The sequence below is a fragment of the Arachis stenosperma genome, chromosome 3 (genome assembly GCF_014773155.1).
Source record: "Arachis stenosperma cultivar V10309 chromosome 3, arast.V10309.gnm1.PFL2, whole genome shotgun sequence".
Lineage (NCBI taxonomy): Eukaryota > Viridiplantae > Streptophyta > Magnoliopsida > Fabales > Fabaceae > Arachis > Arachis stenosperma.
The window spans coordinates 105,552,803-105,624,891 of NC_080379.1; the positions used below are offsets into that span (position 1 = coordinate 105,552,803).

At 35.8% G+C, this 72,089-nt stretch overlaps 1 non-coding gene across 1 annotated transcript; it reads left to right on the plus strand.

Annotated features, from left to right (window-relative positions):
* Positions 1-47,567: 47,567 nt before the first annotated feature.
* LOC130972272 (small nucleolar RNA R71) lies at positions 47,568-47,674 on the plus strand. Its single transcript, XR_009083462.1, has one exon. It is a non-coding gene; the product is annotated as a small nucleolar RNA R71 (small nucleolar RNA).
* Positions 47,675-72,089: the final 24,415 nt, after the last annotated feature.

A 72,089-nucleotide genomic window follows, 5' to 3' on the forward strand; every position in this document is an offset into this window, starting at 1 on the left:
ATAATATATATTTAATATTATTTTTTTAAGATTCTAATATATCTTTTTTTTTAGATTTAGAACATGAATTTTTAACTTATTTTTTATGTATTATTTATTTTAATTCTAAAGTCCAATAACTTTTTTTTTTACAAAAATGTTCTTTTTAATATTTATATACTATTTTTTTATTTTGAACTTCAGCCCAATATCTGAGACTTATAAAAAAAATCTAAAACTTGTAAAAAAATAATTAACCTGATTAACAGGTTACTTTTTTAAATTCAGACCATTCAAATAAAATATAATAAATGAAGAGTTTAGATTTAACGAATTCATAAGGTGTGCAGCACTCCATACTTAACAATGAGCGTTTAAGAATGAGCCAAATTTTGTTACTTTAGTATTAATCATTATTGAAGGTAAAAAATATTTACAAATATTCTCAACATATAACTATAAATCATTTACATAACAAGTCTCTTTAACCTAATTCATCTCACGCGCCATTATCTAACCAACTTTTTAATAAATGCGCAAATATATAACTGCCTTTTTCAAAAGGATTTCATTTCCTTTTTCGAATTTCATCAACATTTTTTATCTACATTCTCTTTCATATTTGTGTTTTTTTTGTTCGTTTTCTGCATTTTTTCTCTGTTTTTTGTGATTTCTTTCGTTCTCTACATTTTTGAAATCAAGTTCTAAAATTAATTTTGAACAGTTATCTCGTTGTTAAAGATAATGAATAATTTCATATTGTCAATTGAACTAGAGCAAAGTGAATTATTGTTTTAAATCCAATCAAGTGGTTGAGGTGTGGTTTAATTTTAGTTAATGTTTTCATTAGTAGTTTATGATTCGGTAGGTGAATAATGTTGTTTTTGTTTGTGAAAATTGTTATTCATCGTTGATGGTTTGAATTGAATGTAATATAGAGTTCTGCATCAAAGAAAATATTTTTTGTGTATTTGCAACAAAATTTGGTGTAAAACTAAGACATTTATATGTATTGTTTAAGAATTTTCGGTGGATTTATACTGATAAATTCTGCATAATTCAAAACTCTTCCTCTTCCACCTCCTCATCTTCTGTTGCTTCTTCAATCTTCTTCTTTTCATCATCATCACTATCTTCTTCTTCTTTTTTATTCATCTTTCCTTTATTGTTTTTACTTTCTAGAATTTCTTCTTGTTTTACTCTTTTAACAAGAATAAAAAAAATCAAATAAAGAAAAAGAAACACATAATGCTGCAAAATTACTTGAAAGATGATGAACTTACATTAATTTAACTAAAAAAAAGAAATAAGGAAAAATAGAAAAAGAAAAAAACGTAGCATTACAGAAAATATTTTTGTATAGTTGCAGCAAATTTCGGTGTAAAACTAAGACAATGATGTGTATTGTTTAAGAACTTTCAGTGGATTTGTACTGATAAATTTTGCATAATTTAGAACTCTTCTTCATCCTCATTCTCATCTTCTGCTGCTTTTTATTCAACTTTTTCTTTTTGTTTTACTTTCTAAGAAAAAGTACATAATGTTGCAAAATCAATAGAAAGAGAAGGAGGAAAAAAGTGCAGCAACAATCACAACAATAAAAAGAACGACGAAAAGGATGAAACACGCGAAGAAGAAGGAGGAACGCGAAGAAAAATGAGGAAGAACGCAAAGAAAGAGAAGAAAGAGGAGGAGGAACGCGGGATACAAACGTTGGAGGAGGAATGGCGTAATTTCACGCGTGCGTTATGAAAATGGATTTTGTTAAATTAGGGTTAACTTGTATAAACTTGTATGATAAAAAAACTTGTATGTGTAATAGATCTGAAATATTTATAGTTGAAAATTATAGCTAATATAATCATTGTGAATGATATTTTCTATAATTGATAAAAAGTTTAAAGTAATTAAGAAAAAGTTAAATAAAATTGAATAGTTAATCTTTTTATTTAAAATCTTTTATTAATCATATAAATGTTAGGTATAAAAGTAACAAAAAAATTGAAATAAATCTAAAATCTATTATTCAATAAGTACAAAATACTTAACAAGAGGTAAATTGATAAGGATGAACTATTTTAATAAGTTTTTGTAATATTAAAACAAGACAAATGAAATAAATCAAATATGATACAATTAAATGAGATATAAAGATAAAAGGAGTTGAAATAAATCAAATATGACACAAATAGATTAAAAAGGTTATCAAACTTATGAGTTTGTGAACAATAAAAAATATTAATTTAGTTTTTAAAGCACATAGGATTTTCACTAACAAAATAATCTTCATTTAAAGAAATATTATATGATAATTACTGATAATTAGTAAAAAATTTTAATATCATAATTATCATTATAATTATTTATTTTATTCAAATGGCCAAATAGATTTATAAATGATCTTTTTGGTACTTATTTATGTGATTTAATGATTTTAAAAAAGAGCACAAATTATCAAAACGTTTTTATTTTAAAAATATTTTTACATAATTTATAACTCAATCAAAAACAAATATAAATTACGTTACAGTGGATATCCCAAACAAAATAATTGGGCATCCCAACATATAAACCACACTGTCTAACCCAAAAAAAAATAAAAATAAAAGTCATGTTACCGTGTATGTTTTAGGCTTTCAGCTAAGTCAGCTTTTTCATAAGCCATGATCATGATCACTAGCTCTAATCACTACAGAAAAAAATAGAAACACGTGTCTCTAAACAGAAATACTAAGAAGAATATCTGTACCTAGCATCTATACCGTAGTATTCCCCTTATTTATAATATAATTCTCATTTATTTACAGAAAAATTATTATTTGAAATGCTCCACAAAATTCATTCATGATAATTTCTACAACATGAACAATGATAAAAAAGTCATTATTTAATAACTGGGATTTAGTGGTTTGATGCATATCCCTACCATAAATATGTCACATAAGTTTTTGCTGTCTTTGACTTGAGTGAATTTGGTAAAGATTAATTTTGTAATATATTATGTAAATCAAATTTTGGTGTATTATCAAATTATTTGTGTTATTGAAATATTTTTTGCTACTTTTATAGGGTTACGCTATCCAGCCAAAATTAACTTTCAAGAACTTAGTGAGGAGAATAAGGAAGTTGTTAGATGCTTGTAAGGCAAAACTTTATCGCAATTATCAACCTCTATAATGGAGATGAGTGTTGATGGGAGGAAAATCAGTTGAAATTCAATAGAATATCCATCCTCGACATTTAGATGTCCTTTTTGTTGCCAACAACAGTAAACAAATTTTTTTCGATTCACATGCCGCCCATTCTTCACGTGGACACAATACGTTGAACGAAATTGGGGTGGTCATATGCTCAACTTCCTCATAAAAGGCATTAGAGAGCACACATTGAAAAAGAAATATGTTATTAATGGTTGCCTCTTTGCTCTAATAATTGTTTATTTTCACGAATTGACACACAAAAATAGGCCGGTAGATATAATTTCTGGACCACCCTGGGTCCAACATTGGACCAAGGAGTTGCTGGTTGAGAGAATAAAAACTGAGATAAATAAATAACATGGTAAATCAATAGAATTCTTTCTTTATTTTTGGTGTATTTGTTATAAATATATTGTGTAAACAACTATTTTTCTATTTTAGAGAATCATAAAAAGTGCACAACTGAGAAAACAACTAAAATAAAAAAAAAAAAAAGAAAAAGGGAAGGAAGAAAAGGAGGAAAAGAAGAAGAAGACTATTTTTTCGAAAAATAAAAATATTGCTGAATCCGAGTCTGATTCAAAAGATGACTTGGAGGAGACAACAAAAAGAAGAAAATAACCTAAAAGAATGGCAAAGAAGTAAGTATTTTTTTTCGTGTATTTTTGGTATTTTATTGTATTTATTTACCTGATGATTGTTTACTTTTTTAAGATGGAATCCAAGAAAAGAAAGCACGTTACTGAATATTCATCTTCCAAAAAAAAAGTGAATCTGATAATGCTTTTTCGTCAAAATTTTATTTATAAACAGAATTTTTTGAATGTATTGTCAGAAGTCAAGAAAGTGAAGAAATAAGAAATAAAAGATTGAAGAAAAAATTTACAAGCCTATAAAGAAGTAAGTATAATTTTTCGGTGTATTTTATCAATTTTATTGTGTTTATATGCCTCATGATTATTTGCTTTTTCAGAATGGAATCCAAAAAAAGGAAGCATGTTATTATGGATTCATCTTCCAAAAAAGAAAATAAATTTGATGTTGAGTAAGATTCAAAAATTATCATTATAATGCTATGTTTTTTATTTTCGTAAAAATTTTATTTATTAAAAGAATTTTTTGCATATATGGTCAAAAATGAAGAAAGCGAGGAAATAAGAAAACAAAGATTGAAGAAAAAAATCAAAATCCTGCAAAAAAAAGTAAATGTTGCTTTTCAGAGTATTTTGTCAATTTTATTATGTTCATTTGCCTGAGAATTATTTGCTTTTCTAGAATTAAATCCAAAAAAAGAAAATATGTTACTGAAAACTCATCCTCCCAAAAAAGAAACTAAATCACTAATGAGTAAGATTCAAAAACTATCGTTGCAATGCTATGGTTTTTTATCAAAATTTTATTTATTAACAAAATCTTTTGTATATGCTATCAGAAGTGAACAAATGCAAGAAATAAGAAAAATAAGATTGAAGAAAACAAATGATAAGCCTGCACAAAAGTATGTGATATTTTTCGGTGTATTTTCTCAATTTTATTGGGTTTTTTTTGCGTGATGACTATTTGCTTTTTCAAGATGCAAGAAAAAAAACAACTGATATTCCAGAAATTGGGCTCCACTCCACAGAAGCTCACAATGATTCTTCGCAAACGTAAGATTCAATGTCAGAAATTCTTTCTTTGCTAAAATTTTCTAAAACCTTATATAATTACTCTAGTTTTACTGAATAATGTTTATTTTGTCCTTAGAATGCCACATGTAAATTTGGAAAGTGAAAATGATGTTGTGTTTCTAACACAAACAAGCTTTTAGAGCAATGTAAATCAACCATGTGATAACATGTAATTTTGTTTCTCTTACCATTTTTTTAATTCTTATGCTACCATATTCTACTTCCAATTTCATATATTTTTTTAGGAAAAAAAAACGCTCTTTAAGATGTTATACAAGAAAAAAAAAGACAAGAAAAAAAAAGAAAAAAATGTAATTATGTAAGTTCTCATACAACAGAAGTTGTATTTTTATTGAATGCTTGAGGTGTAGTTGAAGTTGATTTCGGTGTATTTCAGATTCAAAGAACAAGAAGAATCATTGAATGAACTAACCCCTGATCAGAAAGGAATAATAGATGATAATCCTAAAAGAAAAATGATTGTTCTTCGAAAACAGACTCATTCTCAATCGGAACCATTGGCCATGTTAGTTTTCCAATTCACTTACAATGTTCTATTCATTGAGTTATTCATTTGCACCTGAATATTTACTCTATATTAAATTTTTTATTTTTGTTTTTCTTAGAGTTCCACTTTAAGTATGTGTTCCTCCTTTGGAAACACCTGCCTCAAGCCCTTCCCAAAATCAACAAACTGTTGAAAAAGTCTTTCGGAGAGGAAGATATAGAAGAAGAAACTATTATTGCATAAGTATTACTTAAATTCTTTTTCTAATATTTTCGGTGTATTTAGTTTCTCTTTCGGTGTATTACTTCTGTTTTGAGGTGCACTTGGTGTTGTTGTCTCTTTTTATTGTAACTAGGCAATAAAATATTGATTTTGTCTATTTTGAGGGACGTTGTTGATGTATTTGTTGTAACTAGTCCATAGAAATTTGTTGTAGTGCTTCTGGTGTCATTTTGTGGATGTTTTATTGAGTTACATGTCTTTTTAAATAGCGATGTATTTGGTTTGTATTTTGGTGTATTTCATATGAATTGAGGTGTACTTGATTTACTTGTATTAATTAAATTCTTTTTCTGTAATTATGCAGTCCTCCAAGACCTCAACAACCTGAATAAGAATCTCATGAATAAGTAGCTCCTACTAATGTGTAAGTTCTACTTAATAAAATTCTTGTTCAGTATTTTTTTGTCATCATGCAGTCATCCACCCTCACAAGTCGTGAATGATGGAATAATGTTGGTTGCCAATGCTGCATTAAAGAATGATTTTTCTGCACCATCATTTAGCTTTGGCTTTTCTCAATCAAGTGAGGAAGCTACACTTACTCAAGAGGGTGAACCACCAACTGACAAGAGAAAATCTCAAGATAGCTCAATATTGATGGAAGAGTTAGAAGAGTTAGTTAAGGTCATGAATATTGGAGTTGCAGCAGCATTAAATTATGTTAAGCAAAAGAGTCCCTCACCAGAAAAGGTGCAGCCTATACTGAGCTTCCTTGATAAGTTCAAAGCTCCTGTGAGGCAAAAGAAAATAACAGACGGTCTTAAGGAGAAATGCTTTTACCGGGTCACAAATATCAGTACCAGTGATGATGGATGCTCTAATATGTGGGAAAAGATTTTTAAGCTAAAGCATGAATCTCACCTGGAAATAACCAGAATGCACTTTGATTCTTTAAAAGTCAAACCAGATATAAAAAATCTGGTAATATTTGATAACATTAATGATTTTTTTATGAGTTATGTCATATATGTATTAAGTTTGGGTTTTTTGTTTTTATAGGTTGTCTCGATAATGTATCAAATTTTGAACAACAAAAAATTGAAAGATTTGAAAAACTCATATACTCTCCTAATATTGTGGTAAGCTATAGTACATTAAAATTTTGGTGTATTTTTAAAATATATTATTTGTTGTAACCACAGTTCTGAAAACCAGACTGGCTGGTTCAACTGGTCCAACTAAAAACCGGTGATGAAAATGGTCCGGTCATATGAGTAAAATCGCTAATTAGAGAGAACCGCCCAAAAACTCGGCCAGTTAGACCGGACCGAAAATCGGGAGGTTCTTTTTAAACGATGTCATTTTGCATATTTTAAAAAAAAAAAACCAATGCATGAGTTACGCCCCCTTCCCCCAACCCCTCATCCTTCGTGCGTTTGTCACTCTCACTCAGCATTAGCAAAGAACCCTCCTTCTTCAAAGTTCAAAAAGACAAAAACCCAAAACCAAATCCCTAGCTTCTTCAATGGTTCCACCCATCCGTGGTTGTCGGCGCCTCTGCAACTTCCCTCTTTGCCAAGGTTCTGAGACCAAATCCTCTGTTCTTGCTCTACTCGGCGTCCATACTCCTGTGGCTTTTCTGTTCGAGCTGCTCACCGTCGTCTCACTGTTGTCTTGCCGTAGGATGTCTCGTCATCGTCCTGCTCTCCGTTGAGCTCCACCGCTGTCGAAGGTTAGTGACAGTGCTTACAGGATTTTTCCTTTTATGCTCTTTTTTTATTATAGGGATTTTGTGTTGTTGAAATTATTGATGAAAATGACTTTATTATGATTTTTTATTTTTGATTCCTGATTTCAATATCATTGTTGATAAAAAATGGCTTTGTTATGATTTCTGATCTCTGATTTCAATATCATTGTTGAAATTATTGATGAAAATGGCTTTGTTATGTTGCTGCTGTTTCTAAATTCTGATTCTCCAAATGCATGCCGTTTATATCCCTTTCTTTTGTTAAAAGCCCCCTTGAAGTTCATTGTTTTATAGAATTAGGGTTTTTGAAGTTTCTAATTTGGATAATTTTCTTTTGGATCATTAGGAAATTGAGGAGCTTAAAGGTGTTCTGGAAAAGAAAATCTTGAAGATCAAGGTACAATCTCCCTTTTAAGTATTTCACGAGAGAAAGCTTGGTGTTCAGAAAAGATATTTTTAGATTTCTTGCTTTAGTGGTACTTATATTTAATACTAAGAAGAGAAGACCCGATTACTGCAGTTTGACTTGAGAAATAGTTAATAGTTATTTAGACTACCAGTCACCAGTGATAAAGGAGCAACATCTATTGGAATTAGTTATTTTGCACACGTGCAGTTCACATATTAGTATTCTTTTTTGTATTAAAACTATTGATATAATTACATTGACTTTCATATCATTAAAATTTATGTTATCTATCTACTCTGAAATAACAATATATGCCAAAATAGGGCATACTTTCTGGTGCCAGTGAACATTACCAGGCAAGGATGGTACTATGATAATCTTTTCATCTTTTAGGATGGGTTTTCTAACTTAGCAATTGTATTGTCCGTTGACTTTAATTTGAACATGCTGCTACTATTTATAGTAATGCTGTTTGATACCCTATGATGCTTTCATCTTAACCCACAAATGCTCATGAACTAACCTATATATTTCTTGTGTGGATTGTTTTCTGAATTATTTTCTGGGGGTTAATTCCTTTTATGAGTATCTACTTAAAGCTCATATCCTTTTTAGGAAGGAGGACTTTTTGGAAAATTTTTCATTATACTTATGTTGCTGTGCAAAATTATTTCAGACATGGTCCTTAAGTTGTTTAGTTAGGACATGATAATTGATCATTATTTTTTTTTGAGTGATTAATTGTACTGACAATCTTTAAGATTTAAGACTATGTCGATTATTAATTTAGAAGATAATATTTTATGTAGTGTTTTAAATTTGAAAGATATTTTAAGATTTATATTAGACTATAATTTTATTTTAGGATGTTTATTTATAATTTTTTTATTATTTTATTTTAAAATGGTTTTTTCAATTGAACTACGGTTGGACCAGTTAGACCAATGAGCCAGTGACTAGAGTGGTTTGATGACTGGTCTGGTTCTCAGAACCTTGGTTGTAACTGTTTCTTTCGGTGTATTATACAAATTTTGCAGAATGTCGTATTATCGAGTCATGAGGGCAAGTTCATTCATAAAAAATGAACAAGCCCGTCCAGATTAAAGACTATCAAGACTACATCCCATTTTTAGACAAGAAAAAGCTTGCATTCCATCCATTTGTAAACTTTCATTTATAAAGCTTAAATAATTATTACATTAGGTGCTAATTAAAACAAAAAAATTGTTTTTTCTGGCCAAACTTCAGATATTTGCCCCATTTTTCTATGTGCGGCATTGGTGCATATGGATGGCGGATGTTGAAAAGAAGAAATTTCATGTCCTTGACCCATTAAACAAAAAATCTCTTTCAAAAGACAGAATAGAAATTAATAAATTTGTTGTAAGTTGTTTATTTGATACAAATTTCTGTTTTCTCTATAAATTCTATTGTTTCTGTCTGTTTGAAATACGGTGCATTGGTAATTCTTTAAAAAAGAAGAATAAATTCTATAATACACCGAATTACTTCCCGAATACACTAAAATCTATTCAAATAAACACTGAATTCTGTAAGTTGAAATTATTCATTTCGGTGTAATTTGGTGTTAAATATAAAGTTTCTTATACTTGGCTTGTTTTGATTTTTGGGGTTTCATAATTTCACAAATGAGGGTATTTGCCGGAAGAAAATCTTTGATAGACAAGGATGAGGGTGTCGAAGCACCATACGTCAACATCAGTGGGTAGTGAACACAGTATCAAATGTTTCTATTTAATAATTTTACTGTATTTTTTGTTATTGTCCTATTTAATGCATTATTTTATTTTTATTTTTAGATGAGATTATGCAATATATGTGATGAAATGGCTGGAGATAATTGATCCAAAAAGGATCAAAAAGAAAAAATATTAATAGAAGAATTGGAAACAGGTAACTATCTTTAAAAATAGAAAACTCTCTATTATAAATTAACAGAGTTTAATAAAAAATATTTCTTTAAATTGTAAGAACAAGTTTATCATTTTAGAGTCGAATATGTTTCACTCATTCTATTTGACGAAATGAATCAACTCAAAAATAAAGTCATTCAAGAATCTGAAGCCATCAAACTATCCAAGTCATCTGCTGCATTATTAAGTCTTTACTGTACATTGAAATCATGAGATATTGATAGTACATAGTTTGAATATTGTCTATACTGATTGTATACTAAATTGTTTGTGCAATGTATAGTTGAAACAAACACGTACTTTGTATCTTTGTAAATATTCAATTCAAGTTTTTCATAAATTTTCTTTACAAAATTAAACTTCTATGAACCTATCTGTATTGTATTAAAATGTTGTTAATCTGAATGAATCCAAGCTAAAAAAATGTAGAAAAATAAGAATAAATTCTATATTACACGAAATTACTTTTCGAATACACTAAAAACTATTCAAATAATCACCGAATTCTGTACGTTGAATTTCTACACTACTTAAATATTAAATTGTCTATGCACTGTATATTTAAAACAAATAAATTTCATCAAATAATTGAAGAAACTAATTTTAAAATAAAACAAGAAAATATAAATACTAAACCTCATTTTCATAAAAAAAGAATATTATGTAGATTACACCGAAATTATGTCAAATAAAAACGAAATGGATTCATAAACTCACCAAAAATCTATCTTATTCTCTTGAATATCTTAATTGATAATTCATAATATGTCCATGATAATGGCTGGAATTTGACTGCACCACTGAACCATCGTAAAAATGGTTCAACTACAAAAAGTAAATCATATATTAGCAAAACTATTAACATGTGTAACACCCCGTTACCCTAAGCCTTACCTCTAGCCGTAAAGCAAAGGATAACAAAGTATCACGACAGTTCTAAGGCTCATACAGTAATAAATATAGAAAGAAATAGTAATACTATAAGCCCGATGAAGGAATAAAAGCTCAAAATCTCATAAGACGGATTTACAAAACGCGAAGCGTTCACACACGACAACTAAAACGTAAAGGCACGAGGTACAACATAAGACTTAATATAATAATAGTCAAGATAGATATATATAATTATGATAAACAAAAGAACTCTAGTCATAGCTTGCGGAGTTTAGACCTAACTAGTTACATACAGAAAATACAGAATTTCTGAGTTAGAATAGTTTATACAACTTATCTCTCAAAGTAAGCCTCTAAAGCAACAGAGTTTGATAACAAAAGTGAGAGAACAACAACATAATAACCAAAACACAAAGGCAACAAAAGATCCTCTGCTCTGTCACCATTCGCAAACTCATCAAGGTGGGTTACGACCTGCATCTGAAAAACAACAACAGCATATGATATGAGAACCGAGAGTTAAGACTCAAAATGGTCCTTGAAGTTACACTCAAGCCTCAAAGTAATCCCTGAACTTAATAGTTATCCAATTTCATCCCTGAAGTTGCACGCCGAGATCCACAGTCGTCCTTCTAGCAATTTCTGTCCACCTAGCTCCACTAGAAATTTGATCTGAACTCCTCTGTGACACGCTAGCAAAGAGAAAATGACGTAGTATTGTTGTGGCGCGTAAATGGAAGAAAATGACTCGTTTCACTCTCAAAACCCCACTCCCTCAACGTTAAACTAACGTATTACCTCTCCCTCTCAAAACACAACACAAAACAAAGCTCTTCTCTTCTACCCTACACTCATCAATGACGTTTGAGCGATTGTTGTAGCCGCAGCGATTTTCATCGAAAACCCAGACTCTGGAGGATCGGTTTCATCATCTTCATCAGACAAAAAGTTTTGAAGGTTGGTTTCTCTGAAACAGGTAACGAAAAAAAAGAAAAAAAAGAAAAAAAATTATGATAATAAGATAGCTCTGTTTTTTTTATATTGTTGTTAATTTGATGTTTTCAATATTTGAATAGATTGTCTTCGAGTGTAATGTGTGGGTTGCATGCTTGTGTTTTGTGCTATTTGCTAGGGTTTGCTCATAACTAAGTTTCTTGTGTTTTTCATGGTTTAGGGTTTACTGTATTTACAGTTGAGAACATTACCATAATGGCATGATTCCAGGCGAAATAAGAAATCTTTCACAACTTCAAAGTTTGTGAATTTATCTTTTTGGTTTGTGCTCCTTGTTTTGCTTTGCATTGAAAATTGTTTGGGTCAGAAGTGAAGCACTGTGGTCATTGTAATCTTTGTTCATTGTTTTTATTTTTTGAAGAAAAAATGGCCCAAGACCAAGGAGACCAACTATAAAAAAAAATTAAAGAGAATATATAAGTGTTGTCTAGTGCCCCTGAGTTGCATAGTCATAGATTAAGATGGTCCAGTGTGACAGATCAAACTCATGATTTTCTATTCTGCAGGGATATATCAAGCAACTCCCTCAGTGAAAACATACCAGCATTGCTTGGAAAATTGTACAACATAAAAAATTTGTATGTAATCTTGTTTTCCTTATGTGGTTCTTGTTTCCTTATTCAAACCCTTTGTTGACGTGTTTAAAATTGAATTATGTTTAAATCTTGTTTTCCTTTTTATACCAGTATTATTTTGACTGTCATTTTATCTTTTGTTATTAAGAACGCATTGTCAAAGAATGAACTTGCCTGAAAGCAGAAGTTGTATAGTGGAATCATTGAAATGGATTTATCAAATAATGCAAAATACATAAACCTATTTACCATTTGTTAAATTTGAACTTATTTATGAAGAAGGAGGGTAAAAAGGATTGAACATTTGACCACTTGGTCAAAGAGGATCTATTACTATCTCATTAGCATACTCTCTCAAAACCTTAAGTTCTTATGGAGATCTTGGAAAGCTTTTATATATTTGAACTATGATTGCTGCATGAAATGTGGCTAATCATGCAATATAGTAATTTGTGCGTAGGGTCTACTATAAAGTAAAATAAGAGATATATGTTTGCAGAAATGTAGGCATTTATCAACACTTGGATCCACTATTCGAAAATAATGAACTAAGGCATTGATCGTGGAGAGTTATTATCCTAATTTCTGGTCAATTTTAGATTTCATTAATTTTTGGCTTTTTCTTAAGGTATTTATATCAAATATACAAAAGGTGTGTAATTAAGTTAAGTTTATTATGTACAACTAATACTTGGCTCATTGATTGTCTTCATTAATTGTTATATAACTGGTGTGTGTAATTAGTCTATTGTTAGAGTTAGTGTTAATCAACATATTAATTAAGAAAGTGCTTGTGCAGTTGTGCTTGCTGGTGCCAGCATTGATAACCTTTTTTATTAAATGCAAAGTAAAAAAGGAATATTAATTCTTACTAATGACATGGTCTCCAAAAATCTTTGCTGTGTTTTGAATTAAATTGTTGATCTTTTGATTGAGTGCATGCCATGTCATTGATATTATTTTCTTTATGTTAACAGTTAAAACTTTAGACTTGTAGCCTAATCTATCATATGATCATTGTTATTGCAGAACTAAACACTGTTTTAAAATTGTGCTTGTTGTTGTCGTTGTTATTTAGATAACCATTTTTCCAGAGGATTCATTGAAACATTCAGTTACTCTTTAGCATATGTTGGATAATTTAGGCAGCACATACATATAATAAATTTTATTTCTTCTTGTGGTCTAAATAAAATAAAGTGGAACTAACCCCTGCTATGTTTCTATCTAATCCTATAAACTTCATATATAGATACTGATATATTATGGTTTTAGATGGAAATAAATTTGCTACAGGGAAAGCTAAATGCGGCAGAAGATTAGGAATTCATGGTGGTTGATAAGATTTTGATACCATGTTCAAAATCATCCTTACCACATAATAAAAGTACCTGAAAGAAATGTAGAAAAGGTTGAATTATATAAGACTATAAGTGAAGTAAATGTAAATCACCAATTATTTGGCTGCTGTAATTAGTTTATTATTTGGCTGTTATTTTTTACTACAGTATTAACTATTCATTTCCATAGTTGTTAGACTTCTGCATATATATATATGAGACTACTGTTTATACATGTTTTACAATGTGCTGATGATATAGATGAGGACTAATTCGACATGTTTAAATGGTTGAAAAAAAAACCAAATAGATATCACTTATGAAAGTTTAGAGACCAATTAGATGTCACTTATGAAAATTTAGGGACCAATTAGATGTCATTTATGCAATTTAGGAACTATTTTGATGTCTAATAACAAGTCTTACACCTACTGTGTATGTTGAATCAGGGCCTTATCCACTTCAAGAAGCAGCAATCCATCAGACAACACTCCACCTGCTGCCACCCCACCAGCTAGCACTCAACCACCAAGAAATTCTCCACCTAATCCCCCACCAGCTAGCACTTAACCACCAAGAAATTCTCCACCTAATCCTATGCAAGGTGAAACACAGGAGACTGCTACAAGGCTTGCAAACTTCATGAAGTTTGTGCCTAACCCTGGATTCAGACCACCCAGAATCAAGAAATGAAGACTTAGATTATTATGTATATGGAACAATTAGTGTTTTTGTCCATCTATTTTGTTTGGATTATATACTTTTAATCTTGTCTTAATTAGGATACTATGAATTTATGGCTTTGTAAGGTTAATTATGAAAACTTTGACATGGATGAACAATGTTTATGGGTGAACAATGTTTTGGCTGTGTTTCATTATATTATGGACAAGTATTATAATATGGATGCATGAATTACTATTTCATACTTTTTCTCCAATTGCCAAAATATGCGAGCACAGTAATGTTGTTTACTTTAATTTGTATTTGTTTCAAATAAAAAGACATGTACAGGTACAGAAATAACATGTGCATATAACATGTCATTTATTTTTTGTCAGATACAATTGGCTAAATTGTCTATCTAGCTTTAACAGAAGAACAGTTCCTATAATCAGTAGCATAAATACAAACAACAAAATCCCATCCAATTTTAGAACTCTAACTTCAGACTCTAGCCTTCCAAGTTTTCAAACAATCTTCATCTTCCATTGTTCATTGTCAACTGAAGGGCTTGTTCTACCATCACATGTTATCATATCTTCTATCAAAATTTTATCTACCTATAGAAATAACCCACACCACCTATTACCTAAAGTCTGCATCCATGAAACAAGAAATTGAATTAGCCAAGTTCATACCCAGAAATATAGCAAACAAAAAACTGATTCACCCACACCACCTGTTACTTACATTGTAGTTTGGGCAACCGACGAACGATTTTCTTGGGTTAGAATCCATCACAGACCATCGCAACACTGGTCTCAACCCGCCATCACACCATTCTAGTAAACGCGAATCTCTGTTATTAGTCATTCTCCTCATGATGCTTCCAAAAGATCGTGGGTTGTTCGAGCTTCTAGCAGCATTGCTTGCGCTAGCCATAACTGTAACACCCTACCATACAGAGTCTTATGCTTAAGTCATAATTCAGAGATGACAAGGTATTACGACATCTAAAATAAAAATTTAGTACGTATAGTAGTATGAATGATTGATTATAACTAGGAGCCTTTGTAGAAAAAGGGGTAAACAAAAATCACAACTCGAAAGCGCAACACTCCGATCGATAACGTAACGAACAAGGATAAACCAACGCGAGATTATATATATACAAAGGAGTGTCAAAAACAGGAATATCAAGACTCAAAATCCGGCTGCGAAGATAACCGGTCTGAGCATAGCAATATATACATATGATAAAATAAGGAAAACCCCAAAGGAAACCCAAAGGGACACAAATACAGAAACCTATTCTCCAAAATCTCCCATAAGAGGAGTCATCACAGTTTGTATTATTTAACGGAGATAAAAGTATCTAAGCAAAACATATAAATCAAAACATAGTCCCGAGAACAAAGGATCTTCGCAAATCTAGAAGTCTCCAGCATGCCTCAGCGGGAAACCTCACGTCCTGCATATGAAAACCACAAAATCCGCATGGGTGAGAACCAGAGGTCCCCAGCATAGTAACAGCTTCCACATATATAATACATAATAATAGAGAAAAGCCAAAGGCAATCCTATAACTTCCTTCAGATAATAACAAAGCTTATAAACAAGCTAAACCTTAAGTAGCGACTGACTAAAGATTCTTCAGTCTAACTAATACTTCTCTTTCCAATTCCTTCAGACCTCCCAACCACCAGCAGGAGTATAATATAGCAAACACAGTTATATCAAACAAGAAATATACAAATAGGAACAAATAAAGAATTTAGACAATTAGCAAGTAATATGCAGTCAAATAGGCAATCTCAAACAATTCATATAGTATGCATATGATGAATGCCTGTCCCTAGTGGCTGATGATATCATCTGTCGGTTATAGAGCCAACCCAACAAGTCCTGGTAGCTAACCATTGGACTGTGCCTCTGTCATGTCTCCCCAACTCGAGTTATACTCAATATAAATTTGATCATAATCATGATCCATATCCATCACACTCACTGGTCAATATTTACGGGGGTGAGCTCATCCGGGGCTTTCACAGTGCCCGGCCACCCTGACGACATAGGGTCAAAAGAGCTTCGAGTCTCAACCTTGAGCACGTGGTGGCTAGTCACTGCTTCCTTCCAGGGAAACTCTCATTTCCAACAGTGGAAGTGCAACATTCACAATTCATTCAACAGCATATATGCATTTATACTTAGCCATAATCATGGCTCCGCCGTAACACGGCAATAATCTAGCCATCCGACTCACAGTTAAATCCATAACCAGCCAATTCATTAACAATTATGGCCCTTCGGCCCATGGCATAACAAGCACTTCTACCACCATCCTCCGCATCTCACATAATCATCTTTGATCCTCATTGATCATTCATTTTTCCCTTGCTTCACTCACAAGTTGATGAGCGGATAATTTATACGCTTTTTGGCATTGTTTTTAGGTAGTTTTTAGTAAGTTTGAGCTACTTTTAGGGATGTTTTCATTAGTTTTTATGTTAAATTCACATTTCTGGACTTTACTATGAGTTTGTGTATTTTTCTGTGATTTCAGGTAATTTCTGGCTGAAATTGAGGGACTTGAGCAAAACTCTGAAAAAGTCTGACAAAAGGACTGCTGATGCTGTTGGAATCTGACCTCCCTGCACTCGAAATAGATTTTCTGGAGCTACAGAACTCCAAATGGCGCGCTCTCAACGGCGTTGGAAAGTAGACATCTAGAGCTTTCCAGCAATATATAATAGTCCATACTTTATTCGGAAATTGACAACGTAACTTGGCGTTGAACGCCAAGTACATGCTGCTGTCTGGAGTTAAACGCCAGAAACACGTCATGATCCGGAGTTGAACGCCCAAAATACGTTATAACTTGGAGTTCAACTCCAATAAACACCTCAGCTCGTGGATAGATCAAGCTCAGCCCAAACATACACCAAGTGGGCCCCGGAAGTGGATTTATGCATCAATTACTTACTCATGTAAACCCTAGTAGCTAGTTTATTATAAATAGGACTTTTTACTAGTGTATTTGACAATCTCTGGACACCTAGTCCTTAGACTATGGGGGCTGGCCATTCGGCCATGCCTGAACCTTTTACTTATGTATTTTCAACAGTGGAGTTTCTGCACACCATAGATTAAGGGTGTGGAGCTCTGCTGTACCTCAAGTTTCAATACAATTACTGTTACTTTTTATTCAATTCTCTCTTATTCTTATTCCAAGATATACGTTGCACAACACTTTGATGAATGTGATGATCCGTGACACTCATCATCATTCTCACCTATGAACGCGCGTGATTGACAACCACTTCCGTTCTACCTTAGGCCGGGCGCATATCTCTTAGATTCCCCAACAGAATCTTCGTGGTATAAGCTAGATAGATGGCGGCATTCATGAGGATCCGGAAAGTCTAAACCTTGTCTATGGTATTCCGAGTAGGATTCTGGGATTGAATGACTGTGACGAGCTTTAAACTCCTGAAGGCTGGGCGTGATGACAAGCGCAAAAGAATCAAGGGATTCTATTCCAACCTGATTAAGAACCGACAGATGATTAGCCGTGCTGTGACAGAGCATAGGAACGTTTTCACTGAGAGGATGGGATGTAGCCATTGACAATGGTGATGCCCTACATACAGCTTGCCATGGAAAGGAGTAAGAAGGATTGGATGAATGTAATAAGAAAGTAGAGATTCAAGAGGAGCACAGCACCTCCATACGCCTATCTGAAATTTCCACTATTGATTTACATAAGTATTTCTATCCCTTTTTATTTTCTATTTATTATTAATTATTCGAAAATCCATAAACAAATTTTAATCTGCCTAACTGAGATTTACAAGGTGACCATAGCTTGCTTCATACCAACAATCTCTGTGGGATAGACTCTTACTCGCGTAAGGTTTATTACTTGGACGACCCAGTACACTTGCTGGTTAGTTGAACGAAGTTGTGAAGAATGTATGTAAGCCATGGTATTGTGCACCAAGTTTTTGGAGCCATTACCGGGGATTATTCGAGTTGTGTGAAAGTATAAATCACAATTTCGTCCACCAAGTTTTTGGCGCCGTTGCCGGGGATTGTTCGAGTATGGACAACTGACGGTTCATCTTGTTGCTCAGATTAGGTAATTTTTATTTTATTAAAAAAAAATTTCGAAAATATTTTCAAAATCTTCTCCCTATTTTCGAAAATTATTCAAAAAATTTTTTAATATGCATTCTAGAGTTTCATGAAGCATGTTGAAGCCTGGCTGGCTGTAAAGCCATGTCTAAATTCTTTTGGACTGAGGCTTCAAAACCATCTTCATAGAGGCAAGCTAATTTGATTATTGGCTGTATGCTAAAGCTTGGCTGGCCATTGGTCATGTCTAGTGTTTTGGACCGGGGCTTTCACAAAAGCTTGGCTGGCTATTAAGCCATGTCTAATTCCTGGACTGGAGCTTTAAACTAACATTGCGAAGATTCCTGGAATTCATATTAAAAATTTTTGAATTTCTTATTTTATTTTTCCTATTTATTTTACGAAAAAAATCAAATAAAATACAAAAAATTAGAAAATCATAAAAAAATATTTTGTGTTTCTTGTTTGAGTCTTGTGTCAAGTCATAAGTTTGGTGTCAATTGCATGTTCATCTTTTTCTTGCATAAAATTTTCGAAAAAATTCATGCATTCATAGTGTTCATCATGATCTTCAAGTTGTTCTTGATGAACTTTCTTGTTTGATCTTCATATTTTCTTGTTTTGTGTTGTATGGTGTTTTTCATATGCATTCTTGCATTCATAGAGTCTAAACATGAAAAATTTCTAAGTTTGGTGTCTTGCATGTTTTCTTTTCTTGAAAATTTTTCAAAAATATGTTCTTGATGTTCATCATGATCTTCAAAGTGTTCTTGGTGTTCATCTTGACATTCATAGTGTTCTTGCATGCATGATGTGTTTTGATCCAAAATTTTCATGCATTGAGTATTTTTAGTGTTTTTCTCTCTCATCAAAAAAAAATTTTCAAAAATAAAAAAAAATATCTTATCTTTTTAAATCTTATCTTTTTAAAATCTTTTTCAAAAATCATATCTTTTTCATTTTTTCATCATTTTCGAAAATTTCAAAAATCTTTTTCAAAATCTTTTTCTTATCTTTACATCATATTTTCGAAAATTGCATCAAAAATTAATGTTTTGATTCAAAAATTTCAAGTTTGTTACTTTCTTGTTAAGAAAGATTCAAATTTTAAGTTCTAGAATCATATCTTGTGATTTCTTGTGAGTCAAGTCATTAATTGTGATTTTAAAATTCAAATCTTTTTCAAAACTAAATTCAATCTTATCTTTTCAAAACCATATCTTTTTAAATCATATCTTTTATATCATATTTTTTTTCAAAATTTTATCTTTTTCAAAAAAATTTTTAAAATATCTTTTCTAACTTCTTATCTTCTTATCTTTTCAAAATTGATTTTAATATCTTTTTTTCAACTAACTAATTAACTTTTTGTTTGTTTCTTATCTTTTTCAAAACCACCTAACTACTTTTCCCTCTCTAATTTTTGAAAATACCTCCCTCTTTTTCAAAAATTCTTTTTAATTAATTAATTGTTTCAAATTTTAGTTTTAATTTTCGAAAATTACTAACCCATTTTTCAAAATTATTTTCGAATTTCTCTCCCCCTCATCTCTTTCTATTTATTTTATTTATTTACTAACACTTCTCTTCACCTCTCTTCATCTCCAATCACTGCCTCTATCCTCACCATTGTGATTGGATTCTCCACTTTTATTCCTTTCTTCTTCTACTAACAATAAGGAACCTCTTTACTGTGACATAGAGGATTCCTCTTTCTTCTCTTGTTCTCTTCTTCCCTATATGAGCAGGAGCAAGGACAAGAAATTCTTATTGAAGCAGATCATGAACCTGAAAGGACTCTGAAGAGGAAGTCAAGAGAAACTAAAAAATCAACAATTCAAAGAAACCTCAAAAAAAAAAAAGAAAAAAAATAGAAAAAGGAAAGACAAAAAGCTTCCACCTCCGAGTCATGGGAGATGGAAAGACTCATCTAAAGGGTCTATAGCTCAGTGGTAGAATATTTGACTGCAAATCAAGAAATCCCTGAGATACCTCAGGGGATACATGTTCCTCCACATAATTACTGGAAGCAACTAAGGATAGGAACACCAAAATCACTATGGATCATGCAACAGAAGCAAGGAAGAGACATAAAGGAGCTCAAAAAGCACCATTGGATCTTCAAGAAGGCGCCACCCTCACTCAGGTGGACTCATTCCTTGTTCTTATTTTCTCTATTTTTTCGGTTTTTATCCTTCATGTTTATCTATATTTTATGTCTCTACTTCATGATCATTAGTACGTAGTAACTATGCCTTAAAGATTATGAATAATTCCATGAATCCTTCACCTCTCTTAAAAGAAAAATGTTTTAATTCAAAAGAACAAGAAGTACATGAATTTCGAATTTATCCTTGAATTTAGTTTAATTATATTGATGTGGTGACAATACTTTTTGTTTTCTGAATGAATGCTTGAACAGTGCATATTTTTGATCTTGTTGTTTATGAGTGTTAAAATTGTTGGCTCTTGAAAGAATGATGAACAAAGAGAAATGTTATTGATAATCTGAAAAATCATGAAATTGATTATTGAAGCAAGAAAAAGCAGTGAAAAAGCAAAAGCTTGTGAAAAAAAAAGAAAAAAAATGGCAAAAAAAATATAAAAAGAAAAAGAAAAAGCAAGCAGAAAAAGCCAATAGCCCTTAAAACCAAAAGGCAAGGGTAAAAAGGATCCAAGGCTTTGAGCATCAATGGATAGGAGGGCCCAAGGAAATTAAATCCAGGCCTAAGCGGCTAAATCAAGTTGTCCCTAACCATGTGCTTGTGCCATGAAGGTCCAAGTGAAAAGCTTGAGACTGAATGGTTAAAGTCGTGATCCAAAGCAAAAGAGTGTGCTTAAGAGCTCTGGACACCACTAACTGGGGACTCTAGCAAAGCTGAGTCACAATCTGAAAAGGTTCACCCAGTTATGTGTCTGTGTCATTTATGTATCTGGTGGTAATACTGGAAGACAAAGTGCTTAGGGCCACGGCCAAGACTCATAAGTAGCTGTGTTCAAGAATCAACATGCTTAACTAGGAAAGTCAATAACGCTATCCAAAATTCTAAGTTCCCAGAGACGCCAATCACTCTGAACTTCAAAGGAAAAAGTGAGATGCCAAAACTGTTCAGAAGCAAAAAGCTACAAGTCCCGCTCATCTAATTATAATTAATATTCATCGATAATTTGAAATTTATAGTATATTCTCTTCTTTTTATGCTAATTGATTTTCAGTTGCTTGGGGACAAGCAACAATTTAAGTTTGGTGTTGTGATGAGCGGATAATTTATACGCTTTTTGGCATTGTTTTTAGGTAGTTTTTAGTAAGTTTGAGCTACTTTTAGGGATGTTTTCATTAGTTTTTATGTTAAATTCACATTTCTGGACTTTACTATGAGTTTGTATGTTTTTCTGTGATTTCAGGTAATTTCTGGCTGAAATTGAGGGACTTGAGCAAAACTCTGAAAAAGTCTGACAAAAGGACTGCTGATGCTGTTGGAATCTGACCTCCCTGCATTCGAAATGGATTTTCTGGAGCTACAGAACTCCAAATGGCGCGCTCTTAATGGCGTTGGAAAGTAGACATCTAGAGCTTTCCAGCAATATATAATAGTCCATACTTTATTCGGAAATTGACGACGTAACTTGGCGTTGAACGCCAAGTACATGCTGCTGTCTGGAGTTAAACGCCAGAAACACGTCATGATCCGGAGTTGAACGCCCAAAACACGTTATAACTTGGAGTTCAACTCCAATAAATGCCTCAGCTCGTGGATAGATCAAGCTCAGCCCAAACATACACCAAGTGGGCCCCGGAAGTGGATTTATGCATCAATTACTTACTCATGTAAACCCTAGTAGCTAGTTTATTATAAATAGGACTTTTTACTAGTGTATTTGACAATCTCTGGACACCTAGTCCTTAGACTATGGGGGCTGGCCATTCGGCCATGCCTGAACCTTTTACTTATGTATTTTCAACAGTGGAGTTTCTGCACACCATAGATTAAGGGTGTGGAGCTCTGCTGTACCTCAAGTTTCAATACAATTACTGTTACTTTTTATTCAATTCTCTCTTATTCTTATTCCAAGATATACGTTGCACAACACTTTGATGAATGTGATGATCCGTGACACTCATCATCATTCTCACCTATGAACGCGCGTGATTGACAACCACTTCCGTTCTACCTTAGGCCGGGCGCATATCTCTTAGATTCCCCAACAGAATCTTCGTGGTATAAGCTAGATAGATGGCGGCATTCATGAGGATCCGGAAAGTCTAAACCTTGTCTATGGTATTCCGAGTAGGATTCTGGGATTGAATGACTGTGACGAGCTTCAAACTCCTGAAGGCTGGGCGTGATGACAAGCGCAAAAGAATCAAGGGATTCTATTCCAACCTGATTGAGAACCGACAGATGATTAGCCGTGCTGTGACAGAGCATAGGAACGTTTTCACTGAGAGGATGGGATGTAGCCATTGACAACGGTGATGCCCTACATACAGCTTGCCATGGAAAGGAGTAAGAAGGATTGGATGAATGTAATAAGAAAGTAGAGATTCAAGAGGAGCACAGCACCTCCATACGCCTATCTGAAATTTCCACTATTGATTTACATAAGTATTTCTATCCCTTTTTATTTTCTATTTATTATTAATTATTCGAAAATCCATAAACAAATTTTAATCTGCCTAACTGAGATTTACAAGGTGACCATAGCTTGCTTCATACCAACAATCTCTGTGGGATCGACCCTTACTCGCGTAAGGTTTATTACTTGGACGACCCAGTACACTTGCTGGTTAGTTGAACGAAGTTGTGAAGAATGTATGTAAGCCATGGTATTGTGCACCAAGTTTTTGGAGCCATTACCGGGGATTATTCGAGTTGTGTGAAAGTATAAATCACAATTTCGTCCACCACAAGTTACCACATCCCCTAGCTCCTTTTCTTATTGCTAGGCATATCATAATGATTTAAGACATAAGTGGTGAGATCGGGGGCTTGGAAGTATGAAATTTGGCTTTTAAAACTCAAAAATCAACTTTGGGATGAAAATAAGGCCACGCGTACGCGCACTCCACGCGCACGCGTGGATGGCCACAAAACTCATCGACGCATATGCGTCATGCACGCTTTACGCGTCAGCCACGCGTACGCGTGGGTGCTCTCGTGCCCCAGGCACAAAATTGGCACAGTTCTGGCACAACTCTCTAGAAAATGGCTGGGCATTGGGTGCAGCACATCAGCGCGCCCGTGCACACCACGCGCATGCGTGGATGGCGCTTTCTAGAAGAACGGCGCGTACGCGCCAAGTGCGCCTACGCGCGGGGGTCATTCTGCTAAAAATTTTCTAAGTTAAAAGCTACAGAATTCACAGATTCAACTCCCAATCTTCCAACGGACATAACTTTCTCATTTTAAATCGTTTTTCACCCATTCTTCGAACGGTATGGACATCCCGGATCCAACTTCATTTCTAAACAGATTTGGCACAAAACAGAGATCCGTAGTCCAAGTTATGTCCCATCAAAGTATGCACAAAAACTATGTTTTTCATACAAAACCACAAAGTGCCATTTGCAAAACAAGCCATTTTCAACTCTTTTCAAAATCAATCAAAACATGCTAATTTCATCCATTTTCTTTGAAATCAATCAAAATATATTAAATTCAACATCAAGCCTCCTCAACTCACACATTGACACTTTACCACAATTCACCAAAATCACTATCCCATCATTTTTACCCACTTCACCCAAGTGGCTCAAACTCAAACACATTGACATATCATATACTCTTCCTCATGCCAATTTTCAACAACACCAATTCCAATAAATCATCATTGTATACAATCAATATCATACTCACCATCAACATGGTTCCACCCACAATTCAACCATAATCAATCATCAAGCATATATCACAACATGCATATTTCTCATACATCATACCATTAAGGCATCAATAATCATCATCTCATATATGACCACATCATATATTTCAACCATTCAACAACATCAACAATTCAATGCCTATCTTAGGGCCTCTAGCCTAAGTATTTCCTACCACATTACATATTATATACGGGAAACCGAGACCATACCTTAGCCGATTTCCCAAGCTCAACCAGAGCTCTTCCAAACCACTTTTTCCTCAAGCTCTCAAGGCCTTAATACTTCCAAGAATAGATTTTTCACCACCAAATCCCTTTTCAAGCTTTTCAATATCACTAATCAAGCTCCAATATTCACACATACACAACCTAAGCCACAATCATCATACCATACACAACATCTCAATACCCAAACATCATAGAACAACAAATTATACTAGGGTTGAGAATCTTATCACACCCAAGGTCCAAGAAGACAAGATTAACCTTCTCCCTCAAGAGAGTTGGGTCCTATAACATCAAAGAGCCCAAAATCTCAATATTTTTGCTCATGAAACTCGAAATCAAAGCTGGAAATTCGAAGAGCAAAATGTAGCTTACCTCAAGATTAATTGTATGAGTTTTGTAGAGCTCTTCACGGTGAACGCGTGGTCGCAAACGGTGCGGCAATCGGAGCTCTAGATCAAAAGTTATGGTGGTTTGAAGATCAAGTGAGAGATAGAAGTTTGAGAGAGTATTCTTCTCCTCCCTCCACCATTTCAGCGTGTGTGAGTGTCAAATGAGGAGAGAGAGTGCTGAAAACTATGATTTTGGTTTAGTTTAGTTGGGCCAAGGGCCCACTTTGGGTCCGGTTGACCCGGTTTGGCCTATTCGGTCCAATCTTGGTCCGATTTCTATAAAATTGGTACCGAAATTCTCGTCTCAATCTCCTCTATCACATTTAGCCATAAAAATCACATTTTGCACTTTCTAGAATAATTCTCATTTATGGGTTAATTAGCTGTTAATTAACCGAGTTTTACAATAACCGTGGGCCTTTAAAGATGGAGAAGAGTGAAGAGAGGAGAAGAGAGTGAGCAATGCAGACAGTGATCTTCAAAATTGGGGATTAGGGATTTTAAATTCAATTTAAGGGACCAAATTGAATAAAAAATATTTACTCTTCCATATCAGCTAGTCGTTTCTTTGCTAGCGTGTCATAGAGGAGTACAGATCAGATTTTCGGTGGAGCCAAGTGGATGGAAATTGCTAGAAAGACGACTATGGGTCCCAACGTGCAACTTCAGAGATGAAATTGGGTAACTATTAAGTTTGGGGATTACTTTGAGGTTCGAGTGTAACTCCAGGGACCACTTTGAGTCTTAACTCGAGAACCGGAGCTTCTCAGCATGGTAACAGTGCCCAATATATAAGATATAAGGTTCCGGGATGCCAAAGGCAATCCTAAAACTTCACATCAAACAGATATTCAAGCTTAATAAATAAATAACTTAAATCATAAACCATAAACAAGGTTATCTAAACTTAGGGGATTTCAAATTAATACCAATCACACCGCTGTATCCCATAGCCTTCGCCAACCTACCCTCCATGCAATCTCATCGCTACTGCCTACCGAGCCTCCTCAAAACCAGTAAAAAGAAAACAAGTAATGTAAACAAGTAAAGCACAAGTAAAGTACATATACGGCATGTAGAACACTTAACAAGTAGGCATATGATACTGTTAGGCACAATAGAAATTAAACAAAGCAAACAAACATGTAGAAGATGCATATGATGTATGCCTGTCCTATTGGCTCGTGATATCACTTGTCGGTCCATAAATGTCAACCCAACACACCCTTTCGGATGTAGTTTTTCTGCCACACCAGGGATATAGTATCCTGTACACTCTCATACTTAACCCAAATATATAGTGCCTGACACACTTGCATGCTTAACCCAAGGATATAGTGCCTGGCACACTGTTGCAGCAGAAAAGGTTATCAATCATCATTCAACCCAGGGATATAGTGCCCTACACACTATCGTACTTAACCCAAGGATATAGTGCCTGACACACTTTCAACATTCAACAAGTTCATTATTCCTGTCTGAGTCCTGAACTCATCATAACCATCATTAGTTTCCATTTTCTTAAATTTACCATCAACTATCATCACCTCTCAAGTCCTCTTAGCCATCCTCAATATAGTATTTTTCCCGCTCACCCACAACTTCAGAAACCTAAATCTCCGTCTTCTAAACTCATAACCAAAAATACACCTTTTAATTCACTTATTGTGTTCTCCCTTGATTCAAAATCTAAATACTAGCAAAAAAAATTTTTAAACAAGTGTTACGAAAGTTTGCAAGCTTGCTAGGAAGGTAAAGCAGTTAAAAACAGGGTTTTAGATGGAAAACAGGGCTTGTGCGTATGCATAGAGTTGTGCGTACACACAGGATTGTGCGTACGCATGCACCAGAATAGTTTTCTCAACGTGTGTATATACATGAATACGTGCGGACACCCTCAATAGAAGGTTCTTCCCAGCTTGTGCGTACGCATGATGTTGTGCATACGCACGAGTCACAACACTCGTTCTGCTCGTAGCGTAGGCACAGGTGTGTGCGTGTGCACAAAAATCAGAGCTCACAATTTTCAGCAACGTCACATAATTCAGATTTTTGACACCAACTTTTAATGATCATATATTTTTCTACTAAATTCTGATTTCCACAAAATCTATACAATTTTAAAGCTCTTTGAATGATCTTTTATTTGATACAAAATTTATTCAATTTCGAAAACTGAATCTCAAGATATGATCTGCCAAAATTGGCACAAAATTCGTTTTTTTACCAAAAACCTTAAAAACTCAAATTTACCAAATTCCTCAATTCACAACCAATTACTCACAACCCCAACAATACCAAAATCACTCAAGAATTCATACCAAATATTATTCAGCCTAATCAAGCATTCAATCATCTAAACCATTTAATACTCATATCATCCAACTCTAAATTCAACCTAAATTCACATCACAATTCCTCAATACCACCATTCAATATTTCCAACAATCATCAATGCTATATATATCAAATCTTTCATCCAATTAGTTCCATTATCATCAATCAATCCATCTAATTCATCAAACCTCCTCACTCACTTATTTTCAACATGAACCACAATAACCAACAATAACAACTCATCATCAACATCCATCTTCATACCTCAACACCCACCATCATAACTCATCAAAGTTATCATACCCATCAATAATCATCATCTACCAACATATATGTCATCATGTTCAAACTCATTCAACCTCCATCCAAACCATCATCAAGCATAACATCTATTTATAATCTATAAAAGTTGATACTAACTTTCTCCATAATAAGTTTAAGCCATCTTTTCTTTGCTAACGATGCCACATCAGCAATTCTAATGACATGGCAAAAGATGAAAATCAACCAATCACTATTTAGTAAAATGTTTAAAAAAATTAAAACAAAAAACTCTTATCTATAATTATTTAATTGAAACATCAGGTACTAATTAAATGCAATAAACATACATTAAATGTGTCATAATAATAATAATAATAAAAAATTTCAGTTACAAATATTTAAATTGAAACATCAGGTACTAATTAAATGCAATAACCATACATTAAAAGTGTCATAATAATAAAAATTATAAAAAATTTCAGTTATAACTATTTAAATTCTACAACTTATACATATTAAGACTCTTATTACTCTTCATTTCTTAATATCTCATACTAATTGTCAAAAATTTCATAAATTTAATATAACATTTTTATATGTTTTTCATTCTCATTCATTCATTTTTTAATTTTTTATAAAAAAATACAAAAAAGACAAAATGTAGCAATTAATGCAAATTGAAAAATGAAAAAAAAATGAAAATGCAGTTTTGTATAACTCTAATATAAATAACCTATGTCTTTTTTAAAAATAAATAAATTCAAAATCTATTTATAATATATTCTCTAAAATATTTTTAATATAATATTTATTAAAATCTATTTATAATATAAGTAATCTACCTCTCCGCGCATTACGCGGGTCTCACTCTAGTTTATATATAATTAATCATACAATCACATTCATTCAAACCTATCTTAAGGGTCACTAGCCTAAGTTTCACGAAACATTATATATTACATAAAGAAAACCGAAACCATACCTTAACCGATTATCCGCCACGCACAAAACCACCTCACCACAAGCTTTCAAGCCTTCACTCAACACCAAACAACACCAAGAACACGCTATACCATGAAAAACAACAACCCAAAAGTCATTTTCAAAAATGACATAGGGCGAAAAAAACTAGGAAGGGAAGAGTGAGTTTCTTACCACTTTGTTTAGCTAGAAAAAACGGGCTCGACGAGAGCTTTGCGTGATCGTAAACGGCTTGTCAATCGGAGCACCGTAGCTCAAGTTATGGCTCAAAGAAGAAGAGAGTGAATAGTGCTCTTCTTCTTCCTCTCCTCTCTAAAAACCAATGCCTCTTTTTTTGTGTGTGGGTGTTATGAGCTGAAAAAAAGGCTCATTAAAGGGTGTATATGTGTTGGGCTTGAGCCCGGTTCAATTGCGTAACGTTTTTAGTTCGTTTGACCTAACTTTGGGCCAAAACCTCTAGAATAAGTGCCCGGTTTGTTATTTCAAAAACTCCTGTAAGGTTTTCTACTGTTTTATTCTCTCTCACGCAGTACTGGACAAACTTAAGCCGGTACTACTGACTAATCTATCAGTACGTGTTTTTACGCAAAAATTTTCAAAAGAGGACATTTTCCTACTCAGTAAAATCCACTGAATCCGAATATCTCCTTTATATTTAAAAAAATATTTTTATATTTTTGAACATATTTTGAGCAAATTAAATTATTCTACTCTACTTAAGCGGTTTTACGTAAAAACCTCGATTCTTACAATATGCACAAACTCAATTTCTCCCATTTAAAGAACATGAGTTTTATCTCACTTAAAGCTTTCTTTTTCTTTTTCTTTCCAGCATTTGCAATTTGTTTTTCAATGTTCGATCCCAATCTATTTTTCAAACATCCTCTTATTCTCACCCGTAGAGGACTTTGAAGCTCGTTAATATCTTCCAACGAAGCATCGTCGTGAGATAACAAATATTTTTCTTTTCTTTTGGTTTTGTGTTCTTGCATATCAACCATAGCATTATCATAAACGCGGTGAAAAATCCCAGTCAACTCCTTAGATTCTGATGCAAATTCACAAATATTTTGTGATTGAAACACCAAATTGTCAAATCTCCTACTTCTTAGCTCTAATAGAGGCTCGTCATGGCTGCTCTTGATAGGTGTGTACCTCCTCTTTACGTTCTTACTCTATCATTTTAATATATATCTTGGTGACACTTTATTTACTTGCTCAAAGCTTAACACATTCAGAGAGTAATGACACAATATCCCTCTTGACTCGAATAATAAGCACTAACATTTAACTTCAGATAATATCGTGTCGTATGTAACTGCAAACTTGTTGAATGTTGAGTTAGAAACATGTTCTACAACTTCATATACCGTATAACTTAGAGCGAACCGCGTTGATCTTGTGATGCAATTCACCTTTCCTCTAAATTGTACTTGGACTTTCCTAAATTTCTCGTGAGTATACACATGTTGAAATTAAGTTTTTATCGAGGATTTTGTTGCACAAGGTATGACAGTATGAAAATATGTAGCATCTGATTCTCTCTCTCTGCTCTCTACTTCCTAGGCAATTATTGTACTATTTGACGAATTGAATAAGTGAGCTGTTGCGTGTAATAAACTTGTTAAAAAAAAGTATGCATGCTCTCACTCTTTTGTGTGCTTCTCATTCTGACCCAGAAGTGGTGATCGAGATAAACTAGAATCCATATATGACGATCTTCGAAAAGCTCTGAAAAATCAGAAAAATACCTAAATCAAAATTAAAATACACCGAAAGACGTACAGTTTTGACACCTCTACTGCACAAGCAAAACACATAAATATCCACACACTAAAAGTAACAAAATCACTTAATCCCAAATTCTTTTGCATCATCTAGTTCTGAAATATTCCGCACTTTTCTCATAATGTAAATTTTCATATCTTTTTCAATAAAACTTAATTCACGATGACCCCCGTGGTGCTGCGACAAATTATTGATATATTTTGCTTGGTCTGATTCTGGCTTCTTTGTTATTCTATATTATACATCGTACAAACATGCTTAATTGCTTGTGTTATTTAAGTATCTCTGCTTGATTTGGATAGCACAAATGTAAATGATATAACACAACCTTTAAAATGATCCAAAAACTAACATTTTTCAATATATGTATATAAATTCTTGTAGAATAATTTAATGCAACTAAGAGATTTGTCTAATATTTTGGTTTATTCCATGGTTCTGAAAAATCAGATCGGACTGACTGGTTGAATTGGTCAAACCGAAAACCGGCGATGAAAACAGTCCAGTCCAGTGAACCGACCGGTTCTTATAAACAACGTCATTTTATTATTTAAAAAAAAACCCAAGGTGTCACCCTTGACCCTCCCCCTTCCCCCAACACCCCCTTAGTGAATTGTGACTCATTCAGAATCAGAAAATTAGGGTTCTAAGTTCCCATCCTCCCGTGGCTTCTCCGATTGAGGGTTGGAGCTGCTGGCCGTTGCCTCGCTGCTCGCCATCGTTCTCACATAGAAGAAGAATCATCGCAAACGCCGTCGTTTTCTCCTCCTCTCGGTCAAGCCGTCATCTGCTTCTCAGGTGCGCCGCTGTCTGCTTCTCAGCCGTCCTACTCGCCGCGGTCCTTGTCATCCGCGACACTCAGAACGACGCTGTTTCTTATGCTTTCCAGGGGAAAAAAAGAAGAGAGATGGCGCCAGCCCTCAATCCCCTTCCTTGTTCCTAGTTTCTAGTTCCTTCAGATTTCAGAAAGGAACAACAACGAGCTCCCCGCAACCCTAGCCTCCATTGCCGCCGCAAGGAGTGAGCCGTCCGTCGAGCTTCCGCCACAACCCTCTCCAACCCCTGTTCGCTCTCAGACTCACCAATTGCAGGCGCGCCGCTTCTTCCTCGAGCGTCTTCCTCGAGCTCACGAGGGCAATGGCTTCATTTTTAAAAAAATTTCGTTTTCTGTTTTTCGATCTTTGCTCAAAACATTGATTCAATGATTTTTTTTTGAGATTCTGCTAGAACATTGATTTTTTTTGATTTTGTATTATACTATTTTCTTGTTTTGGATTGAATCATTGAATAATTAGTTTATTTAATTCGGTTGATCTTTGTTAAAATTATGCTGATTTAGTTCATTGCTTTAACCTTGCTTTAGTTCTCAAGTTGGTTGCTGTTTCAATTTAAAGGGATTTGAATTTTGGTTTAAGCTGTGATTGAAGTTTCCTTAGTTTGGGTTTTTTTCACTTTCCCAGTGAAGCTTAGCCCCTGATTCTTTTAAATGTTGCTAATTTTCCTGCTGGTTTGAGTAAAATTTGTGAATCGATTAATGGAAAGGAAATCATTATTCAAATTTTGTGCTGCTACTCATTGATTTTGTGCTGCTATTGTGTTTTTAATTTTCGAAAGTTTTGTTGAGATTTGGTTGCTGCTGCTAAACATGGAAATCAAATAATTACTGAAAATTTTGTGCTACTGCTCATTGATTTTGTGCTGCTGCTGTTTTTTTTATTTCTAATTGAAATTTTCTTGCTGTTTCAAAAAATAGAAATAAAATCGTTATTGAAATTGTTTATTTTTGTTTTTTCAATCTCTTTGTGCTGCTGCTGTTTTTTTCTTGCTGATTTATATCAAAATGGCAGTAGTAGTAGTTTTTTTCTACTGCATCTCTTGAATTGTTTTGTTCAAGAGTGTAAAAATAAAGGTGAAGATGATCCCACTGAAGTTAACAAATTTTTGCAGATTTTGATGATTGATAAATTTTTATGTTGGCATTTAATATTTAGTATTTTTTTTATTATTTAACTTGAGTTTGTATTTTAATAAGATCATATAAATTTGATTGATAATATTTATGTAGTGTTCAAAATTTAAAAAATATTTTAATATTTATATTAGACTATAATTATATTTTAGGATGTTTATTTATAATTTATTTATTATTTTATTCTAAAACATTTTTTTTCAGTTGAACCATCGATTAGACCAATTAAACCAATGAACCAATAACTAGAACAGTTTAATAATTCGGTCCGATTGTCAGGACTTTAATTTATTCACACCAATTAATGCATTAGTTTTGGTCTTTTCCTATCTATGTCCAGTGTTTTATTCACGTTAATTTGAACCATTTAAAGTCACCCATATATACGGTTTTTTTTTGTTTTAAATTCCATCAACAAAACAATTCTCTCATATTGATTAATCTTTCAATCTTTCAATATTGAATATATATACATCGATTTATTGATTTTTTTTTTGTTCTAACTTCTTTTTTATCCTCACGATATCTTCCACTCTAACAGATACAACACGCCATATGTAACGTCTTTATTATCAAAAGGTCACACTTTTAGCTATGTCATTCTGACAGTGAAAATATTACTAATTTTATATACTTAATAATAAAATAGGAGTTTTTAACTCAAATACTATATTATTGTTTTCTTTGAAAAATCGAAAATTCTTTTTACTTGAAAATAACATGCATATACATATAGACAAAATTTCTTATACAAGTAACTTATAAATATTATATACATACAAGATATATAATTCCTATCCCTCTTACACAATTATAAGGACAAAGACGACAAAAAAATTATGACTAATATAATACAAACAGCAACAGCACAGCTAAGGATTTAGCAAAAACTTTATCAACTTTCTCATCTGTCCTGAAAAGAGAAGGTTACAGGGAGGGAGAGAGCATCGCCCTCACAGGTTCTCAGTAGATGGTTTAAGAATTATCATAAGAGGATTCGTATAAAAAAATAATAAATTTCAATCACAGCGATTATCGTTCGTCTTATGAATCTTTTTAGACCACAACAATTAGTTATCCAAAGTTAATATTCATCTCATACTTATAAGAAGTTTAATCTCAAATTAATATCCCATAACATACTCAATATATACCTATCTTACCAATCACGGCCTCTGACCCAAACATAACTACTAATGGCCTCCAGCTCAAATATATAATCAATCCCGGCCTCCGACCCAACATGCGAGTAATCCACAGTCTCCGGCCCAACATGCAAGCAAACCACCATAATTCTAAACCAACAATCACAATCACAAGTAATAACGTTCAAACACAATCAAGAGCAATTACAGCAAGTATGGCAATTAGCAGTTAAATAGAAATATTCACATAGGCAAACCAAATATAATATGCACACCTAAACAATGTCACATACATGCATATGTTGCACGCCTGTCCTATTGGCTGTGAGCTCACTTGTCGATTAAACTGCCAGAATCCGACACATCTGTTAGTTAACCCGGACATTGTCTCTAGGTTGTCCATCCCCAGGAGGAACATAAACGAATGAGAGTGCCTTTCCACATTGAAGGAGTGTGCCTCTACTTTCTCCTGGAGGAATTACGAAAGATAGTGCCTTTCCACATTGAAGGAGTGTGCCTTTCCACCTTGCAACCAGAAAAAGTTGTAGGGGAAAATAATACGAAGAAAAGTGTCTTTCCACCTTTCTCATATCCATACCACGACAAGAGAGGAAATCCTTCATCCTCAACTTGCCAAATCCGTGAGTGGGACAAAACCACCGTCCTCACAACATCAACTATACTCACATTTCAATCTCAAACTCGCAAGCATGATAAGACCACCGTTCTTACCAATCACATTTCAATAATATTCACAATCAATCATGTTCAAAATCATAATCAAGTACAAATTCATAATCATTTTATAGGCTAACAAGCCAACTTCCATAATTCTCTATTTCAATTTCATGCTTAAGTTCAAAACATTCTTACTTTCCTTACAACACACCATTCAACACCTTTTCCTCAAATCCTTTTCCTGTAAAATCAATACCACTTCTTTGTGACATTTTTCAAAACCTTCAAAATAATTTCACTTAAAACTAATTCTTCTTTTAAAACTCAATCCTCACTTAACCGAAATTTCTCAAACTACTTCAAACCATTTCAAGATTCAAACCTCTTTCAAGAGATAAACGAAAATCAATTAATTAAACTCCTCGCCAAGGCCTCTAGACTTTAGGAGAGCGATAACCAATCTCATATTTTCAAACAAACTTACAAAATTTTCTCAAGAATTGAAAATCTCAATTTAAGTATACTCACTGTCTCCACTGTCGTCAAAATTAAATGAGTTAAATCATAAACCAAATTTAAAACCATTTCAAGTTTTAAAACTTTTTCAACAAGTTTCAAAGCCATACCAGTTAAAAATTGAAAATCCTAATTGAAAACTCCAAAAGTATTTATCCTCAATTCCATTATTTTAATTACTTTAAAATCTTTAAAAGTGCTCAAGACATGTCTCTTTTGATAAAAGTTAATGAAATCAAACAGAACCAATTCCAATATCTCAAATAATTTTCAAGTCTCAAAATCATTTTCGATAAATCAAATAAAACCAATTTCACAGAGTCAACCAACAAACCAGAATACCCAGCCTTCTCAAATACTCAATAAATTAACTAGGCAAACAATTTCAATCATCTAGAGCAACTGGGTTCAATCCATAAGACTCATGTAATTATAAAAATATATCTTTCATGACAATATCAACTTGTAACAATTCTTGATAATAAAACGGTTCTAAGAAAAATCCCCTACCTCGAATAGTCGAAACCTGAAAGCTATAAAACATGTTAAAACTATTTTTCACTTGGCCCACAACAGCGGCAGCTGTAACCACAGCTCCATATTGCTTACACAACAATAATTGCAACTCCAAACGCGACAAGAAATAACCAGAACTCAACCCTATAGCAACAACACCGCAAAATCCTCAGTATTATATAACAGGGCAACAATTATAAGGGCTCGGAAACAAAAACAACTCACTGTATAAAAAGGAATAAAGACTATGGGGTAGTAGCACCTCCGGAGATGCTTTCGGTGACTATAGCCATGGCGATAAGGTCTAAATAGAGCCAGAAGGAGCAGCGGCAAGCTTCTGGCTTAGAAAGAAATCGGCCAAGGTATGGTTTTGTTTTCTCGTATGTAATATATAATACTTTGTGAAAACTTAGGCTACATGACCATAGGATAGGTTGGAAGGTATGATCAAGTTAAATGCTTAGTAGTATTGATGAAAAATGTTAAATTAGCTTGAGAATGGATTGGTGGTTGATGCTTGTGGTTGATAGTTGATGAGATGATAATTTGAATGAATAATGGTATACTTTAATGATTGAGTATGAGGTTGTAGTGATTATGAATTCTTGTGGTTGAACTTGACAAATTTGTGTATTGATGGGTTATGAAATAAATGAAAAATGATTAGGTATGTTTTGGGATATAGTTGGTTTGAGTTAGAACTTGAAAACACTTTAGTTTTCAAATGGAAATTGCGAAAATAGAGGTTTGTGACTTTTATGCAAAACTTGGCTTTTGACCGAACTTTGGCGAGCCATAACTTGGCTTCCGAACCCTCGATTTCTATCAAACTTGTTCTATATGAAAATTTGGGTCTGTGAAGTTTATGTTGTTTGAAGAACGGATGAAAAATATTTTTTAACGAAAAAGTTATGCGGGTCGAAAGTTTGGCGTGCGAAAGGAAATTCTACAACACTTAACAGCTTTTTGGCATTTTGGGGAGGCTCATGTACACGAGTGCACACGCGACGCAGCCATTTCGTTCGGCCAGACGAGCTCGTGTACGCGGGAGTATGCCACGTATGCGAGATGGTGCAAATTTATATGTCCGCGTACGCAGGCACATGCACGCGACGTGAGAAAACCATTCGTCCAAGGAGACTCGCGAATGCGAGTAGGGAAAAATAACACTTCTGCGTATGCGGAATATGGTTTGCATATGCTGGGCCCTGTTTTTCAGCAACTTGAGTTTTGTGATTTTAAACATGATTTTGAACCTCTAAATCACTATTTTTATTCTCTAAGACCTTAAAACTTAGTCTGATTCATAGTGAAGGGGTTGAACCTTAAAGGTATGGTAAATTGGAAGTGATGTGAGTTTTGAAGTAATGAGTTATGATTGAGAAGTGCGGAGTTGCTGGGTATATGATGAATATTGGCTATAATGAATAAGAGTAATTAAAATTGATGATGATTGATTGAAAATGAATGAATATGGTAAATGAGTCATGATTGAGGATGTTTGATAATGAGTATGTTGTGTTTTCTCTTTGGTTTTAAGAATGATAGGGCACCGATTTCCTATAATGGTGATTGATGAGTGGATATTTTATACGCTTTTTGGCATCATTTGCATATAGTTTTTATTATGTTTTGTTTAAGTTTTATTATATTTTCATAGATTTTAGTGCAAAATTCATACTTTTGGATTCTACTTTGAGTTGTTGTATTTTATGATGATTTCAGGTATTTTCTGGATGAAATTGAGGAGTTTTGGCAAAGTCTGATTCAGAGACAGAGAAAGGACTGCAGATGCTATCAGGATCTGACCTCTATGCACTCGAAAGAACATTTCTGGAGCTATAGAAGTCTAAATGGCACGCTCTTAAAAGCTTTGGAAAGCTAACATCTAGGGATTTCTAAAAATATATAATAGTTTATACTTTTCTTTGAAAATGAAGGCGCAAAAATGGGTTCAACGATAGCCACCGGCTCCATTCCTGGCGTCCAACGCCCAGAAGGGAGTAGCGAGCGTCTAACGCCCATTCAGGAGTCCAAAGCTAGCGGTGGACGCCCAAAAGGAAGCACTAGCCCGTGGCTACACTCAAGCTCAGGACTTTATTCCATATTTTTGAATTACATTGTTTCTCTGTACAGTATGAGTCAATAACCTCCTAGGTAAAGGTTAGGAGCTTTGCTGATTCTTATGGATTAATAATATCACTATTCTATTTCAATCTATGCTTGATTCTATTCTAAGATGTATGTTTGTTCTTCTTCCTAATGGATTGGGAGTGTAACTTGACCGTCATCCCTATTCACATGGGTTCTTGCGAGTCATTGACAAGATAGTACTGAACCACAAGCTTGATTATACATATCTTAGACGGCTAATCCACGACTTCATTGGGTGCTTCCCGAGACATCAGTGCAGCCGAGGTGCGGAGCGATTAGGGCCTTTGTGGTATAGACTAGAACCAAATGAGCAGCGTTCTCTGATTCGGAAGATCCGACCTTTTCTATGGCATTTTGAGTAGGATCACCAAGGGAATGGACTGATAGAGCTTTACCCTCGTTCAGATTGGATGACCGCTGACTCGGCGTTTGATCTGAAGCAGGGGAGATTAATGACCGCAGACCCAGTGTTAATCATTTACAGCCTGCCATGGAATGAATCAATAAGAGGTTGGAGTAGATGGTGAGAAAAGTTTATCCAAAAGGAAAAAGCATCTCCGAAGCCTCAACCGTTCTCATACCATTGATTTCATACCTATCTAGTAACGTTTTATTTATTTATCTGTTTTATGCATTTTCTCGTGACAACTATCTTTTCTATTCGCCTAATTAAGATCTGCAAGGTATCCACTGCTTGCTCAAACCAACAATCTCCGTGGGATCAATCCTCACTCACTTGAGGTATTACTTGGACGACCTGGTATACTTGTTGGTCTATCTGTGCAAAACATGCGGAGTCAGTTTCGTGCACCAAGTTTTTGATGCCGTTGCCAGAGATTATTTGAGTTTGACAAACTATTGGATTATCTTGTTGCTTAGATAGGTACTATTTACTATTTTGTTTGTGTCTTTTGTTTTCTTTTGAAAAAAATTTTAAAACCTTTTTTTTTCTTTATTAATCTTTGTATTTTGTGTGACTCTTTTGTTATTGTTCTTGTTAAAGTTTCCAACATTCTTGGTGTCTTTTTCCAAAAATTTTCGAAAATTGTATCTTTTTGTTTGAGTCTAGTGTCAATTCCTAAGTTTGGTGTACTTTGTGTGTTCTTTAATTTCTTTAAATTTTTTAAAATTATCTTTGGCGTTCTTCTTGGTATTCAAGTTATTCTTGTTTCTTTTCTTGTTTTGATCTTAAAATTTTTTAAGTTTGGTGTCTTTTGGTATTTTTCCTTTTAAATTTTGAAAAAACTATTGTCTTTGATCTAAAAATTTTAAGTTTGGTATCTTTTGGTTGTTTTTCTCGTTCTTCATTAATTATATATATATATATATATATATATATATATATATATATCTTTTCTATCTTTATTTAAAATTTTCGAAAATCTTATTCCCCTTTTTATTTAGATTTAAAATTTTTTTTAAGATTAGTGTTTTTTTGTTAGTAAAGTCAAATTTCAAATCTTATCTTTCTTTTAAATATTAAAATTCAAAACTTTTTCAAAACTTTATCTTATCTTTTTATTTTTAAATTTCAAAAATCCTATCTTATCTTATTTCAAATTCAATTTTTAAAAACTCAATTTCAAAATTTATAATTTAAAAAAAATTCAAATTTCAAATCTTATCTTTTCAAATCTTTATATTATCTTTAGTTTATCTTTCATTAAATTTCAAAACACTATCTTATCCTATTTCAATTTCAAAATTCAAAATAAAATCTTTTTCAAAATCTTTTCAATTTCTATCTTATCTTGTTGACTTTTTCTTTTTCAATTTTAAATTTCGAATTAAATCTTTTTCAAATCTCTTATCTTATCTTAATTTCAAATCTTTCTTAATTAGTTACTTGTTTTCTCTTCCCTCTTTTTCAAAACTTCCTAACTAATTTCTCTCTATTCTATTTTCGAAAACTTCTTACCTCTTTCACTCTCTTCTTTTTCGAAAATCACCTATTTAATTTTCAAATCTTTTTAATCAATTAGTTATCTTAGTCTTTAATTTTCTTTTTCTTTTCGAATTTAATTAATAAATAAAAATAAAAATAAAAATATTTTAATTCTAGTTTCCCTTTTTATAGCCCCCACTCCTGATTGCTATGGGAGAAGTATCAGTATACCCTCCCATTAGAGCAAGTAATTTTAAGCTAAAACCTCAGCTCATTATTTTGGTGTAGCAAAACTGCCAATATTCTGGACTTTTATAGGAAGAGCCTGATGCACCACTATTTCGTGGTACATCTTATATTTAATTGAGTGGATTTTATCCACTAGTCTCACACTTATTCATTGAATTCGCATGTTTTACATTTTCCTTCCTGATTTTGTGCTATGATTGAAAACATGCTTCTTTTGGTCTTAATTTTGCTATGTTTAATCCTCTCTTATTACCATTAGATGCCTTGATATGTGTGTTAAGTGATTTCAGAAATTACAGGGAAGAATGGCTTAGAGGATGGAAAGGAAGCATGCAAAAGTGGAAGGAATACAAGAAGTTGAAGGAACTGCAAAGTTGTCAACCTGACCCTCTTGCACTAAAACGACCATAACTTGAGCTACAGAGGTTTAAATGACGTGATTCCAGTTGCGTTGGAAAGCTAACATCTGGGGCTTCGCAACGATATATAATTTGCCATAGCTTCCCCGAAGTTAGGCAACACGAACGCGTGAATGACGTGCCCACATCGCATCTGCAAATCTGAACCCACGCAAACGCGTGGATGACGCCTCCACGTCACTTTGCCGTGATCTGTACGTACCAGATTTCGAAATTAGCAATTTTTGAGTTGTTTCTGACCCAGTTTTCGGCTCAGAAAGCACAAATTAAAGGCTATAAAGTGGGGGAATGCATCCATTCATATTCATACATTCATAATACACTTTTTATAGTTTTAGATGTAGTTTTCAGAGAGAGAGGTTCTCTCCTCTCTCTTAGGATTTAAGATTAGGATTTCTATTAGGATTAGGATTGTTTCTTCATACCAGGTTCAATAATTTATGTTTCTCTTCTATTTTTGTTTATTCTGAAGCTTTTATTTGTATTTGATTTATGTTGTCCAATTGGCTTATGAACTTTTTCATGTTAGAATTGACATATCCATGCAATTTGAGGTATTCCAGATATTTATGATTTTAATTTAGTTTTCTATATTCTTGGCTCTGGTTGATTAATTGGTGACTCTTGAGTTATCAAACTCATCGTGATTGATAATTGCTATTTTTGTTAATTGAATTGAATTCCAATAACTCTGGTCCTTTCTTAGGAATTGACTAGGACCTGAGGATCAAACTAATTAGTCCACTTGACTTTCCTTTGCTTTAGTAAAGGTTAACTAAGTGGGATTAAAACTCAATTCTCATCACCATCGATAAGGATAACTAGGATAGGACTTCCAATTTCTCATATCTTGCCAAGAGTTTATTTTACAGTTATTTATTTATTTTACCTGTCAATTAACATACTTCTTCCTTACTTTCAAAACTCCCAATTTACAAGACTCATAACCAATAATAAGAACATACCTCCCTGCAATTATTTGAGAAGACGACCCGAGGTTTGAATACTTTGGTTATCAATTTATTTAGGGGTTTGTTACTTGTGACAACCAAAACGTTTGTACGAAGGGATTTTCTATTGGTTTAGAATCTATACTCACAACGCGACTATATTTTTATAAATTCTTTACTAGCGAAAATCCTAACGTCAGAGCCTACTGATTTCCTGGCAAATTTTTTATAAATTGCTGACACAGTACACACTGAGAGAATGGATCAGGATGTCTACAGACTGCTACTCTTTTCCTTTACTGTAAGAGATCAAGCAAAGAGGTGGTTAGATAACCAACCCAAACCTAGCTTGAAAACATAGAATCAGCTAGTAGATAGGTTTCTGAATCAAATACTTTCTCCCAAGGAAGTTAACCCAGTTAAGACTGGACATCCAAGGCTTCAAGAAAGAAAATAATGAATCTCTTCATGATACCTGGGGGAGGTATAGAAGAATGCTACGGAAATTCCCCACTGAAATGTTTTCAGAATGGGTGCAATTAGACATCTTCTATTATGGCCAAACAGACTTAGCTAGGATGTCTCTATACCACTCTGCTGGTGGTTCTATACATATGAGGAAAATAATTGAAGAGGCTCACGAACTTATTGAGATAGTTGCCATGAATCAGCATCAGTACTCGGTTGATGAGACCTCCATAAAAGGAGAAGTTAAGGCAATATCTACTGAGTCTAACCCTCCAGAACAAAATGGCCCATTGACTTAGTAGCTACACGCCCTTGCATGGCTGTTGCTGGAGTTGCAAAAGGCTTTATAAGAAACTCAGGCTTCCAACAGAAATGTAGTAGCCCAGCTGAGTCAAACAAGACAACAATTATCTAAGCAGATAAAAGATGAATGTCAAGCGATCCAACTGAGGAGTGGGAAAACATTGAACACCCAACCTCAGAACAACAGGAGACCAGAGGAAGAAAAGCTGACAGAGGATAACCAAACTGCTGTCCAAGATACCTCTGAGGATGTTGCACGTCCAAAGAGGAATGTCATTGGCATTCAACTCCAAGAAGAGGTGCACACTCCTGGCGTTGAACACCCAAAAGGGGGGCATCACTCTTAGCGTTCAACGCCAAGAAGGGATACCCACCCTTGGCATTGAACTCCCAAAAGGGGGCAGTACTCCTGGCGTTGAACGCCATGAAGGGGGCAGCAAGGGCATTGAACGCCCAACTAAGGATAGTCAGACACATGCAAGTGCTGATAAGACCCTTCCTAAGCAAGCTACTAAACCCCCTTCCATTTCTATAGGCATTCAACCTACATTAACTAAAGTTGATGAATACATGGCCAAGATGCCATATCCTCAGAAGCTCCGCCAAGCGGAGAAGGATAAACAGTTTGCCCACTTTGCGAATTATCTCAATACACTTGAGATCAAGATCCCTTTTGTAGAGGCTCTTGAGCAGATACCTTCTTATTCTAAGTTCATGAAAGACATCTTAAGTCATAAGAAGGATTGGCGAGAGGCAGAAATAGTCCTCCTCACTAAAGAATGCAGTGCAGTAAAGCTTACTAGAGAAACTCAAAAATCCTGGGAGCTTTATGATACCCTGCACCTTAAGGGATGTCTGCACAAAGACAGCCCTATGTGATCTTGGAGCAAGTATTAACTTAATACCTGCATCATTAGTGCGGTGTTTTACAACCCACAAACTAACCGGCAAGTGCACCGGGTCGTACCAAGTAATACCTTACGTGAGTAACGGCCGATCCCACGAGGATTGATGGATCAAGCAACAATGATTGATTGATTGGCTTAGTTAGACAAACAGAAAAGAGTGTTTTGGTATTCAAAGAGCATTAAACAGTAAATTAAGAATTTCAGAAAGCAAATAGCAATGAGTTGGGAATAAAATATGGAGAAAACAGTTAAGGCTTCAGAGTTATCTATTTTTTCCGGATTAACTTTTCTTACTAACTAATTTAATTATGCAGGATTTAATTTATAGAAAACTGTATGTGACTAGACCCTAATTCCTTAGACCTTCCTAGTCTCCTCTAAAATTCATTAACTGCCAATTTCTTGGTCAATTAATTCCAATTAGAAGGTGATAATCAATTTCTAGTTTATATGCCACAAAAACTCTACTTACCCAAGAAATAAAAGGATTATATGTCGCGTATCCTGTTAAATTCAGATAAATAAAATTTAGGAGAATATGTTTTTAAGCTATTGTTCAAGTAAAGAGCTTTTACAAGTTTTACAAGAACTCAAATAGAAAGAGGGTCATACTTCCGTTCCACCCAAATTCATAAAATAAAGAGCGAAAACAATTCTTAAATTATGAATCCATGCCTAAATTAAAATAGAAAAAGCAATAAATCAATCTATACAAATAGATAGAGCTCCCAACCTTAACAATGGAGGATTAGTTGCTCATTGAATGTAAATTTGTATAGATTGGAAGTTCTCCGGGGGCTCTTCAATAGAAGAGAAGTCTCCCCTTTTTATAACTAATCCTCATTAATTTAAAATCTAATATCTAAAATTAAGATAATATCTTTTCCTATTTTAAAATCAAATTTGAATTTAAATCAGAACTAACTAACTACTCCGCGTCTTGTAATGTGGAGACCACTTGGCTTCACTGGATCCGCGTCTAACTTGGGTGTTAAAAGGGGGCCCAGAAATCACCCCTCAGTGTTCACTGCATTTGCTGCACGTGGCACATGTCATGCGTACACGTCAGTCACGCGTACGCGTCGATGGTCTTTTTCGCAAGTCATGCGGATGCGTCGGTCACGTGTACGCGTCAGTCACACGTATGCGTCGCTCTTCGCTGCCATCTCCTTTGATTCTTGTGATGCAGAAACTCCATCAAATTCCGCCGAATGCTACCTAAAATAAACAAAATTGCAAAAGACTCAAAGTAGCATCCATATTGGCTAAAAGATAATTAATTCTTTATTAAATTCAATAATTTAGATGCAAATTCCCTAGGAAAAGATAGGAAAGATGCTCACGTATCACAACACCAAACTTGAATTGTTGCTTGTCCTCAAGCAACCAAAACTAGTATAAGTTTAGGATGTGAATTTGAATGAGAATGAGAATTTGATTAAGCTCATGTCTCTTCTTATAGTTGGGTTTACAACTGCAATCCTGAATAGTTTTGGCATCTCACTCTCTTTTGAATCAGAAGAATGTTACTATCATCTGGAATTAGAATTTGGATAATATTATGAATTCTCTGATCTTCTGTGATTCAATTTAATCCTTGAACACAGCAATTTTTTTCTTTGGTGCTTTGCACCTTGAGCCTAGCCGTGACTTTAAATGTTTTGTCTCAAGCTTTACTTGACATAGAAATACCACAAGCACTTAACTGGGAAACTCTCTTTAAGTTCTAAATATTTTCATTTTTGTTATTATTAAATTTTTTTTAGTCACTCCCAGACAGTGGTGCTCAAAACCTTTGGCGTACTCTGCAATTGATCTCGACTCTAAATATTTTATCTCAAGGATTACTTGACACAAGAACACCACAAGCATGTGACTAGAGAAACAACTCTTTGAGCTTTTAATCATGTCTGACCTCCCTAGTCATTGATGCTCAGAGCCTTGGACCTTGCTCTTATTTTCTTTTGCTGTTTCTTTTACTTCAAGGATTAAACTTTCATTAATTTCAGAGAAATCATAATACTTCTCTAAATTCCTGTTCCTTGTACATCAACATTCTTTGATTCAAATTTAAATATGCACTGTTCATGTCATGCATTCAGAGTCACAGAAAATACCACCACATTTAAATAAATGAGACTACTCTAAAAATTAAACTCAAATTCTCATGCACTGCATCTGCTTTTCTTTTTTATTTCAAGCTCAGTGGGCAATACATGAGACATCTTTCAGAATTAAAGCACTTAACAGAAAACTAAACTAGAACCTATGAATCTACTAATAAAGGATCATGCACTAAACAAAACAAAGTAGCAGAAAACCAGAACATAACATAATAAAAGCAGGAGGGAATAAAAAATGAAAGGAACTCAACCACCTTAGTTATCCGAGCGGTCGTTTTATTCTTTCATGAAGAACGTTCATCTCCCTTTGGTGCTAAACAGAAAAGCTTTAAGCGAAGCGTCAACACCAAACTTAAATGTTTGCTTGTCCTCAAGCAAAGAAAATTTGAAAAAAAAATAAGATGAAAGAAGAATAAAAGGATAAAGGAACAAGAGAGAATGAGGATCGGGAGAGAGAGAAAGAAAATTAAAACTGGGCGGCGAACTAGTGTAATTGTGCGGCGTAGGCAACGCATGCGCGTGCAGCACGTGTACGCGTGGGTCACGAGATTTTCCTCAATGACGCGTGAGCGTCGGGCACGGATCCGCGTGCCTTGGATTTTGTGCGATTCGCGCTAAACCAGCCGCGCGCACGCACAACTCTCTGTCCAAACACATATTTACGCCATTTTTCCAGGTCACGAGTGACGCGTATGCGTGGTGTGCCAAAATCACCAATGACGCGCACGCGTCATGGACGCGTACGCGTGAGCTTTTTTTGTGTGAAAGGCTTCATTCTGGCATCACTCCCGCGTAACTCTCTGTTCATTTTTATTTTTCACACACATCCCTCTAACGCGTACGCGTCAGCGACGCTTGCGCGTCGTGTGTCCTCCTTTTTTTTACGGTTCCTGTTCTAAAATAGCTGCATGATCAGAGAAACAATAAAAACTCAATAAAAATAAAAAAAGGAAAACTACTACTATGAAAAATAGCTAAGGATACGAATTTATCGGGTTGCCTCCCGACAAGCACTTTTTTAACGTCACTAGCTTGACAGTTAGCTCCTCTAAGGAGGAGGATCATAGGGGCTCAGCTCTTCACCCCCTTACTTTGAAATTCTTTCCTGTGTCTCCATAACATAGCTCAATATGCTCCAGAGAAAGGATTTTTATTACTGTATAAACCCATGCTGGATTGCTGGTCAACACCACCTTCATTCCTGGGGAGAAACCTTCAGTGGGGATCTTTTGTTTCTCCATCCTCTGGGTACTTTCTTCTTTTTGGGAACCTCTTCCTTGGTAGATGATGCATTTCCAAGACCAAACTTAGATTTGATGTTAGGAGGAATTTTATTGATTGTTACCAAGCGAGGTTTGAGCTGCAGATTGTGCTGTGTATCATTAGGGGGTTTTTGAAGGGTTGGATCAGTAAGCTCAATCTGCATGCACCTCTCTTCTTCATCTGCTGAATGTACATCTTTGAAAACATGGAAGACTAGTTGCGCATCATGCACTCTAAGCACTAATTCACCCACTTCTATATCAATTAGAGCTCTTCCAGTGGCTAGGAATGGTCTTCCTAGAATTATAAAGGTATTCTCATCCTCCCCTGTGTCAAGAATCACAAAGTCTACTGGGAGGAAGAACTTACCCACTTTGACCAGGATATTCTCCACTAATCCATATGCAAGCTTCATAGATTTGTCTGTCATCTGTAATGCTATCTTTTGAATTGTGCCTCTTGGATTTGCAACTTCTTCATCACAGACAAGGGTATCAAATTGATGCTTGCTCCCAAATCACATAATGCTTTCTCAAAGGTTGTGCTCCCAATGGTGCATGGAATTTGAAATATCCCTGGATCTGGCATCTTCCTTGGCAAGTTATTCTGAATTACAGCACTACATTCCTTAGTCAGGACTACTATCTCATCTCCCTTTAAACGTTTCTTCTTTGACAACAGTTCCTTCATGAACTTGACATAGATAGGCATTTGCTCCAAAACCTCAGCAAAAGGAATATTGATTTGTAACTTTCTGAAGACTTCCAAGAACTTTGAGAACTGCTTGTCCTTGTTCTCCTTTTGAAGTCTCTGAGGATATGGCATCTTAGGCTTGTACTCAGGAGCCTTTGGCAATGTAGGATGAGTGTCAAGAGAGTCTGGGAATAGGTTGTCCGCACGTTTTGGAGGGGCGTGCTCTACTTTTTCCTTCTTCTCCTCTGGAGCTTCTTTTTCAACTAACTCTTCATTGACCATGGTCTCAGAGCCAGCTACTTTACCACTTCTCAATTGAATAACCTTGCAATCTTCTCCTGGGTTCACCACTGTATCACCTTTAAATGTACTTGTAGACCTCTCAAGTAATTGCTTGCTCAGTTGGCCTAGCACCTCTAAGTTTCTAATGGAGGCTCTGGTTTCCTGCATAACTTGTGCTTTCGTACTTGCCACTTGTCCACTTATCATAGTGATAGCCTTGCATTCCTCTCTTGGATTTAGAATTGTGTTACCCGAAAGGCTATTAGTGGTCCTCTGATCAATCTCATTAACTTTTGTGGCTAATTGACCCATTTGAATCTCCAGGTTCTTGATGGATGCTCTGGTTTCCTATCTAAAACCTATCAATATTGCTTCCAAATCATTTCTGTTGGAAACTGTCCTGAGAACTATTGTTGAAGTTCTGAGGTATCTGAGGTTGATCCCTCTATCCAAAATTTGGGTGATTCCTCCACCCCTGATTGTATGTCTTAGAATATGGATCATAATTATTATTTTGCATAAAGTTACCTACCATGTCATAGGAGACTTCCTGTGGTGGATTTTGGGTGTTGATAGTTGAGACTTGCATGCCACCCATCTGTTGAGTAAGTAGATTTATTTATTGAGACATCAGCTTATTCTGAGCAAGAAGAGCATTAACAGCTTCTACTTCTAACACACCTCTCTTTTGAGAAGTTTCAGAGTTCACAGGATTCCTGTTAGATGAGTATAAATATTGGTTACTTATAACCAATTTAATAAGCTCAATAGTCTCCTCTGGTGTCTTCTTCTTGTGCAATGAACCTCCTGCAGAATTATCTAAGTACATCTTGGACATTTCACCCAAACCTTCATAAAAGATGTCTAGTTGTGTCCATTTGTAGAACATGTTTGGAGGGCATTGCCTAGTCAGTAGCTTGTATCTCTCCCAAGCTTCATATAGAGTTTCACCATCCTTCTGTCTGAAGGTCTGAACCTCCACCCTAAGCTTAGTCAACTTCTTTGGTGGGAAAAATTTAGTAAGAAACTCAGTAACAACCTTGTCCCAAGTATTCAAACTCTCCTTGTGTCGGGAATCTAGCCATAGCTTTTCTCTATCCCTCAGGGCAAACGGGAAGAGCATGAGTTTGTACACCTCTGGGTTCACTCCATTTGTCTTCACAGTATCACAAATCTGCAGAAAATTAGAAATAAATTGATTTAGGTCTTCGTGGAGAAGACCATGATACTGGCAGTTTTGTTGCACCAGGGTGACTAGTTGTGGCTTCAACTCAAAGTTGTTCGCAGCTATAGGAGGCACCACAATGCTTTTTCCATACAGATCTGCTGTAGGAGCGATGAAAGAGCCAAGTACTCTTCTTTGTTGTTCATTCCCATTCGGGTTTGCCACATTGGCATTATCAGCATTGTTAGGATCCATAGTGGATTCTGCAGCCTTGTAAAGTCTTGCCTGTTGTAAACGTCGCCTGAAAGTTCTTTCAGGTTCATGATCAAAGTCTAAGAGATGTTCTTTGTCTCTTTTTCTGTGCATAAACAAACAGTAGACAAGAAAAGATGGGAATCTCTATGTCAGAGTGCAGAGAATTCCCAGTGAGGTAACCTGTGTAAAGAAATAATTTTTTTTTTGAAAATTAAAGACAAAAATAAAACAAAATTAATAGAATATATAAAAAAATTTGAAGGAAACAAAAACGAAAAGAAAAGGAAATGAAAAATAAAAAGGAAAATAAAAATAAAATAAAAAAAGAACGTCGTATGTTTTTAGAAAAATCAAAAAGAAAAAAAAGAAAAAATAAAATAAAACCAAAGAGGGACAGGGGAATGGGAGATGAGAATGAAACAATTAGGGGAGGGGGTTACGAGTGAAAGAAAGAATGAAGAAAAGAAAAAGAATTTTACGGGAATGAAAATAATTAAAAATGAAAATAAAGTTTAATAATAATAAAATAAAACTAATTAAAAGAAAAATTATCTAATCTAAGAAATCAAACAACGAGTAGTTGTCAATCACAATCAATTTTTGGTAACGGCACCAAAAACTTGGTACGGTGTTTTACAACCCACAAACTAATCGGCAAGTGCACCGGGTCGTACCAAGTAATACCTTACGTGAGTAAGGGTCGATCCCATGAGAATTGATGGATCAAGCAACAATGATTGATTGATTAGTTTAGTTAGACAAATAGAAAAAGGTGTTTTGGTATTCAAAGAGCATTAAATAGTAAATTAAGAATTTCAGAAGGCAAGCAGCAATGAGTTGGGAATAAATATGGAGAAAATAGTTAAGCTTTCAGAGTTATCTATTTTTTTGGATTAACTTTTCTTACTAACTAATTTAATTATGCAGGATTTAATTTATGGCAAACTATATGTGACTAGACCCTAATTCCTTAGACCTTCCTAGTCTCCTCTAAAATTCATTAACTGCCAATTTCTTGGTCAATTAATTCCAATTAGAAGGTGATAATCAATTTCTAGTTTATATGCCACAAAAACTCTACTTACCCAAGAAATAAAAGGATTATATGTCACGTATCCTGTTAAATTCAAATAAATAAAATTTAGGAGAATATGTTTTCAAGCTGTTGTTCAAGTAAAGAGCTTTTCCAAGTTTTACAAGAACTCAAATAGAAAAAGGGTCATACTTCCGTTCCACCCAAATTCATAAAATAAAGAGCAAAAACAATTCTTAAATTATAAATCCATGCCTAAATTAAAATAGAAAAAGCAATAAATCAATCCATACAAATAGACAGAGCTCCTAACCTTAACAATGGATGATTAGTTGCTCATGGAATATAAATTTGTATAGAATTGGAAGTTCTCCGGGGGCTCTTCAATAGAAGAGAAGTCTCCCCTTTTTATAACTAATCCTCATTAATTTAAAATCTAATATCTAAAATTAAGATAATATCTTTTCCTATTTTAAAATCAAATTTGAATTTAAATTAGAATTAACTAACTACTTCGCGTCTTGTAACGTGGGGACCACTTGGCCTCACTGGATCCGCGCCTAACTTGGGTGCTAAAATGGGGCCCAGAAATCACCCCTTAGCGTTTTCTGCATTTTCTGCACGTGGCACATGTCATGCGTACGTGTCAATCACGCGTACGCGTCGATGGTCTTTTTCGCAAGTCACGCGGACACGTCGGTCACGCATACGCGTCACCATGGAAAGCTCCAAATCACGCGTACGCGTCAGTCACGCGTACGCGTCGCTCCTCGCTGCCATCTCCTTTGAATCTTTTGCTGCAGAAACTCCATCAAATTCCACCAAATACTACCTAAAATAAACAAAATTGCAAAAGACTCAAAGTAGCATCAATTTTGGCTAAAAGATAATTAATTCTTTATTAAACTCAACAATTTAGATCCAAATTCACTAGAAAAAAATAGGAAAGATGCTCACGCATCAATCATTAATAAAGAAGCTCTGTTTAACTCACGAAGTTAAACCTACCCGCATATGTCTTCAACTTGCTAATGGCTATGTTAAGCTTCCATCAGGCATGATTAAGGACATGATTATTAGGGTTGGACCCTTTACTTTCCTCACAGCCTTTGGGGTATTGGAGATGGACGAGCAAAAGAGTGCAACCCTCTTTCTAAGAAGACCCTTTCTAGCTACAAGACGGACTCTCATTGATGTTCAGAAAGGGGAAGTGACCTTGAGAGTCAATGAGGATGAGTTTGTACTAGATACTGTCAAAGCCATGCAGCATCCAGATACTCCAGAAAAGTGGATGAGTATTGATATCATTGATTCCCTGGTGGAAGAAGTGAACATGGCAAAGAGACTCGAAGAAGAGCTAAACGACATCTTTTATGATGCTCAGCCTGATCTAGATGAGCCAAAGGAAATAAAGGAGCCTCTGAAAACTCCTAAGGAGGAGGACAAGCCTGCTAAACTCGAGCTCAAGCCATTACTATTCTCCTTGAAGTATGCATTTCTTGGGGATGGGGATACTTATCCTTTGATTATAAGCTCTGCCTTAGAACCACAGGAAGAAAAAGCACTAATCCAAGTGCTAAAGACACACAAAACAGCTCTTTGGTGGACAATAAGTGATCTTAAGGGCATTAGCCTAACCCGATGCATGCACAAGATCTTGCTAGAAGATGACACCAAACCAGTGATACAACCACAAAGCGACTGAATCCAACCATGAAGGAAGTGGTGCAAAAGGAAGTCACAAAATTATGGGAGACTGGGATTATTTATCCCATCTATGACAGCCCCTGGGTGAGCCCTGTCCAAGTTGTTCTCAAGAAGGAAGGCATGACAGTGGTTCATAATGAAATGATTCCTACAAGGACAGTGATAGGGTGGCGTATGTGCATTGACTACAAAAGGCTCAATAACGCCACTAGAAAGGATCATTTTCCTTTACCATTTATAAACCAAATACTAGAAAGACTAGCAGGTCATGCATTCTATAGCTTTTTGGACGGCTATTCAGGCTATAATCAAATTGTAGTAGATCTTCAGGACCATTTATATGGCGTATTTGCTTATAGGGGGATGCCATTTGGCCTGTGCAATGCACCTGTCACCTTTCAGAGGTGTATGCTCTCCATCTTCTCTGATATGGTGGAGAAATTCCTTGAAGTGTTCATGGGTGACTTCTCCGTCTTTAGAGACTCATTTGACTACTGCCTTGACCATCTGGCCCTAGTTCTCAAACGATGCCAAGAGACAAACCTGGTATTAAATTGGAAAAAATGTCACTTCATGGTGAATAAAGGGATTGTTCTTGGGCATTGGATTTTGAACAAGGGAATAGAAGTGGATCAAGCTAAAGTGGAGGTAATTGAGCGATTACCACCACCCACTAATGTCAAAGGAATAAGAAGTTTCCTGGGACATGCAGGATTATGCAGAAGGTTTATAAAAGATTTTTCTAAAATCGCGAAACCCCTGTGCAACTTACTAGCTACCAACACTCCATTTGTCTTTGACCAAGAGTGTTTGCAGGCCTTTGAGACTCTAAAAACTAAACTTATCACTGCGCCTGTCATATCTGCACCCAACTGGGACTTACCATTCAAACTAATGTGTGATGCCAGTAACAATGCCATTGGTGCAGTTCTAGGGCAGAGGCATGACAAGCTTCTGCATGTCATTTATTATGCAAGTCATGTTCTAAATGACGCGCAAAATAACTACACTACCACAGAAAAGGAATTACTTGTAGTGGTTTATGCCATTGACAAGTTCAGATCCTATCTAATAAGATCTAATGTCATTATCTACACTGACTATGCTGCTCTCAAATATCTACTCACCAAGCAAGGTTCTAAGCCCAGGCTGATAAGATGGGTATTACTCCTGCAAGAGTTTGATATAGAAATCAGAGACAGAAAAGGGTCAGAAAATCAAGTAGCTGTCCATTTGTCTCGAATTAACCAGAAGAAGGGACATCTCTTCCCTCTACTGAGGTGTCTGAAACCTTCCCAAATGAGCGATTCTTTACCATCCGAACAATACCCTGGTTTGCAGATATTGCAAATTACAAGGCTAAAAGATTCATCCCCAAGAAATACGGTAGGCAGCAAGCCTGAAAGCTCATTCATGATGCTAGATACTACTTGTAGGATGAACCATATCTCTTTTAGAGATGCTCAAATGGGATAATCCTCCGCTGTGTGTTTGAAGAAGAGGCACATAGAATCTTATGGCATTACCATGGCTCCGATTATAAAGGACACCTTGGAGGAGAGCGAACAACCACTAAGGTCCTCCAAAGTGGTTTCTACTGGCCCACACTCTTTAAGGATTCCTGAGAATTTGTCCGTCACTATGATAGTTGCCAAAGGGCTGGCAATCTCCCTCATGGTCACGACATGCCTCAGCAAAGAATCCTAGAGATTGAGCTGTTTGATGTATGGGGTATAGACTTCATGGGTCCTTTCGCACCTTCAAACTTAAACACCTATATCCTTGTGGCAGTAGATTATGTGTCTAAATGGGTTGCGGCAGTCGTATCACCCATGAATGACACTAGAGTAGTGATGAAGTTCCTCCAGAAGAACATCTTCAGTAGGTTTGGTATCCCTAGGTCACTGATGAGTGATGGAAGAACTCATTTCTGCAACAAACAGCTTGACTCTGTGCTGAGCCGATATGGAATTTGCCATAAAGTGGCCACTCCATATCATCCACAGACAAATGGGCAAGCTAAAGTCTCAAATAGAGAACTAAAGAGAATCCTGGAAAGAATGGTAAACACCTCTAGAAAGGATTGGGCAAGAAAGCTCGATGATGCTCTCTGGACATACAGAACAACTTTCAAGACCCCTATAGGAACGTCACCATATCAATTAGTGTATGGGAAGGCGTGTGGTGGACGAAATTGTGATTCAACATCCTTAAGTTTGTATGGAATCTATCTTTTGATCTTTAGTATGAATATACCCTTAGGACACTGTTTATTTTGAGATGAAGGCTTCTAAGGGGCAGCACCTGTGTGAGGTTTTCTTTATTGGAATTCACAACTCCGTTCAACTAACCAGCAAGTGTACTGGGTCGTCCAAGTAATAACCTTACGTGAGTAAGGGTCGAATCCACAGAGATTGTTGGTATGAAGCAAGCTATGGTCACCTTGCAAATCTCAGTCAGGCGAATTTAAACATGATATTTTATTGGATTAAATAATAAATAAAAGGAATAATAAAAAGGATAGAATACTTATGCAGATTCATTGGTAGGAATTTCAGATAAGTGGAATGGAGGTGCTGTAGAGCTCACGGACGCCTGCTTTCCTATTCCTTCTACTCAATCCTTCTTACTCCTTTCCATGGCAAGCTTTGTATAGGGGTTCACTATCAGCTGTGGCTACTTTCATTCCTCTCGGGGAAATAACCTGTGCGGCTGTCACTCGCACAGCTAACCAGTCTGGAGGCATCACCCATGGTTGATAGCTACATCCCATCCTCGCAGTGAAAGCTAATGCACGCACTCTGTCACAGTACGGCCAATCACCGGTTGGTTCCCGCTCCTACTGGAATAGAATCCCTCTTTTGCGTTTGTCACTAACGCCCAGCAGGTTAAAGTTTGAAGCACGTCACAGTCATTCATGAACGGAATCCTACTCGGAATACCACAGACAAGGTGAGACTTTCCGGATTCCCAGGATCCTACTCGGAACACCACAGACAAGGTTGGACTTTCCGGATCCAGATAAATGCCGCCATCTATCTAGCTTATACCACGAAGATTCTGTTGGGGAATCTAAGAGATACACATTCAAGCCTGTGTTGCATGTAGAACGGAAGTGGTTGTCAATCACGCGCGTTCATGAGTGAGAATGTTAATGAGGGTTATTAACTCATCACATTCATCATGTTCTTGGGTACGAATGAATATCTTGGAATAAGAATAAAAGAGGAATTGAATAAAAGAAAATAGAACTTCATTAATCTTTGAGGTACAGCAGAGCTCCACACCCTTAATCTATGGTGTGCAGAAACTCCACTGTTGAAAATACATAAGCAAGAGGTCCAGGCATGGCCGAATGGCCAGCCCCCTAAACGTGATCACAGGATAGAAAATACAATCCAGGATGTCTAATACAATAGTAAAAGGTCCTATATATACTAGACTAGCTACTAGGGTTTACATGAGTAAGTAATTGATGCATAAATCCACTTCCGGGGCCCACTTGGTGTGTGTTTGGGCTGAGCTTGATCAATCCACGTGTAGAGGCATTTCTTGGCGTCAAACTTCAGGTTATGACGTGTTTTGGGCGTTTGACTCCGGATCATGACGTTTTTCTGGCGTTTTACTCCAGACAGCAGCATGAACTTGGCGTTTAACGCCAAGTTACGTCGTCATTCTTCGAATAAAGCATGGACTATTATATATTGCTGGAAAGCCCTGGATGTCTACTTTCCAACGCCGTTGAGAGCGCGCCATTTGGAGTTCTGTAGCTCCAGAAAATCCATTTCGAGTGCAGGGAGGTCAGAATCCAACAGCATCAGCAGTCCTTTTGTCAGCCTTTTTCAGAGTTTTGCTTAAATCCCTCAATTTCAGTCAGAATTTACCTGAAATCACAGAAAAACACACAAACTCATAGTAAAGTCCAGAAATGTGAATTTAACATAAAAACTAATGAAAACATCCCTAAAAGTAGCTCAAACTTACTAAAAACTATATAAAAACTATGCCAAAAAGCGTATAAATTATCCGCTCATCACAACACCAAACTTAAATTGTTGCTTGTCCCCAAGCAACTGAAAATCAAATAGGATAAAAAGAAGAGAATATACTATAAAGTCCAAAATATCAATGAATATTAATTTAATTATATGAGCGGGGCTTGTAGCTTTTTGCTTCTGAACAGCTTTGGCATCTCACTTTTTCCTTTGTAGTTTAGAGGTATTGGCGTCTCTGGGGGAATTTAGAACTTGGGATAGTGTTATTGACTTTCTTAGTGAAGCATGTTGATTCTTGAACACAGCTACTTATGAGTCTTGGCTGTGGCCCTAAGCATTTTGTCTTCCAGTATTACCACCAGATACACAAATGCCACAGACACATAACTGGGTGAACTTTTTCAGATTGTGACTTAGCTTTGCTAAAGTCCCCAATTAGTGGTGTCCAGAGCTCTTAAGCACACTCTTTGCTTTGGATCACGACTTTAACCACTCAGTCTCAAGCTTTTTACTTGGACCTTCATGACACAAGCACATGGTTAGGGACAGCTTGATTTAGCCGCTTAGGCCCGGATTAAATTTCCTTGGGCCCTCCTATCCATTGATGCTCAAAGCCTTGGATCCTTGCTTTGGAATTTTCGCCCTTTTTTTTTTGCTGCTTTTTCTTGCTTCAAGAATCAATTTCATGATATTTTTCAGATCATCAATAACATTTCTCTTTGTTCCTCATTCTTTCAAGAACCAACAATTTTAAACACTCATAAACAACAAGATCAAAAGACATATGCACTGTTCAATCATTCATTCAGAAAACAAAAATTATTGCCACCACATCAATATAATTAAACTAAATTCACTAATAATTTCGAAAATTATGTACTTCTTGTTCTTTTGAATTAAAACATTTTTCTTTTAAGAGAGGTGAAGGACTAATGGGTTTTATTCATAGCTTTAAGGCATGGTTTACATACTAATGATCATGAGACACAAAAACATAGATAAACATAGCATTAAAAACCGAAAACAGAAAGAAATAAAGAACAAGGAATGAATCCACCTTTAGTGGCGTCTTCTTCTTGAAGGACCAATGATGTTCTTCAACTCTTCTATGTCCCTTCCTTGCCTTTGTTGCTCCTCCCTCATTGCTCTTTGATCTTCTCTTATTTCTTGGAGAGTGAGGGCGTGTTCATGATGTTCCACCCTTAGTTGTTCAACATTACGGCTCAAATCCTCTAAGGAGGTGTTGAGTTGCTCCCAATAGTTGTTAGGAGGAAAGTGCATTCCTTGAGGCATTTGTTGATGATGCACTTCCTCATGTTCTTCTTGGAAGCCGTGAGGAGCTTCCCTTGTTTGCTCCATCTTTTTCTTGGTAATGGGCTTGTCTTCTTCAATGGAGACATCTCCTTCTATGATAACTCCAGCTGAGTAACATAGATGGCATATAAGGTGGGGGAAGGCTAGCCGTGCCATGTATGAAGGCTTGTCAGCTATTTTGTAGAGTTCATTGGAGATGACTTCATGAACCTCTACTTCTTCACCAATCATGATGCTATGAACCATGATGGCCCGATCCACAGTAACTTCAGATCGGTTGCTTGTAGGGATGATGGATCTTTGAATGAACTCCAACCATCCTCTAGCTACAGGCTTGAGGTCCAGTCTTCTTAGTTGGACTGGCTTGCCTTTGGAGTCTACTCTCCATTGGGCGCCTTCCACACATATGTCCCTAAGGACTTGGTCCAACCTTTGGTTAAAGTTGACCCTTCTTGTGTAGGGGCGTTCATCACCTTGCATCATAGGCAAATGAAACGCCAACCTCACATTTTCCGGACTGAAATCCAAGTATTTCCCCCTAACCATTGTGAGATAATTCTTTGGGCTTGGGTTCATACTTTGGTCATGGTTTCTAGTGATCCATGCATTGGCATAGAACTCTTGAACCATGAGAATTCCGACTTGTTGCATGGGGTTGGCTAAGACTTCCCAACCTCTTCTTTGAATTTCATGTCGGATCTCCGGATACTCATTTTTCTTGAGTTTGACAGGGACCTCAGGGATCACTTTCTTCTTTGCCACAACATCATAGAGATGGTCTTGATGGCTTTTGGAGATGAATCTCTCCTTCTCCCATGACTCGGAAGTGGAAGCTTTTGCTTTCCCTTTCCCTTTTCTTGAGGAAACTCCGGTCTTGGGTGCCATTGATGGTGAATGAAAAACAAAAAGCTTAGGCTTTTTACCACACCAAACTTAAAATTTGCTTGTCCCCAAGCAAAAAAGAAAAGAAGAGTAGAAGAAGAAGAGAAATATGGTAGAGAGGGAGAAGAGAGGGTTCGGCTATTTTGGAGAATGTGGGTTTGTGAAAATGTAAAAGAAAAGAAAGGTATTTATAGGGAGGGGGGAGGTATAGGTTCGGCCATTTTGGGTGGGAAAGGGTGGGAAATTGAATTTGAATTTGATGGAGGTAGGTGGGGTTTATGGGGAAGAGGAGGTTGATGTGAATGGTGAATGAGGTAATTGGGAAGAAGAGTTGAGGTGATTGGTGAAGGTTTTTGGGAAGGGTGACATTGGGAATGAGATTTGGATTGGGAGAGTGTGAATAGGATTAAAAGAAAAGGTAGGTGGGGATCCTGTGGGGTCCACAGATCCTGAGGTGAAAGAAATACCATTCCTTCACCCTATAGGCATGTAACATGCCTTCATGCAACATTCTGGCGTTCAAACGCCCATTGATGCTAGTTCTGGGCGTTAAACGCCCATGTTATGCATGTTTCTGGCGTTGAACGCCAGTTTCATGCTTGTTTCTGGCGTTCAGCGCCAGATTGTCCTCTGTGTGCGCAACCTGGCGTTTAACGCCAGGTTGTTGCTTGTTTTGGGCGTTCAACGCCAGAAAGATGCTCTGTTCTGGCGTTGAACGCCAGAAAGATGCTCCTTCTGGGCGTTGAACGCCAGCCCGTGCGTCCTCCAGGGTGAAAATTTTTTTCTTCTGTTTTTGACTCTGTTTTTAATTTTTTTGATTTTTTCGTGACTCCTCATGATCATGTACCTAATTAAACACAAAAATAACAAAGAAACAAAATAAAATAAAATTAGATAAATAAAATTGGGTTGCCTCCCAACAAGCGCTTCTTTAGTGTCAATAGCTTGACAGTGGCTCTTATGGAGCCACATGATGATCAGGTCAATTTAGTGTGTAGTTGTCCCAACACCAAACTTAGAGTTTGGATATGGGGTTTGGACACCAAACTTAGAGTTTGGTTGTGGCCTCACAACACCAAACTTAGAGTTTGACTGTGTGGGCTCTTCTTGACTCTGAACTGAGAGAAGCTCTTTGTGCTTACTCTCTTTTGTCACAGAGGGATGGCCATGTGCCTGAAACACAAGGTAGTCCCCATTCAATTGAAGGACTAACTCACCTCTGTTGACATCTATCACAGCTCCTGCTGTGGCTAGGAAAGGTCTTCCTAGGATGATGCATTCATCATCTTCCTTCCTAGTGTCTAGGATAATGAAATCAGTAGGGATGTAAAGGCCTTCAACCTTTACTAGCACGTCCTCTACCATTCCATAAGCTTGTCTTATGGATTTGTCTGCCAATTGTAATGAGAACAAGGCAGGTTGTACCTCAATGATTCCCAGCTTCTCCATTACAGAGAGTGGCATAAGATTTATTCCTGACCCAAGATCACATAGAGCTTTTTCAAAGCTCATGGTGCCAATGGTGCAAGGTATTAAGAACTTGCCAGGATCTTGTTTCTTTTGAGGTAGAGTTCTCTGAATCCAAGTATCCAGTTCACTAATGAGCAAGGGAGGTTCACTTTCCCAAGTCTCATTACCAAATAACTTGGCATTCAGCTTCATGATAGCTCCTAAATATAGAGCAGCTCGCTCTCCAGTCATATCTTCATCCTCTTCAGAGGATGAATATTCTTCAGAGCTCATGAATGGCAGAAGGAGATTTAAAGGAATCTCTATGGTCTCTAGATGAGCCTCATATTCCTTAGGATCCTTAATAGGAAACTCCTTCTTGCTTGAGGAACGTCCCAGGAGGTTTTTCTCACTAGGATTTTCGTCCTCCTCCTCCTTGGGGCATTCGGCCACTTTGATTAAATCAATGGCCTTGCACTCTCCTTTTGGATTCTCTTCTGTATTGCTTGGGAGAGTACTGGGAGGAGTGTCAATGACTTTCTTACTCAGCTGGCCCACTTGTGCCTCCAAATTTCTAATGGAGGATCTGGTTTCATTCATGAAACTGAAAGTGGCCTTTGACAGATCAGAGACTATATTGGCTAAATTAGAATTATTTTGTTCAGAGTTCTCTGTCTGTTGCTGAGAAGATGATGGATATGGCTTACTATTATTCAGCCTATTACGTCCACCATTGTTAAAACCTTGTTGAGGTTTTTGTTGATCCTTCCAGGAGAAATTTGGATGATTTCTCCATGATGAGTTATAGGTGTTTCCATAAGGTTCACCTAAGTAATTAACCTCTGCCATGGCAGGGTTCTCAGGATCATAAGCTTCTTCAGAAGCTGCCTCTCTAGTATTATTGGATGCATGTTGCAATCCATTCAGATTTTGAGAGATCATGTTGACCTGTTGAGTCAACACTTTGTTCTGAGCCAATATGGCATTCAGAGCATCAATTTCAAGAACTCCTTTCTTCTGAGGTACTCCATTATTTACAGAATTCCTCTCAGAGGTGTACATAAACTGGTTGTTTACAACCATGTCAATGAGTTCTTGGGCCTCTTCAGGCGTTTTCTTCAGGTGAATAGATCCACCTGCAGAATGGTCCAATGACATTTTCGAAAATTCAGAGAGACCATAATAGAATATATCTAATATGGTCCATTTAGAAAACATGTCAGATGGACATCTCTTGGTCAGCTGCTTGTATCTTTCCCAAGCTTCATAGAGGGATTCACCATCTTTTTGTTTGAAGGTTTGAACATCCACTCTCAGCTTACTCAGCTTTTGAGGAGGAAAGAATTTATCTAAGAATGCAGTGACAAGCTTATCCCATGAGTCCAGGCTATCCTTGGGTTGAGAATCCAACCATACTCTAGCTCTGTCTCTTACAGCAAAAGGGAAAAGCAAGAGTCTGTAGACTTCAGGATTAACTCCATTTGTCTTTACAGTGTCACAGATCTGCAAGAACTCAGTTAAAAACTGGTAAGGATCTTCAGATGAAAGTCCATAAAACTTGCAGTTTTGTTGCATTAAAGCAACTAGTTGAGGCTTAAGCTCAAAGTTATTGGCTCCAATGGCAGGAATGGAGATGCTTCTTCCATCAAACTTGGACGTTGGCTTTGTGAAGTCCCCAAGCATTCTCCTTGCATTATTATTATTATTTTCGGCTGCCATCTCTTTCTCTTGTTCGAAAATTTCAAGAAAGGTTGTTTCTCTTAAAGATGTTTTTGGATTGTTGTAATTTAGCTTCTTTTAATTTTCTCTTCAGAGTCCTTTCAGGTTCTGGATCAATTTCAACAAGAGTGCCTTTATCCCTGTTCCTGCTCATATGGAAGAGAAGAAAACAAGAAAAGAAAGAGGAATCCTCTATGTCACAGTATAGAGATTCCTTTATGTTAGTAGAAAAAGAAGGGGGTAGAAAAATGAAGAAGGGGGTTCGGTTTTTTAGATGAAGAGAGGTGAAGAGAAGTGTTAGTAGTTAATTAATTAAATAGAAGAAGAAAAGAGGAGGGAGATTTCGAAAATAATTTTGAAAAAGAAGTTAGTGATTTTCGAAAATTAAAGATAATAGTAATTAAAAATAAAATTTGAAATAATTAGTTAATTAAAAAGAATTTTTGAAAAAGAGTGAGATATTTTCGAAAATAGAAGAGAGAGAAGTAGTTAGGTGGTTTTGAAAAGGATAAGAAACAAACACAAAGTTAGTTAGTTGATTGAAAAAGATTTGAAATCAAAATTTTAAAAAGATAAGAAGATAAGAAGTTAGATAAGATATTTTGAAATCAAATTTTGAAAAATAAAAAATTTTTTTGAAAAAGAAAAAAATAAAAGATAAAAAGATTTAATTCAAAAATTTTAAAATTATTTACTTCACTAACAAGAAACTACAAGATAAGATTCTAGAACTTAAAGATTGAACCTTTCTTAACAAGAAAGTAACAAACTTCAAATTTTTTTTGAACCAATCACATTAATTATTAGTGAATTTCGAAAATCACATATAAAGATAAGAAAAAGATTTTGAAAATAATTTGAAAAAGACTTTTGAAATTTTCGAAAAACAATAAAAAATGAAAAAGATATGATTTTTTTTTGAAAAAGATTTTGAAAAGATAAGATTTTTTTTAAAATTGAAATTTTGATTTGACTTGTAAGAAACAACTAATTTTGAAAACTTTTGACCAAGTCAACCCAAAATTTCGAAATTTTGGAGGAAAATAAGGAAAAGATATTTTTGATTTTTGAATTTTTAATGAAAAACACAAAAATGACCCAAAACATGAAAATTTTGGATCAAGACACAAGATGCATGCAAGAATGCTATGAATGTCAAGATGAACACCAAGAACACTATGAAGATCATGATGAACATCAAGAACATAATTTTGAAAAATTTTTTATGCAAAGAAAACATGCAAGACACCAAACTTAGAAATCTTTAATGCATGGAAAATATGAATGCAAAAATGCACATGAAAAACAATAAACAACACAAAACAAAAAATCATCAAGATCAAACAAGAAGACTTGTCAAGAACAACTTGAAGATCATGAAGAACACTATGAATGCATGGAGTTTTCGAAAAAATGCAAGAAAAATTCTAAAAGCATGCAATTGACACCAAACTTAAAAATTAACTCAAGACTCAAACAAGAAACATAAAATATTTTTGATTTTTATGATTTTCTAATTTTTTTGGATTTTTATTAATTATTTTCGAAAATAATTTTTGGAAAAACGAAAAATAAAAGAAAAATTTTTGAAAAAGTTTTTGAAAAGAAAATTACCTAATCTGAGCAACAAGATGAACCGTCAGTTGTCCATACTCGAACAATCCCCGGCAACGGCGCCAAAAACTTGGTGGACGAAATTGTGATTCAACATCCTTAAGTTTGTATGGAATCTATCTTTTGAGCTTTAGTATGAATATACCCTTAGGACACTGTTTATTTTGAGATGAAGGCTTCTAAGGGGCAGCACCTGTGTGAGGTTTTCTTTATTGGAATTCACAACTCCGTTCAACTAACCAGCAAGTGTACTGGGTCGTCCAAGTAATAACCTTACGTGAGTAAGGGTCGAATCCACAGAGATTGTTGGTATGAAGCAAGCTATGGTCACCTTGCAAATCTCAGTCAGGCGAATTTAAACATGATATTTTATTGGATTAAATAATAAATAAAAGGAATAATAAAAAGGATAGAATACTTATGCAGATTCATTGGTAGGAATTTCAGATAAGTGGAATGGAGGTGCTGTAGAGCTCACGGACGCCTGCTTTCCTATTCCTTCTACTCAATCCTTCTTACTCCTTTCCATGGCAAGCTTTGTATAGGGGTTCACTATCAGCTGTGGCTACTTTCATTCCTCTCGGGGAAATAACCTGTGCGACTGTCACTCGCACAGCTAACCAGTCTGGAGGCATCACCCATGGTTGATAGCTACATCCCATCCTCGCAGTGAAAGCTAATGCACGCACTCTGTCACAGTACGGCCAATCACCGGTTGGTTCCCGCTCCTACTGGAATAGAATCCCTCTTTTGCGTTTGTCACTAACGCCCAGCAGGTTAAAGTTTGAAGCACGTCACAGTCATTCATGAACGGAATCCTACTCGGAATACCACAGACAAGGTGAGACTTTCCAGATTCCCAGGATCCTACTCGGAACACCACAGACAAGGTTGGACTTTCCGGATCCAGATAAATGCCGCCATCTATCTAGCTTATACCACGAAGATTCTGTTGGGGAATCTAAGAGATACACATTCAAGCCTGTGTTGCATGTAGAACGGAAGTGGTTGTCAATCACGCGCGTTCATGAGTGAGAATGTTAATGAGGGTTATTAACTCATCACATTCATCATGTTCTTGGGTACGAATGAATATCTTGGAATAAGAATAAAAGAGGAATTGAATAAAAGAAAATAGAACTTCATTAATCTTTGAGGTACAGCAGAGCTCCACACCCTTAATCTATGGTGTGCAGAAACTCCACTGTTGAAAATACATAAGCAAGAGGTCCAGGCATGGCCGAATGGCCAGCCCCCTAAACGTGATCACAGGATAGAAAATACAATCCAGGATGTCTAATACAATAGTAAAAGGTCCTATATATACTAGACTAGCTACTAGGGTTTACATGAGTAAGTAATTGATGCATAAATCCACTTCCGGGGCCCACTTGGTGTGTGTTTGGGCTGAGCTTGATCAATCCACGTGTAGAGGCATTTCTTGGCGTCAAACTTCAGGTTATGACGTGTTTTGGGCGTTTGACTCCGGATCATGACGTTTTTCTGGCGTTTTACTCCAGACAGCAGCATGAACTTGGCGTTTAACGCCAAGTTACGTCGTCATTCTTCGAATAAAGCATGGACTATTATATATTGCTGGAAAGCCCTGGATGTCTACTTTCCAACGCCGTTGAGAGCGCGCCATTTGGAGTTCTGTAGCTCCAGAAAATCCATTTCGAGTGCAGGGAGGTCAGAATCCAACAGCATCAGCAGTCCTTTTGTCAGCCTTTTTCAGAGTTTTGCTTAAATCCCTCAATTTCAGTCAGAATTTACCTGAAATCACAGAAAAACACACAAACTCATAGTAAAGTCCAGAAATATGAATTTAACATAAAAACTAATGAAAACATCCCTAAAAGTAGCTCAAACTTACTAAAAACTATATAAAAACTATGCCAAAAAGCGTATAAATTATCCGCTCATCAGCGTGCCACCTACCAGTGGATCTGGAACACAAGGCCTACTGGGCAACCAAACTCCTAAACCTTGATGCATAGGCAGCAAAAGAGAAATGGTTGCTCCAGCTAAATGAGTTGGATGAATTCCGACTTGCTGCATTTGAAAATGCAAAGATCTACAAAGTGGCATGTCAGAAAGATTTCTTCCAGAGTCTTTGAACTTGGATAGAAGGTTCTGCTCTTCAATTCTAAACTAAAGCTCTTCCCTGCAAAGCTTAAGTCACATTGGACAGGACCTTTCTTGATCACTAATCTATCACCCTATGGTCATATAGAACTCCAGAGTAATTACTCTGACAAAAGATTTACCGTTAATGGCTAGAGAGTGAAACATTACTTGGGTGGTGAAGTTGAGCAAGAAAAGCCACCCTGTTGCTGACATAAGCGCAGTACCATCAAGCTAGTGACGCTAAAGAAGCGCTTGTTGAGAGGCAACCTAACCATAATTAAAGTTATTTCTATTTCGTTAAGTATATTTCAATCATATCAGTTTAATTTTCATACTTGTTTCTTTAGGTTTGTGATCTTATGCAGTAGTAAAAAACAGAAGCAGAGACAGTCAGAGCTAAAAACAGAGCACCCTGGGAACCGCCTTTACTGGCATTGAATGCCAGACAAGAGGGAAAGAGGGGCGTTGAACGCCCCCAAGAGGATACTGGTTGGGCATTGAACGCTAATCAGGGAGCACTGGCTGGGCATTCAACGCCCAAGAAGGAGTGGCAAGCTGGCATTCAGGAGGCATTGCTTGGGCGTTCAACACCCAGAGGGAGCACCAGGATGGCGTTCAACACCAGAATCAAGGCATTCTGGGCGTTCAACGCCCAACAAGGATTGGGAAAGTTTTTGACTTTTTCAAAACTTACCTTTTCCAAATCTTATTTTTTTAATCATATCTTCTAAACAAGATTCTTTCAACCATCATCTTTTAATTTCAAATTCCTTTCAAATTTAAAATCTTTTCAAATCTTTTTCAATCTTTTTAAAATATTTTTCAAAATTTCATATCTTTTGCAGTTCTTTTTCAAATCTTTTATTAAACTTTAAAAATCTTTTTTATACCTTCTATCTTATCTTTTTATCTTTTTCATATCTTTTGATGATCAAACAAATTTTAAAACTGATCTTTTTCTATCTTTTACCAAGGTGTGAATCATATCTTCTTTATCTTTTAAATAATTAATTTCGAAAACCCATCCTCCCCATCCCTATATATACCATTCGCCCCACACGCTCCCTCATCCACATTCCTTTCAAATTCTTCTCCTCCTCTTTGTCTTCTTTCTTCTCTTTATGCTCGAGGACGAGTAAACCTTTTAAGTTTGGTGTGAAAAGAGCCTTGCCTTCTCACTCCATTTGAATTCCATGGCTCCAAAAAGTGAAAATCCGACTTCAAGAAGCAAGAAAGAAGACAACCAAACAACTATTTTCAAACCTCTCAGATTCTACACAAAGCAGCATGAAGAAAATTATTACAAAATAATGTGCAAGAGTACAGTGATCCCGGAGGCCAAATTCGAATTAAAAGAAGATGAGTATCTGGAGATCCAAGAGCAAATTCGAAAGAGAGGTTGGGAGATCCTGGCCGACCTTGAGATCAATGTTAGAATAACAATGATCCATGAATTCTATGTAAATCTGTGGATGACAGATAAGCAAAAGAAAGATGGACAAGGGTACATACTTTTCGTACCATGGTCCGAGGAAAGACTCTCTATTTTTATCTTGACAAGGTGAGAGAGATCTTTAAATTACCTCCACAAAGGGATGATTCAGAATCCTTTAATAGGAGGGTGGTAGCTGTTCCTAAGCTGGATCAGATTCTAGAAGACATATGTCTACCTGGAACTCAGTGAAGGTAAACCAAACTAACTGAGAAGAATAGATCTTAAACTAGTTGCTAAGGATTGGTTGGACTTCATTAGGCGTTCCATACTCCCTACTAGCAACCGCTCTAAAGTTACCATCAGAAGGGCTGTGATGATTCACTGCATCATGATGGGGAATGAGGTGAAAGTCCACCAACTGATTCCCTGTGAGCTGTACAAGGTTGCAAACAGGATGTCAACTCAAGCCAGATTGGCCTATCCAAACCTTATCTTTTGCTTGTGTAAAGAGGCCAGAGTCATGATTAACAGAGACTCCTTTATCCCAGCAGAAAGCCCAATCACCAAGCAAGTGATGGAAAGCTCCAAAGTACCAGATGATCATCCTAAAAGGAAGACACCTGAGCCTCTTCAAACACAAGAGATCCCTCCAATTGAATATTGGACCCATCTGAAAGCATCTGTTGGACAATTACAAACCACCTTGGATCAATTAAGAGAGGAACAAAAAGACCAAACTAGCATGCTTTTCAAACTGGTCAAGGAACAAGAGAAGCAGGGGCGTGAACTAGAAGAACTGAAGCGTCAGAAATTATCTCCTGTAGAGCCTAACGCCTCCCATGATTAAGGTGGTTGAGTTCCACCTCCCTATTCCTGTGCCTATTCTAATTTCTATTTCTTATGTTTAGATTTACATAATCACTAGTAACATTTCAGCTTTTATTTAAGTTTCTATCTTTTAATTTTTGAATTGCATGAGCATTATTAGAATTTAAGTTTTTATTTTCCAATTAGCTATAAAATGTTCCTCTTATCATCTCATTGAACTTGAATAAAATTTTGATTTTTTAGAAGCAGTAAAGGTAAATAAATTTCGAGTTATATACTAAGAATAGTTCAATTATTTGATGTGGTGGCATTGCTTTACTTTCTAAATGCATGAATGAATAGTGCATATTTGATGTTGGAGTTAAGAATGTTGGCTCTTGAAAAAATGATGAAAAATGAGAAGTATTATTGGTGATATGAAAAATCCAAAAATTGATTCTTGAAGCAAGAAAAAGCAGCAAAAGAAAGGATCCAAGGCTTTGAGTATCAATGGTTAGGAGGGCCTAAAAGAAACAAAATCTTAGCCTAAACAGTTCAAATGAGCTGCTTCCCTAACTATATGCTTGTGGTGTGAAGGTGTCAAGTGAAAAACTTGAGACTAGGCAGTTAAAGTCGTGATTCAAAGCAATGAGTGTGCTTAAGAACTCTGGACACCACTTTTTGGGGATTCTAGCAAAGCTGAATCACAATCCTAAAGGTTTTACCCAGTTAAATGTCTGTGGCGTTTATGTATCCGGCGTTAATACTGAAAAATAAAGCGCTTAGGGTCACAGCCAAGACTCAAAAGAAGCTGTGTTCAAGAATAAAAAAGAACTAAACTAGGAGAATTAATCGTATCATCTGGATTCTAAGTTCTTAAAGATGCCAATTATTCTGAGCTTCAATGGAAAGTGAGATGCCAAAACTGTTCAGAAGCAAAAAGCTACTAGTCCCACTCATCTAAATGAAATTGAGCTTCATTGAGAACTCTGAAATTTATTGTACCCATCTCTTCTTTTTAATCCTACTTTATTTTTGGTTGCTTGGGGACAAATAACAGTTTAAGTTTGGTGTTCTTATGAGCGAATATTTTATACGCTTTTTAGCATCATTTGCATATAGTTTTTTATTATGTTTTGTTTAAATTTTATTATATTTTCATAGGTTTTAGTGCAAAATTCATATTTTTGGATTCTACTTTGAGTTGTTATATTTTATGATGATTTCAGGTATTTTCTGCCTAAAATTGAGGAGTTTTGGCAAAGTTTGATTCAGAGATAGAGAAAGGATTGCAGATGCTGTTAGGATCTAACCTCTATGCACTCGAAGGAGCATTTTTAGAGCTACAGAAGTCCAAATGGCACGCTCTTAATGGCTATGGAAATCTAACATTCAGGACTTTTTAGAAATATATAATAGTTTATACTTTGCTTTGGAAATGAAGGCCCAAAACTGGCATTCAACGCCAACCACTAGCCCCATTTCTGGCGTCCAACGCCTAGAAGGGAGTGGCTGGCGTCCAATGCCCATTCGGGAGTCCAAAGCTGGTGTTGGATGCCCAAAAGGGAGCACTAGCTCATGGCTTCACTCAAGCTCATCCCAAACACTCACCAAGTGGGCGCAGAAAGTGAATTTTTGCACTATAGGACTAGTTCATCTTATTTGTGTAATTTTTAGTTAGCAGATTAGTATATATAGAACAAGGATCACCCTTGTTCAGGACTTTATTCCATATTTTCGAATTACATTGTTTCTCTATACAATATGAGTCACTAACCTCCTAGGGTAAATTTAGGAGCTCTGCTAATTTTTATGGATTAATAATATCACTATTCTATTTCAATCTATGTTGATTCTATTCTTAGATGTATTTTCGTTCTTCATCCTAATGGATTGGGAGTGTAACTTGACTGTCATCCCTATTCACATGGGTTCTTACGAGTTCTTGACGGGATAGTATTGAACCACAAGCTTGATTATACATCTCTTAGATGGCTATCCACGGCTTTGTTGGGTACTTCTCGAGATATCAGTGCAGTTGAGGTGCGGGACGATTAGGGCCTTTGTGGTATAGGCTAGAATCAAAGGAGCAGCGTTCTTTGATCCAGAAGATCCGACCTTGTCTGTGGTGTTTTGAGTAGGATCACCAAGGGAATGGACTGCTAGAGCTTCACCCCCATTCAGATTGGATGACCGTTGACTCGGTGTTTAATTTGAAGCAGAGGAGATTAATGACCGTTAACCTGGCGTTAATCATTTACAGCCTGCCATGGAATAAATCAATCAGAAGTTGAAGTAGATGGTGAGAAAAGTTGATCCAAAAGGAAGAAGAATCTCCGAAGCCTCAACCGTTCTCATACCATTGATTTTATACTTATCTAGTAACGTTTTATTTATTTATCTATTTTATGCGTTTTTTCGTGACAACTATCTTTCCTATCCGCCTAACTAAGATTTGCAAGGTATCCACTGCTTGCTCAAACCAACAATCTCTGTGGGATTGACCCTCACTCACCTGAGATATTACTGGGATGACCCGGTATACTTGCCGGTTTATCTGTGCGAAACATGCGGAGTTAGTTTCTTGCACCAGTGATAGGACACTTATTTCCTCTAATAGTGACAGGACACATATTCCCTCTAATGGTGATATGGCACATATTCTCTCTAATGGTGACAGGGCACTCTCCCTCTAATGGTCAGCCGATGTGCTGAAATTTTTTGTGCAATAGAGAGACAACGCCCGGGTTAGCTACCAGACATGTTAGGTTGGTTGTATAACTGACAAATAAGCTCATTAGCCATAGGGCAGACATGCATCATATGAGTAAATCCCTAATTAGCCTATGCATTACCTCGCGTCATAAAGCAAAGGTTAATCAAAGGTTACGACAGTTCTAAGCTCATAGATATAATATATAGAAGAAATAATATAATCTAGAAGCTCCGATGAAGGATATAGCTAAAAAACAGGATTTGAAAAATGCAAAAACGTACTAACAAAGCTACTAACTTAAAGCACAAGAAACAGATGTGATATAACAAAAGATAAGGAGTATAATATCATAATAATCTAGCCACGGCTCGCAGAGTTTAAGCTGGCTAGTCATATATACAGATAAACAGAAACCTGACAGTAAAAAGAGCTTATACAAGTTTTGTTCTCTCAATACATGCCTCTAGGCTAAAGCAAAATACAAAATGAGAGATGTATAAAATAAATAAACCAAAAAGACCCCAAGAGTAACAGGATCCTCCGCTTCTGTCACCATCCAAGCAACTCACCGAGGTGGGTTACAACCTGCATCTGAAAAACACAATAGAAATATGGTATGAGAACCGGAGGTTCTTAGTATGGTAACAGTGCCCAGTGATGTAGGATATAAGACCCCGGAACGCCAGAGGCAATACTAAGCTCCATATCCATCACAAGATCTCATCTTAAAGCATACTAAAACAATAAAGCATATATATATATATATATATATATATATCTTAACATGAATAAACAGGGTACTCTATCTTAGGGAATTTCTATTCTACCCAAACACCGCTGTCCCACAGCCTTCACCAACCGATCCTCCATGCTATCCCATCGCCACTACCTTCCGAACCTCCTCAATCCCAGTAGAAATCACAATTATTTACAATGCAAGTAAATCACAAGCAGAAGCATATAAGGCAAGTAAATCAAGTAGCAATTAGACATGTTATACAAATAGGCATACAATTACAAGTCGGCAAAGCAAACAAACAGGTAGAAAATGCACATGATGAATGCCTGTCCTACTGGTTGTGATATCACATTGTTGGTTCAACTGCCAACCCTACACATCTCCATGGAGATGTCACCCTCCGGAATCATCATTGGGAATCCCCGAGATATAGTGCTCGGAACACTATCCAGGGTTTTGCGCTTGTACGCTCTAATGATCCGAAGGGATGCAAGCGGGATACTCTTGCCATGAACCTCACATCTCAACGCAAGCGGGACGAACCACCGCCCTTACGCCGCCGCCGCTATCTCGACAGGCAGGATCCAACCGCCGTCCCTGCTGGGTGCATAGCATCGCATAATCTCAATATAAACAGTAGTTCAGCGGTTTTTCAGAAAAACATTTTCATCACATCAATGAATCATCATTGCACATTCGAGTCCTCGACTCATCTCAACCACTGTCCAATCAACATTTCCATTCCGAGTCCTTGATTCAGCTCAACTACTGTCAATTCACATTTCATTCTCCGAACTCAACAGTTCATCAGTTCTCATTTCATATATCAATCTACCTTCACACGCCATCAAACCATCTTCAGTACACCCGAAACCTAAGCCTCCGTTTTCTAATTTTTCAAAATAATATCAACTTTATCCCTTAGGTTATTTCCCATGTTTTAAAGGCCCAAAATTATGTCCAAAAGTCTTATAATGGTGTTATAGAAGCTTACAATCATGTTGGGAAGGTGGAATAGTTGAAAACAAAGTTAAAATTTGAGAAACAGGGCGTGTGCGTATACACAGGAGTGTGCGTGCGCACGCCCAGGAGAAGTTTTTAAAAGTGTGCGTACGCATAGAGGGGTGCATATGCACAGGTACCAAAATTCATATGTCTGTTCGCTTGCACAACTTGTGCTAGCGCCCTCAACAGACTGACCTTCCCAACGTGTGCATGCGCACAGGGCTGTGCGTACGCACAAGTTGCAAATCCTCATTGGGTATGTCCATGCACAAGTTGTGCTAGCGCTGTAAACAGATTGCATGTCTCTGCGTGTGCGTACGCACAGGTTTGTGCATGTACACAGGTTAAAAATTTCGCAGAGGTGTGCGTGCGCACATACCAGAAATCACAAAATTCTGCAACTTTGTAGAATTTCAAATTTTGACACCAATCTTTGTTTGATCATAACTTCCTCTTTAAAATTCCAAATCTTACAAAGTTTATATCGTTTCGAAGAGTTTTCAAAAACCTTTAATTTCATACAATTTTCAACCAATTTTGAAAACTGATTCAAAAGCTATGATCAGACAAAGTTCACCAAAATTCCCTTTTTACCAAAAGTTCACAATTTTACCACATTCCTCAATTTCACAACTTAAACCAACCAAAACCAACTAAAACCTTTTCAAAGTCCATTTTTAACCAAAATTTTCCCTTTATGTCATATTACATCCAACTTACCATATTTTCCTTCACATATATTATTCTCAACCTCAATATCACATATATCACATTATAATCAATCCCCTTCCACATTTTTCCAACCACATTACCATTTCATCAATCTCAACATCACACATATTATCACTATTCACTTTTCAATTCACACAATCAATCATCATCAATCCATAATAAATCATCATATATCAATATTCAACAACTCATCAACCATTATAATTCAAACCTATCCTATAGGTCACTAGCTTAAGTGTGCATGAATATTATATACTACATAAAGGAAAGCAAAACCATACCTTGACCGATTACCTATATGTCAAAACTCAAAAGTGAGTACAAGCAAGCTCTCAACCACAATCCAAGCTTTCAAATCCACTTCAACAAGCACCAACAATTTCCAATAGCTCCCAACTCACAATAATTCAAGCTATATATACATAAATCATCACAAATCAACCTAGGACTCAATATAAACATAATCTCACAAAGATTCAATGCCTCTTACCTTGTCTAATAGTTTTAGTAGCCAAAACCCAATGCTAAGCAAAGATTAGAGTGAACCTAAACATCCAAAATCACAAAACCTCACTTAATCAAAATCCCTAAAACTCACAATTTTGAAGAGAAGAATTGAGAGGGATTTGATCTTTCCTTACAAGTTTCTTATATGGGTCTTGTAGAGCTCTTCACAATGAACATGTAGCCGCAAACGGTACGGCGATCGGAG